The 72,089-nt window shown below is 38.3% G+C and overlaps 2 protein-coding genes across 3 annotated transcripts; one reads left to right on the top strand and one right to left on the bottom strand.

Annotated features, from left to right (window-relative positions):
* Window positions 1-15,150: 15,150 nt before the first annotated feature.
* On the top strand, window positions 15,151-29,104 carry LOC107804476 (E3 ubiquitin-protein ligase CHIP-like). 2 transcript variants are annotated; one of them, XM_075245186.1, is made up of 8 exons: window positions 15,156-15,536; window positions 15,625-15,692; window positions 15,778-15,841; window positions 16,397-16,468; window positions 28,040-28,173; window positions 28,266-28,416; window positions 28,506-28,616; window positions 28,697-29,104. In XM_075245186.1, exons 1-8 carry the CDS (start codon window positions 15,420-15,422, stop codon window positions 28,820-28,822), a joined length of 843 nt encoding a protein of 280 aa, XP_075101287.1. In that variant the 5' UTR covers window positions 15,156-15,419; the 3' UTR covers window positions 28,823-29,104. The 2 variants fall into 2 exon arrangements, with proteins under 2 accessions (XP_075101288.1, XP_075101287.1); XM_075245187.1 differs by lacking the exon at window positions 16,397-16,468 and having other exon boundaries at window positions 15,151-15,536.
* Window positions 29,105-35,396: 6,292 nt separating this feature from the next.
* LOC107804475 (U-box domain-containing protein 9) lies at window positions 35,397-38,134 on the bottom strand. Its single transcript, XM_016628376.2, has 2 exons — window positions 37,329-38,134; window positions 35,397-36,691 (listed from the first exon to the last, which is right to left on the bottom strand). Exons 1-2 carry the CDS (start codon window positions 37,623-37,625, stop codon window positions 35,612-35,614), a joined length of 1,377 nt encoding a protein of 458 aa, XP_016483862.1. The 5' UTR covers window positions 37,626-38,134; the 3' UTR covers window positions 35,397-35,611.
* Window positions 38,135-72,089: the final 33,955 nt, after the last annotated feature.

The raw sequence follows: 72,089 nt of genomic DNA, 5'->3' as shown, positions 1-72,089 counted from the left end.
TTGTTAATGCAAGATTCACATCAATTGGAGTATTTGCAATTTTAAAGCCCAAGTGCTTGAATTTTTCAAGTACTGTCTTAATATAGTGAGATTGTGACAATGCCAGACCTTGAGAAGTCTTATAGATCTTAATTCCCAGAATTAAATCAGCGACTCCCAAGTCTTTCATATCAAACTTGCCAGTTAGCATGCGCTTAGTCGCATTTATGTTAGCAATGTTATTACTTATTATCAGCATATCATTCACATATAAGCAAACAATAACTATGTAATTTGGAACATTTTTAATGTACACACATTTATCACATTCATTTATTTTAAAACTATTTGACAACATTGTTTGGTCAAATTTCGCATGTCATTGTTTGAGTGCTTGTTTTAGTCCGTAAAGGGACTTAACAAGTCTACATACCTTCTTTTCTTTACATAGAACTACAAACCCTTCAGATTGTTCCATGTAAATTTCTTCCTCTAACTCTTCATTTAAGAAGGTTGTCTTAATATTCATTTGATGAATTTCAAGACCATAAACTGCAGCTAACGCTACTAACGTTCGTATGAACGTAATTCTTGTAACTGGAGAGTATGTATCGAAATAGTCAAGACCTTCTCGTTGTCTATACCCTTTGACCACAAGTCTTGCCTTAAATTTGCCAATAGTGCCATCATATTTCATTTTCCTCTTAAAGATCCATTTAGAACCCAACGGTTTATTTCTAAGAGGAAGATCAACCAATTCCCATGTATGGTTGTTCAGTATGGATTCTATTTCACTATTGCCTGCCTCTTTCCAAAACAATGATTTCGAAGAAGACATAGCTTCTTTAAATGTTTGAGGCTCATTTTCCAATAAGAAAGTCACAAAATCTGGTCCAAATGAAGTAGACATTCTTTAATGTTTACTATGTCTTGGATCCTCCTGGTTAAGTGTACTTTCTTTTGTTTCTTCCCGAGGTCGTTTAGATCCTTCACCAATCAAATCACATTCCGTTTTATACGGATATATATTTTCAAAGAACTCAGCATTATCTGATTCTATAACCGTATTATAGTGAGTGTCGAGATTTTCTGATTTATGAACCAGAAATCGATTTGCTTTACTATTAGTCGCATATCCTATGAAAACACAATCAATAGTTTTCGGTCCTATTTTTACCCTTTTGGGTTTAGGAACTTGCACTTTTGCCAAACACCCCCATACTTTAAAATAATTCAAGTTGGGCTTCCTTCCTTTTCATTTTTCATATGGAATGGATTGTATTTTGCTATGGGGTACTCGATTTAGTATTCGTCTAGCCGTAAGAACGGCTTCCCCCCACAAGTTCTGTGGCAAACCAGAACTTATCAATAATGCATTCATCATCTCCTTTAATGAACGATTCTTTTTTTCTGCAATCCCATTGGATTGGGGTGTGTAAGGGGCCATTATTTGATAAATAATTCCATATTCTAAACATATTTGTTCAAAAGGAGATTCATATTCACCACCCCTATCACTTTTTATCATTTTGATTTTCTTGTTAAGTTGTGTTTCAACTTCATTTTTGTATTGCTTGAATGCGTCTATTGCTTCATCTTTACTACTAAGTAAATAAACATCGCAATATCGAGTACTATCGTCAATAAAAGTTATGAAATACTTTTTTCCACCGCGAGATGGTATTGAGTTCATATCGCAAATATCTGTGTAAATTAAGTCTAAAGGATCTGAATTCCTTTCAACTAACTTATAAGGATGTTTAACACACTTAGATTCCATACATATTCGAGATTTTGATTTGTCGCATTCAAATGTAGGCAATAATTCCAAATTAATCATTTTTTGCAAGGTTTTATAATTAACATGACCCAAACGTATATGCCATAATTCATTTGACTCAAGTAAGTAAGACGAAGCTGAAATTTTATTATTATTTTCAACAACCATTACATTCAGCTTGAAAAGGCCCTTAGTGAGGTAACCTTTTCCTACAAACATTTCGCTCTTACTTATTACAACCTTATCGGAAACAAAAACACATTTAAAACCATTCTTAACAAGAAGTCCAGCAAAGACTAAATTCTTTCTAATCTCGGGAACATGAAGGATGTTATTCAAAGTTACCACTTTGCCGGAAGTCATTTTGGGAAATATCTTTCCACATCCTTCAATCTTGGCCTTTGCAGCATTTCCCATAGATAACATCTCATCGGGTCCAACAGGAGCATAAATAGCAAAAGCTTTTTTAACAGCACAAACATGGCGAGTGGCTCCAGGATCAATCCACCACTCTTTAGGATTGCCCACCAAGTTGCATTCGGAAAGCATGGCACATAAGTCATCAACATTATCATGCTTTTCAACCATGTTTGCTTGACCCTTCTTCTTATCTTTCTTCGGAGCACGACACTCCGTAGATTTGTGTCCGGCTTTTCCATAGTTGTAGTAATTTCCACTGAACCGCTTCTTACTTGGGTTATATTTCGGTCCAGAAGCCTTCTTCCTCTTTTTGTTCTCTTCAACAATATTTGCTCACATTATTGTTGAGTTTCCACGGCCTCTCTTTTCAGCAGCTTTGATGTCCTCTTCGATTCTCAACCGAAAAATGATATCTTCATGGGACATCTACTTGTGTTTGTGTTTCAAGTAGTTTTTGAAGTCCTTCCACAAATGAGGCAACTTCTCAATCATCGCTGCTACTTGGAATGCTTCATTGATGACAAGACCTTCAATGAAATTTCTGTTAGTAAAAATACTAAGATTACTACTTTCAGCATGAGCATTAATTTGATTTATACTTTTAGTAAGGAGATCGTGAATAATCACTTGCAATTCCTGGACTTAGGTAATAACAGACTTGTTATCTACCATTTTGTAGTCCAAAAACTTTGCAGCAACGAACTTCTTCAACCCGGAATCTTCGATTTTGTATTTCTTTTCAAGCGCAGTCCACTGTTCTTTTGACGTTTCCATGCCACTATAGATGTTATACGAAGCATCCTTCAGACCGCTTAGAATATAATTCTTGCACAAAAAAATTGAATTCTTCCATGCCTCAATCACGAGAAAGCGTTCAGTTTCTCGAGTTTCATCGGACAGCACAGGAACATCTTCCTTGATGAACTTCTGGAGACTTAGAGTAGCCAAATAGAAGAACATCTTTTGCTGCCAGCGCTTGAAATCAATCCCAAAATATTTTCCGAATTTCTCGGCCGGTGCCAATGCTGCCGGTGTTGTTCGGTTCATTGAGACATTGGCAATCATCATTGGAACAGCTTGGTTCACATTATCATTAAAATTACGTAGAATTACGTAGACACAAACGTTAAAATTACATAGATTTTAATCTCCAATAGAGTACAAAACCATAGAGGTTTTACTCTTTAGAAACAATGAGTATAAATACAGAAAATATATTAAATTTTTTAAGCTTGTTTGTAAATTGTATTTGTAAAATAATTCTGGAAAATATAAATGAACATAAACAAAAATGAAAAACAGAAACAAAATTTTAATCCGAGCCCACTGAATTCACAGTATTTCCTTAAGAAATTTGATCCCCTCCTAATACTTAAGGTTATGGATTATTTCTTCCCATGATAGAACGAATTACACACTGGTGTAGTGGTACTTCAAACCCCAGTGTTTCAGTGAACACAAAGTTCGGTAGCAAATCACACTTATTGTTGCTTTGTTTGATGTTAAAAGTATGCATGTCACGACCTCGGTTCGCCCTCCGTGAACCATCGTGACGGCACCTAGTCTCTACGATTAGATAAGCCTAACAATGCGGAAAATAAACAAAATTTGCAGAAGAAATAATTAAAATCCGAAATAGTGGAATAAAATCGTGTTTAAAAGTGCCGCTCGGCATACACAATATCGACTCTCGAAAACTAAATACATTTTCCCAAAACCCGGAATCTCATGATCACTAACCTTTGAATGTCTACTAGTATCTAACTCCAAAATATCTAACAAGGGAAAGAAAAAAATACAGAAGGGCTAATACTAAAAAGGGAGAGTAGAAATGGACTCTTCGGTCTGCGGACGCGGCAGATATACCTCGGAGTCTCTACTAGTGCCTCGTCTCAGGCGTGATAAGTCTGAGTGGAGGTACCTGGATCTGTACATGAAAAACATGCACAGAAAGGCATGAGTATACCACATCGGTACTCAGTAAGTGCCAAGCCTAACCTTGGTCGGGTAGTGACGAGGAAGGTCAAGGCCCTACTGAGATTAAATGAAATATAAGGTACGACAATATAAGATACAGCAGTACAGTTGAAAGATAACAATAAGAATTAATACAGGATAATAAGGATAACTACAACTGAAAAAGAGGCAAAAACAATCACCAAGAATACCACTCTTCACAAAGATAATAACCGGGGATCTCTCAGTATCCCGAGGATCTCTTAGTACCCTCAACATACGCCATGAACCTCTTTGTATCCTGAGGATCTCTTGGTATCCTCAATATATGCTAGGGATCTCTTGGTATCCCGAGGATCTCTTGGTATCCTCAATACACGTGTTGGGGATCTCTCGGTATCCCGCATCTCAGCTCTAATCATAAAATACGTACAGGGGATCTCCGGGATGCCGTCCCGTAGTCCCAAAGTAAAACACACAACAATATCTCAAAAAATACTCAATTTCGTACCAAAGTAAAACATGTAATTCTAACCTAACATGCTTCACATAATACAAATAACGCAGTTCAAGCAATAAGGAAATTAAGTCAATTAAACATGCTTCTCCAAGCTAACAACAGGCTTAAATTTCAAGTAGAATAAGTAGGAAAGGAAAACACAATTAAAGCTACTTTAGTGAAAACAAGATTTTCAACAATTAGCACAAGTACGCACTCGTCACCTCACGTACAAGGCATTTCAATTACCACAAATACCAAATCCTAAGGGGAATGTCCCTCACACAAGGTTAGGCAAACCACTTACCTCGAACCAGCTCCAAATCAACCCGAAATCACGTTTTTGCCATGACTACTCGACTCCAAATGACCCAAATATATCCAATTCAATTGCATAATGTAAACAACACTTCAAGTAACTGATTCTACACATAAATTCTAAGCTAATACGCGAAATTAGGCAAAATGACCAAAACGCCCCTCGGGCCCACATCTCGGAATCGGATAAACATTTATATTTTTAGAATCCTCATACTCTCATGAGTTCATGCATGCCAAAATTATCCAAATCCAAGGTCAAATTCCTGATTAAGATTCGAATTCTAGGTCTAAGAACTTTCTTTCAACTCTTCCCCAATTTTCATCTCCAATCCGAAATTAAATGATAAAACCAACAATAGATTAGTGGAATACAACTAGAGAGGGATAAGGAATTGTTACCCAATGATCTTCTCTTCAAAAACCCCACAAAATCACCCTTCTCCGAGCTCCAATTCGATTTTTTCCAAGTTTTGAACTAAACCCTCGAAATTTCATATTTTTGTCCGGCGATTACCGCATCTGCGGTCAAGGGAGCGCACTTGCGGTCCCGCACTTGCGGAAGAAGTCATCGCAGGTGCAAAAATTACTTAACGAGTTGGGTGTGCTTCTGCGGCACCATTTGCAAAAACCCAGCTGCACCTACGGTCCTGGAGGTTTGGCCCAAACTCGCTTCCGCGGCCACCTAGCCGCTTCTGCAGCGTCGCACCTGCAGTCCCACACACGCAGGTGCAGTTATGACAGGTTCAGGAAACTCAAATTCTTCCTAATTCCAATTCAATTTCCGTTAAGCACCCGAAACTCATCTGAGGCCCCCGGGACCTCAACCAAACATGCCTACCAATCCTAAAACATCATTCAAACTTGTTCCAACCTTCGGAACACTCAAAACAACATCAAAACACCAATTTAGCATCGGATTCAAGCCTAAGAACTTCACAAACTCTCAAAATACGCTTTCGATCAAAAAGCCTATCAAACCTTGTCCGAATGACCTGAAATTTTGCACACACGTCAAATTCAACCCTATGGAGCTACTTCAACTTCCGGAATTCCATTCTGACCTCGGATCAAAATCTCACTATCGAACCGGAAACTTCAAAAATTCGACTTTCGGCACTTCAAGCCTAAATTAGCTACGGACCTCCAAAACACAATCTGAACACGCTCCTAAACTTGAAATCACCCAACGGAGCTAATAGAACCATCAGAATTCCTTTCCGAGATCGTCTTCACACTGTTCCAACTACGGTCAAATCTCCAAAACTTAAGCTCTCATTTAGGAACTAAGTGTCCCAAAACTCTCCGAAACTCCAAATAATTCCTCCCAGCAACCCACAATAGCAGAAACAAACATGGGGAAAGCAGTTAATAGGGGATCAGGGCGTTAATTCTTAAGATGACCGGCCAGGTCGTCACATCCTCCTACACTTAAACATTCGTTCATCCTCGAACGAGCATAGAGACATACCTAAATTAGTGAAAAGATGAGGGTAACAGCTGCGCATATCATGCTCGGTCTCCCAGGTCGCCTCCTCGACCGGCTGACCCGACCACTGGACCTTTACTGATGCAATGTTCTTTGACCTCAACTTTCTAACCTGCATGTCCAATATTGCCACTAGCTCCTCAATATAAGATAGATCCTTGTCCAACTGGACCGAACTAAAATCCAACACGTCCGACGGATCATCGTGATACCTCCAGAGCATCGAAACATGAAATACCGAATGAACTCCTGCCAAGCTAGGAGGTAAGGCAAGCTCATAAGCAACCTCCCCAACACGCCGCAATATCTCAAAAGGACCAATAAACCTCGGACTCAACTTTCCTTTCTTCCTAAATCTCATGACACCCTTCATAGGCGAAACCCAAAGCAGAAACCGTTCTCCAACCGTATAGGAAACATCACAAACCTTCCGGTCTGCGTAACTCTACTGTCTAGACTGAGCTGTACGGAGTCTATCCTGAATCACCTTAACCTTCTCCAAAGCATCCTGAACCAAGTCTGTGCCCAATAATCTAGCCTCACCCGGCTCAAACCAACCCACTAGTGATCTACACCGCCTACCATATAAAGCCTTATACAGTGCCATCTGAATGCTGGATTGGTAGTTGTTATTGTAGGCAAACTCCGCCAATGGCAAGAACAGATCCCAGGACCCTCCAAACTCAATCACACATGCACAAAGCATATCCTCAAGAATCTAAATAGTGCGTTCGGACTGTCCGTTCGTCTGAGGGTGAAATGTTGTACTCAACTCCACTCGAGTACCAACTCATGCTGAACGGCCCTCCAGAATCGTGAAGTGAATTGACTACCTCTATCTGAAATGATAGAAACTGAAATACCATGCAGACAAACAATCTCCCGGATATAATTCTCCGCCAATCGCTCCAAAGAATAGGTAGTACTCACAGGAATGAAGTGTGCGGACTTGGTCTGCCGATCCACAATCACCCAAATGGCATCGAACTTCCTCAAAGTCCGTGGGAGCCCAACTATGAAGTCCATGGTGATTCTCTCCCACTTCCACTCCGGAATCTCTATCTACTGAAGCAACCCACCCGGTCGCTGGTGCTCATACTTCACCTGCTGACAATTGAGGCACCGAGCTACAAACCCAACTATATCCTTCTTCATCCACCTCCACCAATAGTGCTGCCTCAAATCCTGGTACATCTTCGCGGCACCCCGATGGATGGAATACCGCGAACTGTGGGCCTCCTCTAGAATCAACTCCCAAAGCCCATCCACATTGGGTACACAAATCCGACCCTGCATCCTCAATACCCCATCATCACCAATAGTCACATCCCTAGCATCACCATGTTGAAACTTGTCCTTGAGGATAAGCAAATGAGGGTCATCATACTGACGCTCCCTAATACGATCAAATAAGGAAGACCGAGAAACCACGCAAGCTAGAACCCGACTAGGCTCCGAAAGATCCAATCTCACAAACTGGCTGGCTAAGGCTTGAACATCCATTGCCGTAGGCCTCTCCGATGCTGGTAAATAAGCCAAACTCCCCAAACTCTCTACCTGGCGACTCAAGGCATCGGCCACCATATTGGCCTTGCCCGGATGATACAAAATAGTAATATCATAGTCCTTGAGCAACTCTAACCATCTCCTCTGGCGCAAATTTAGATCCTTTTGCTTGAACAGGTGTTGCAAGCTCCGATGATCAGTATAAATCTCACAAGGAACTTCATACAAATAATGACGCCAGATCTTCAAGGCGTGAACAATGGCAGCTAACTTAAGGTCGTGGACAGGATAATTTTTCTCGTGAACCTTCAACTGTCTAGACTCATATGCAATCACCCTACTATACTGCATCAAAACCACTCCAAGGCCAATCCTCGAGGCATTACAATAGATAGTGTAAGACCTCGAACCTGTAGACAATATCAAAATTGGGGTTCAGTCAAAGCTGTCTTGAGCTTTTGAAAGCTCGCCTCACACTCTTCCGTCCACTAGAACGGAGAACCCTTCCAGGTCAGTCTGGTCATATGGGCTACAATCGATAAAAACTCCTCCATAAAACGACGGTAGTAACCCGCCAAGCCAAAAAAACTACGGATCTTTATAGCTGAGGATGGTCTGGACCAACTCTGCACTGCCTCTACTTTCTTCGGATCCACCTGAATACCCTCACTCGATACCACGTGGCCTAAGAATGCCACAGAATCCAACCAAAACTCACATTTTAAGAACTTAGCATATAAATTCTTTTCCCTCAGAGTTTGGAGTACAATCCTCAGGTGCTGCTCGTGATCTTCCCGACTCTGGGAATACACCAGAATATCATCAATAAAAACAATGACAAATAAGTCAAGATATGGTCGAAACACACTGTGCATCAAATTCATAAAGGCTATTGGGGCATTGATCAGTCCAAATGACATAACAAGGAACTCGTAATGACCATACCGAGTCCTGAAAGTAGTCTTCGGGATATCTGGCTCCCGAATCTTCAACTGATGGTAACCTAAGCGCAAATCAATCTTAGAAAACACCCGTGCGACTTGAAACTGGTAAAACAGATCATCAATACGAGGCAAAGGATAACGGTTCTTCACTATAACTTTGTTCAACTAGCGATAATCAATGCACATACGCATAGAACCATCCTTCTTCTTCACAAACAAGACAGGAGTACCCCACGGTGATACACTAGGCAGAATAAAACCCTTATCAAGCAATTCCTGTAACTGATCCTTCAACTTCTTCAACTCAAGAGGAGCCATACAATACGGAGAAATAGAAATGGGCTGAGTGTCCGGCAACAGATCAATGCCAAAATCAATATCTCTATCAGGCGACATGCCCGGAAGATTAGCTGGAAACACATAAGGAAAATCCCGTACTACTGGGACTGAATCAACTAAAGGGGTATCAATACTGACATCTCTCACATAAGCTAGATACGCATCACACCCCTTCTCAACCATTCATTGAGCCTTAAGGAAAAAATAACTCTACTAGGAGTGTGATCTAAAGTACCCCTCCACTTAACACGCGGTACACCTGGCATAGCTAGCTTCACGATTTTGGTGTGACAATCAAGAATAGCATTATGGGGCGACAACTAGTCCATGCCCAAGATAATATCAAATTTTACCATGCTGAGCAACAATAAATCGGCTATAGTTTCAAAATCACTCTGAGCAACCAAACATCATCGATAAATGCGGTCCACAATAAGAGAATCTCCCACAAGAGTAGAAACATAAACAGGGGAACTCAAAGAATCCTGAGGTACACCTAAATGCAGAGCAAAATAAGAAGACACATAAGAGTAAGTGGAGCCTGGATCGAATAGAACCGATGCATCTCTATGACAAACCAGTATAATACCTATGATGACAGAAGCGGAGGCAACAACCTTGGTACGGGCAAGAAGGGCATAGTATCGGGCCTGGCCTCCCCCTCTAGGGTGACCTCTACCTCCCCGACCTCCACCTCTAGCTTGCTGAGCAGGTGGGATAGCAACTGGAGCTGTAACCATAGCCTGAGAACTCTGTGGGGCGCGCTGTGATTGAGAAGTCTATGGAGGCGCACTCCTCCCAAGTCTAGGGCAATCCCTTACCACATGGCGTGTGTCACCACACTCAAAACAAGCTCTGGGAGGACGTGGCAGTTGTGACTGGCTCGGGCCAGGTCTGCTGGACTGACCTCTAAAAGCATCCCACACAGGAGGCGCACTAGATACCAGAGGTGCATAATAAGGCTCCTAAGGCTTATGAGGAGCTGGAATACTACTGGCTGCTGGAAGAGCTGAATGAACAAGGCGACTCATATAACCCCTAACATGACGACCTGCGGCTGGGGTACAGGCACCAGAATAATGGCCTGACTCTCGAGACCTCTTGGCCTCCCTCTCCTCTCTCTCCCTAGCATGCATACCCTCAATCCTCCTAGCAATGCTCACCACCTGCTGATGAGAAATATCCATCTCTAACTCACGAGCCATGCTAGACTTGATGCTAGGAATAAGCCCCTCAATAAACCGGTGAACCCTCTCGCGAACAGTAGAAACCAAGGTTGGTGCATGTCTAGCCAAACTAGTGTAATGGACATCATACTTTGAGACAGTCATAGCACCCTGGCGCAAATGCTCAAACTCTGCGCGCCATGCGTAACCTGAGGCTCTGAGGAACATACTCTCTTAGGAACAGATCTAAAAATTGAGTCCAAGTCAGTGAAGCAGCCTCATCTGGACTATCTAACTCATTGGTGCGCCACCACTCATAGGCGACTCCTCAAAGCTGGAAAGTAGTAAAGGAAACCCTGCTCGATCCTAATATACCCATTGTATAGAGAATACGCTAACACTCATCCAGAAATCCCAGGGCATCATCCGATGCTAGACCACTAAATACAGGAGGCTTGTAATTCTTGAACCTCTCAAGCCTCAGTTGCTTATCCTCGGAAACTGCTGCCCTGTCCTCAAGCTGATCTCAGACTGCAGGTTGTACAAGAATAATCTCAGGACCTGCTTAACATGCACTCACTTCTCAAGAGTGTGGGTGGTGGGAGTCTGTGCTCCTCCCCCGACCTGGGATGTAGCTGCAGTAAGGGGAAACAACCCTGCTTGAGCCAAAGTGGTGTACATGCGCATGAGCTGTGCCAGAGTCTCCTGAAGTGCTCGAGTAGTAGTAGCAGTAGGCGTATCTGGTGCCTGGACTCCGACTGGAATTGCTGGTGGTACCTCGGTGGTAGCTCACGCAGGTGCTCTGGCTGCACCACGTGCGCGTCCTCGGCCTCTACCCCAACCCCGGCCTTTGACGGCTGCAATAGGGGGCACAAGAGCCTGATCATCTCGGATAGCACGTGTCCTCACCGTTTATGAGAGAATAAAAGACAAAATTTTAGAATTGTGACATCAAATCTCGCACGACAAGGAAATCAAATGAATTGGAATTTTCCTAACAGTTTCATAGCCTCTCGCGGATAAGTACAGACGTCTCCGTACCGATCCACGAGACTCTAATAAACTGGCTTGTGATTCATGACTCCTATGAACCTAGAGCTTTGATACCGACTTGTCACGACGCTGGCTCGCCCTCTGTGAACCATCGTGATGGCACCTAGTCTTTACGACTAGGTTAGCCTAACAATGTTGAAAATAAACAAAATTTGTGCAAGAAATAATTAAAAACCAAAATAGTGGAATAAAACCGTGTTTAAAAGTGCCACTCGGCATACACAATATCGACTCTCGAAAACTAAATACATTTTTCCAAAACCCGGAATCTCATGATCACAAGTTTTTGAATGTCTACCAATATCTAACTCTAGAATATCTAACAACGGAAAGAAAAAAAATATAGAAGGGCTAATACTAAAAAGGGAGAGTAGAAAGGGACTCTTCGGTATGCGGACGCGACAGATATACCTCGGAGTCTCTACAAGCGCCTCGTCTCAAGCGTTATAAGTCTGAGTGGAGGTACCTGGATCTGCACATGAAAAATATGCACAAAAAGGGCATGCGTACACCACAACGATACTTAGTAAATGCCAAGCCCAACCTCGGTCGGGTAGTGACAAGGAAGGTCACGACCCTACTAAGATTAAATGAAATATAAGGTGCGACAGTATAAACAACAGTATAGTTGAAAGATAACAATAAAAATTAATACATGATAATAAGGATAACTATAACTAAAACAGAGGCAAAAACAATCACCAAGAATACCACTCTTCACAAAGATAATAACCGAGGATCTCTTAGTACCCTCAATATACGTCAGGGATCTCTTGGTATCCCGAGGATCTCTTGGTTTCCTCAATACACGTGCTGGGGATCTCTCGGTATCCCGCACCTCAGCTCAAACCATAAAATACGTATAGGGGATCTCCGGGATGCCATCTCGTAGTCCCAAAGTAAAACACACAACAATAACTCAAAGAACACTCAATTTCATACCAAAGTAAAACAGGTATTTCTAACCTAACATGCTTTACACAATACAAATAAGGCAGTTCAAGCAATAAGGCAATTAAGTCAATTAACACATGCTTCTCCAAGCTAACAACAGGCTTAAATTTCAAGTAGAATAAGTAGGAAAGGAAAACACAATTAAAGCTACTTTAGTGAAAACAAGATTTTCAACAATTAGCACAAGTACGCATTCGTCACCTCATGTACAAGGCATTTCAATTACCACAAATACCAAATCCTAAGGGGAATGTCCCCCCCCACAAGGTTAGTCAAGCCACTTACCTCGAACCAGCTCAAAATCAACCTGAAAGCACGCTTTTGCCACGAGTACTCGACTCCAAATGGCCAAAATCTATTCAATTCAATTGCATAATATAAACAACACTTCAAATAACTGATTCTACAAATAAATTCTAAGCTAATACGTGAAATTAGGCAAAATAACCAAAATGCCCCTCGGGCCCACGTCTCGGAATCGGGTAAAATTTATATTTTCAGAATCCTCATACTCTCATGAGTTCATGCATACCAAAATTATCCAAATCCAAGGTCAAATTCCCAACTCTCTTCCAACTTTTTCCCAATTTTCAGCTCCAATCCGAAATTAAATGATAAAACCAATAATAGATTAGTGGAATACAACTAGAGAGGGATACAGAATTGTTATCCAATGATCTTCTATTCAAAAACCCCACAGAATCGCCCTACTCCGAGCTCCAATTCAATTTTTTCCAAGTTTTGAACTAAACCCTCTAAATTTCATATTTTTACCCAGCGACTGCCGCATCTGCGGTCAAGAGAGCGCACCTGCGAAAGAAGGCATCGTAGGTGCGAAAATCACTTAACGGGCTGGGTTCGCTTCTGCGGTTGCTTGGCCGCATCTACGGCACCGCATTTGCGAAAACCCAGCCGCACCTGCGGTCCTAGAGCTTTGGCCCAAACTCACTTTTGCGGCCACCTAGCCGCTTCTGCGGTCCCACACACGCAAGTGCGATTATGACAGGTTCAACAAATTCAAATTCTTCTTAAGTCCAATTTAATTTCCGTTAAGCACCCAAAACTCATCCGAGGCCCCCGAGACCTCAACCAAACATGCCACTAATCCTAAAACATCATTCAAACTTGTTCCAACCTTCAGAACGCTTAAAACAACATCAAAATACCAATTTAGCATCAGATTCAAGCCTAAGAACTTCAAAAACTCTCAAAATACGCTTTCGATCAATAGCCTATCAAACCTCGTCCGAATGACCTGAAATTTTGCACACACGTCACATTTAACCCTACGGAGCTACTCCAACTTCCGGAATTCCATTCCGACCCTCGGATCAAAATCTACTATCAAACCGGAAACTTCAAAAATTTGACTTTCGGCATTTCAAGCCTAAATTAGCTACGGACCTCCAAAACACAATCCGAACACGCTCCTAAACCCGAAATCACCCAACAGAGCTAACGGAACCATCGAAATTCCATTCCGAGGCCGTTTTCACACTGTTCCGACTACGGTCAAATTTCCAAAACTTAAGCTCTCATTTAGGGACTAAGTATCTTAAAACTCTCCAAAACTCCAAATAATTCCTCATGGCAACTCACAATAGCAGAAGCAAAACACGGGGAAATCAGTTAATAGGAGATTAGGGCGTTAATTTTTAAGACGACCGGCCGGGTCGTCACAATGCAGAAGAAGGAGGAGAAACTCAGAAAATCATATGAAAATTCTGAGCAGAATAGATTTGTATTTATAGCCAAAGTTGGGCTGAAATCTGAAGAGGTGCAACTCTTCAGAATGACTGTTTATGCAAAATGGCCACAACATAAATGCCATAATGTAAATGACTGTTTACTCAACAATAAAGAGGAAAAATTGAAGAGGGTAGTTTAATTTTCAGTTACACAACTGAAAAATGGATTGGAGGATATAATATTAATATTTATTTTAATATTAATATTTTGTTATTAAAATAAATATTTAATAACATTTATGTTAATATTTTACTATTAACAAATAAATTTGGTCCAAAAAATTAATCAGTCAATCGATTGACCAAATCCGAAGCCGAAGCCGAGCGACGACGACGACGTGAAACTTGCCTTCTTCTCAACTCTTTAAGAACTAGAAGAAGAGCAATTGCTTATATACCCATAAAAACCTATTCCTCTTCCAATATGGGACAATGTCCCTTTGCCAAGGGGGAAACTTAAAATTTCACTCAAAAATTTCATTTCCCTCCATTTCCCATTCACTCTCTTTTAAGTATTTAATATACTTAAATACATAAAACCTCAACTTTCACAAATAAAATCATTATAATATAGTGAAAAAAACCCAAAAATGCTAAATCTAGACGGGAAAAAGGTTGAAACGTACGTAAGCAACTAAAGGAAAAAAGGGAAAGGTAAAAAAGGTGATAAAGTTTAAAGAGAACTATAAAAATAACAGTAAGTAAAATTTAGAACTTAAATATTTATGTTATAACCAATAATATGGGTATTATGTAACTTCTTATATATTTTGATACGGTATCGATATTTTGCTATTTTAAATACCGAATGTGGCATGTAACTTTTGAATACCGAATACCTAATACTCCTACCATTTTTTTTTTAAATTTAAACTAAATACCATATTAAATATCACAATATGGAATACCAAATATCTGAATTTTCGCTTTCGACTTTCCCTAAACGTGGGCAGTTTCAAAATTGGATTAACCGGCAGAATAGCCTAGAACTATCAAATGACGGCTCTACGATTGGTGATGTTATCAATGCTCCCAAATAGTCAAATTAATTGTGGAATGTTCCTGAAACGTGCCGAGGGAACGGATTCTCATGTCGTTTTCACCAAAAACCCCTTTCTCATTTTCCCTCCCAAAAACAATGCTTCGTTCTTCTCATTTCAATTTCAATATCATATCTATAATCCATTCGTGATTACATTAACAAAAAGTAGTCCATATCTTCAGAGAATTTTGTCCTAGAAAAGAAAGATAGGGTTTCGAGTGGAGAAATGTCACCAATAGTGGCTCCCTCTGCGGCGGCCAAACAAGCGGAACAACTGAAGCAAGATGGCAATAATTACTTCCAGAAAAATCGATTTGCCGCTGCCATCGATGCCTACACCGAGGTGAGAGAGCTCTATTTTATTTTATTTTTTGGCTTTTGAATCTTATTTTCATCCATTTATTTTCTAAATTTCTGAATGGATTTTATAGGCTATTACATTGTGCCCTAATGTTCCCATATATTGGACCAATCGTGCTTTGTGCCATCGGAAACGCAAGTACGTGCTCACAACATTATATTCTTTTGGATTTTTTGTGATTTCTTATGAATGTTCATTTGTCGTCGTCATTTTTGGTTTATAGTGAGTGGACCAGAGTAGAGGAAGATTGTAGGGAGGCTATTCAGCTCGATCACACTTCTGTTAAGGTCTAACTGCTTGTACTATTTATGAATTCACATTGGTGTTTTCATGATTTCATCTAATCTCTCCATCAACATTCATATTTCCTTTTCCCATTTTTTCTAATCTGTGATGATTACAATAACTAGCTTGAATCATGCTGCAAATTTTCTGAAATAGGAAAGGAAAGGGAAATGAGTTTTTTGCAGGACGTCTCAGCCGGAGCATAAGCTGCTTGTAATGAGCATTTCTTGCCATTTGTCAAAAAAATACTGGGAAAATATTCGCTGGAACTATTATTATTATTATTATTATTAATTATTAATTATTATTATTTCTGAGAATTGTTTTTTTTTTCCCAACTCTGAGAATTGTTCATTTTGTAATTTAAGTGTACAAATTGAGGCATCTGTAAGTTCAAAATTTTAGAAATTAAATTTAGCTTGTTAGAGTTTAGAACCCTAAATGGAATCATTTTTACATTGTTTCAAATCTCTTGTTAATTCTCTGAAACTTTCAGCCTTTCTAAACTTGTGGAGCTAGAAATTCTGAGCTCTCTAAAGATAATAATGATTTGACAGGCGCACTACATGCTAGGTCTTGCATTGCTACAGAAAGAACAATATGCTGAAGGAGTAAGAGAATTAGCAAAGGTAAGGACACTTGTCTCTCTGAACATTTATTTTGCATATTTGTCCATGGACCCCAACTTTTTTGGAACTGAGGCGTATAATAGTAGTTGTTCTATGTTTTCCTCTGGACTAGTCATGTGTTACATAGCAATCATGCATTACCTGTTATATGTTCGATGTATTTCTTAGTTTAAGCAGCAGGTTTTAACTGTTTATAAAATCAAGTGACTTGACATTCATTTTTCAAGGCAGGCTTTTCTTGTGCTTCTCTTCCTCCTGGCATTATTACTTCTCTTTCTTTTCTTTTTTTCTTTTTTTACAAAATCAACCTTCATGCATTTAATTTGTATTCAGATTTATAGTAAACTTCTATATTATTGCTCATTTCTTGTGTGTTAGACTTTTTACATAATGAAAGTTAGTAGGCTTATTTGGTGGAAGACTAGCTTTCTGAACTGTATATGGTTTCTAATAATGTTTCAGACTTTTTCTGAAACTGAGTTGTGCGTGTCATCTTTGTGCAAGGCTAATCCAATCCTCTTTTTCTTTTTCAAATTTTATTGGATGTCCCTGAAGGAATGACTCTTTCTCACTTATTTTACTCAATTTCATGAATGGCAGGCTTACCTTTATGCTTTGACCTAAGTAATTGCTCCAGTCAGTACATTTTATGTAGCACCATCTCTTTCGTAGTACTTTCCAAAAAAAAAAAATGACACCTTTCTGTATTTGAAAAGAAAGTAATTTTAAACTTCCATTTTACCCTTATGCTTTTATAGCAACAAAATCTCATTGCATGTTTAAGATCGCAAGCTCCAAAAGTCTTGTTTTCTTTCTTAAACCCTGTGTCTAATCAAACTACATTGCATAACTTGAAACGGAGTCGTATATAGAATTTAGGATTATAGTGCTTTGCATAGATCCTTTCACCTTTCACCTAAAGTATAGCGCCACACTAATAATTCTGTTAGAAACTAAACTTAGCATCTTTCTTGTTACTACTGGTTGATCATCGGTGGTAATATATTCAGGAGTGCCTCTCTAAGCTTTCTTAGAATAGCTACTCCCTCTGTTTCAACTTGTTTGAACGTTTTTGGAGTGCAAGGGTCAAATTAACTAATTTTCGGTCTAAATTCGGGCATAGATTCTTTTAGTTTTTTGAAATAAAATTTAGATATTCAGGAACTACATAAAAAGTACTATAAGTTACAATAGATAAAAATTTAAAATATTTAAATATTACTTGCAAAAACATGGTCAAAGATAACCTTGTTTGACTCCCCAAATAGTAAAAGGTTCATTCTATTTGAAACGGAGGTAGTATTAGACAAAGAACAAGGAATAGATGGACAAATCTTGTGCAAGGATTATACTAATTTATGTGTTTGTAGATTTGATTTTCTCTTTCTGGAAGGTGGATTGTATTTGCTCGGTTATACATTTCAAATGGCATAATATGAATCTGTTGCAGGAATGCAATTTAAGAAACCTGAGATGTGCAACTGGGAAAAGTTGAAAATACCAAATTAAGTAATTGACTAAGTTGGCTTTCAGAGGAGAGGTTGTTGCAGCTTGAATAAAGTCAGTATTAAAGAGTAGGTTGTGAGCACGTAGATGATGAAAGCTGAAACTAATGATGTACTTTAATTGATCCCACTACGGAACTGAAAATTCCCATGAGAGAGATCCACAAATTTTTTATGTGAAGCTAAATAGCTGATAGTTAAATTGAAAGAGTATCTAATTCCAGGAGAATAATAGCCAAGTGAACTAACTATGATATTTAAGTGGAGAAAGGTAGAGTGGTGGGCCCATCATCCCGAGTTTAGAAGGCTGTGGTTGGCCTCGGTTCCAGATGGATTTCTCGGTCATAAGAAAAAAAATTAATAACAAAATATCGGGAAACTTCATTTATTTAGTCCAATAAATATAAATTAGACCAAGAAACTAAAGTTGTTAGTTGGTTGAAGAAGAACTTGAGAAACAAGTTAAAGAACTATACTCGTGTCATCCAAATGACTACAAGTATGCTCTGGCTTGAGTAGGACAAAAACATCTCTATTTCTAGAAAACAAGTAAAGAGTCTGGCATATCTCATTTTAATGTATTCGTCAAATAATAGCCAACTTGTAGCGACATTTATGTTGCTCGTTTTTGTTCCCAATAATTACTAGAGAAAGTAGAAATTGTTCATCAATTTGTGCACTATTTCATGGACAAAAATTAGCTATAGACATCTTCTTGTTATTCGTATATTTACTAGTTTGGATGAGTAATTTATTTCTTCAGTAGATATTACTCAACTGTTTGTTTCTATCTTTTTGTTTATTCTATTATTATGGTGTGCGATTTGAGTAAAAATTTACTATTGTCATAAACACAAAAGTCGAGATGGTTAATGAAGTGTAGTATGCATTTGTGAAACGTATAAAAAGACCTCCTGTTTCATAAAATATAGCATAGCATTTATTATGTATAATTTAGGGTAATGTAAAAGAGATTGGTATAGGAATGTACCAACAATTGAAAATGTGGTGACCATTGAAGAGTATAAGAGCGCTAAGAGATAAGCTACGAAAGCGATCAATGAAGTCCAAAGTAAAGCTTTAGTTGACTTGTATCAAAAGTTAAGAGACGCACGGATAAGAGAAAGAAATGTATAAGTTAGCACAACTAAGAGAGAACATGGGTAAAAGGGTTTAAGATAGGTGCAAGGTATTAGAAGCAATTTCCAAATGCCAACTAGTATTGACAAGAGATACATCAGAGAAAGATGGAAATGTTATTTTGATTAACACAAATTCTGAGGATAACTTATGGATCCTTATACATCCATGCAAGAGAAAAAGCTATGCTAACCTCGTAGAAATTGGTCATGATGAACTATACAACACTATATTCAGTATAATCCTATATAGTGTGGTCTGGGGAGGGTAGTGTATACGCAGACCTTACCCTTACCTCGTGGAGATATAAAGGTTGTTTTCAATAGACACTCGGGTCAGGAAAGCATAAACACCATATTAATGAAATAAGAAATAAGAAGGGGCAACACCGAGAAGCCATAGAAAAGCACCATAAAAAATAACAAGATGTTAAGATGATCAAAATGCAAGAAATGACAGGTAGTCATCGAAACCTAATACCAACAGAATGCGAGAGCACGTACTAATACTATCGGCATGAACAATCTAAACTATCTAACCTACTACCCTAATCTTCGACCTCCCCACCTTCCTATCAAGGGTCATGTCCTCGGTCAGCTGTAGTTGCGCCATATCTTGCCTAATCACCTTTCTTAATTTTTCTCTGACCTACCTCTACCTCTCTTTAGGCCCTTCAATGTCAACTCATCACATCTCTTTACTGGGGTGTATGTGCTTCTTCTTCTCACATGTTCAAACCATCTAAGCCTCGCTTCCCGCATCTTGTCATCAATAGGGACCAGACTCACCTTCTCCCTAATAATTCCATTCCTAATTCTATTTAACTTGGTGTGCCCGCACATCCATCTCAACATTCTCATCTCTGGTACCTTCATCTTCTGGATATGGGAGCTCTTGACTGGCCAACACTCAGCCCTATACAACATAGTCGTTCCGACCACCGCTCTATAAAACATACCTTTAAGTTTTGACGGCACCTTGTCACACAGAACTCCGAAAGCAAGTCTCCGTTTGTTCCATCCCGCCCCAATACGATGTGTGACATCTTCGTCAACCTCCCCACCCCCCTATATAATAGACCTAACGTACTTAAAGCTACCTCTCCTAGGGATGACTTGTGAATCCAGCCTCACCTTCTCTTCCACTCCCTGAGTTGCACTACTTAACTTACATTTCAAGTATTCTGTCTTGGTCCTGCTTAACTTGAAACCTTTAGACTCCAGAGTCTGCCTCCACACTTTTAACCTCGCGTTAACACTGCCTCGCGTCTCGTCAATCAATACAATGTCGTCTGTAAATAACATGCATCACGACATCTCCCCTTGGATGTGGGGTGTCAGTACGTCCAGGGCAAACCAAAAAAGGGCTGAGTGTCGACCCCTGGTGAAACCCCATCATGATCGGAAAATGGTCCGAGACCTCTCCCATCGTCCTCACCCGAGTCTTTGTTACATCATACGTGTCTTTAATTGCCCTAACGTAGGCCACCAGTACACCTCTACCTCCAAACACCTCCATAGAATTTCCCCCGGGAATTTATCGTAAGCCTTTTCTAAGTTGATGAACATTATATGCAGGCCCCTCTTCCCCTCCCTATATTGTTTTATCAATCTCCTAACAAGGTGAATGCCTTTTGTACCCGAACGCCTTGGCGTAAATTCGAACTGGTTCTCGGAAATCGAAACACTCATTCTCACCCTTTCCCAAACCTTCATAGTATGACTAAGCAACTTAATACCCGATAGTTGTTGTAATTTTGGATATCACGCTTGTTCTTGTACAAATGAACCATCGTGCTCCACCTTAACTCTTTGGGCATTCTTTTTGTCCTAAAAATAATATTAAATAACCTAGTGATTCACTCGAAGCTTGCCTTGCCCAGAATGGAAAAAACTCCACTGGGATTTCATCTGGCCTGGTTGCATTGGCCCTGCTCATATTATGCATAGCTCCCACGACCCCCTCAACTCTCATCTGCCTACAATACCCAAAGTCATAGCGACTCTCGGAGGATTCCAAATCACCCTGAACAATGTTTCTATCCCCCTCCTCGTTTAAGAAACTATAAAAGTAAGTCTGCCATCTCCGACGGATATACGCCTTATCCAACAAAACCCTACCTTCTTTGTCCTTGATGCATTTTACTTGGTCCGAGTCACAGGTATTTCTTTCTCACCTTGGCTAGACTAAACAACCTCTTATCCCCGCTGTTACCTTCAAGTTCTTCATACAAATGACCAAATGCTCCAGTCTTAGCCATCGTAACGGCTAACTTCGCCTCCTTCTTAGCCAACTTATATCACCTCCCTATTCGACCTCTTGTCCTCCTCGTCAATGCTTTCCACTAGCTTCAGATATGCCTCTTTCTTGGTTTTCACCTTTTCTTGGACCTCTCCATTCCACCACAGAGTAGCCCTTCAAGACCCCTAATACCTCACTTACAACTTCTCTGATGCAGTGCGCAGTCGTATTTCACATAACGCTCGCGTCCCCACTACTCCTCCAAGCTCCCTAGTCAGTAGCTTAACCTCCAACTGCTGCGCTTTGTCTTCAGTCAAGGCTCCCCACTTGATCCTAGGTTGGCCATATATCATCCTCTTCCTCCTCTTCCTTGTGATCTCAAGGTCCATGACCAGAAGCCTATGAAAAGTCGTGAGGTTCTCACTCGGGATAACCTTGCTATCCTTGAACTAAAGGATGCCATAAAATAAGAATTTGGAAAGCTTGTGGTCCAGATGATAGCACTATAGTTGTTTGGAAGTGCCTTACAAAGGTTGAAGCAGTTTGCTTATCGAAGCTATTCACATTACATTAAGGACTAAGAAGTGAAAGATGCCAAATAGTGTTGTCAAAGGCAAAAAGCGTTAAAAAGTAGTCCAAGTCTACTGGGGCTTTAAGCGCAAAAAGCAATTAAAGTGTGGCTTATGGCTAATGAACAGGAAGGAAAAACAAATATATATATATATATATATATATATATATATATATATATATATATATATATATATATATATGTATGTATGTATGAAAAAAGTGATAATTTCATTCATAATGATTTCTTCAACAATTAATATATCTTTTTGCCAATTATACTTGTTGTTTTGTACCGCTTTATTCAAGATAGAACTTATAGGCAGTGAGGCACCTTAATGCCTTGCCTACACTGAAGCGCAACCTAAGTGACCCTGAGCTTTTCTTAGTTTCAGGGCTTAAGCTCACCTTAAATGAGCCTTTGACAATACTGATGCCAAATGCGTGGAGAATTGTGTACATTGTTAGGACATACAAGAAAAAAAGAGGTACTATCGTGGTACTAAACTTACAAGTTATATATAGTGGAACTTTATGAAATAGTGATAGCACAAATTTATCTTTTACTTGTCAAAAAAGTGACAACACAAATTCAAGTATTAATAGGGAACAGAAAATTAGTTTGAACTTGTGCCTTGTTCATATAGAACATATGTTTATGTATGTGAAGACAATTGGTTTAATTTTATAGGAATAGAAAAAAAAGGATCTACATAATACTCATTGGCCTAGATAGTTGCTTGAGAAGAAATTAATTTATATCAATTATATAAATGCTTAAAGCATATGTACGAAGATCAAGTGGGAGGACAGTAGAAGGATATACATAGGAATTTCTATAACTGCGGGTTTAAATCAAAATTTGTCTTGGGCTCATATTTCCCTACTCTAGTAATGGTGCATCCTATTTGCAAGATGATGCTATATTGATTAGCGAAACCAGAGCAAGAGTCAACCAAAAGTTGGACATGTGAGGAAGCACTCTAGAGAATAGAAGCTTGGGATAAAGTGGAAGTAAGATGGAATGTACTCTGCATTTAGCTGTCACAGGTAAGATGAAGTTGAAGTAAAGCATGCACAATTATGGTATTTAGATGCAGCAATTGATATTTTTAGGCTCAATTTTACTAGAAAAATGTATGATTTATGAAGATGTAACACATAAAATAAAAAATGGATGGGTGAAACGGAGGGTGTTATGCAATTGGAGGATAGCTACCAAGCCAAAATTTAATTTCTATAGAACAATTATTAAACTAGAACTAGTGAAGTTGCCCGCGCTTTGCGCATGCATACAAGACATCAACATTAAATTTATAAAATGATATTTTCGACTTCTTCTTGTTGTTACTATTCTATTATCGTATTTTATCTTGTGCAAAAGTTCTATTCGGAAACAGCCTCCCTACTCCAGGGTAGGGGTAAGGTCTGCGTTACGCACTACCCTCCCCAGACCCCACTTGTGAGATTATACTGGGTTGTTGTTGTTGATATTTTTGACTTCTTGTGAAAAGAAGAAATGAAAAATTTTCATGTAACCTTGACCAATCTATAACTAATTTGAATTATTTATTTCTTTTTCACTTTGAGTTATAAGTTTGACTTTAATATACATTCCATCCAATATAATTTGAACTATTTAGCTATTTTTTTTGTTTTTGTTTTGAAGGCTACTTTGCTATTTGAAACAAATCTACTCGTATTTCTTCCACAACTACCTTAAAGATGAATCTTCTGGCCAAGATATAATATTTTTCATATTGATAAAATGCCTAGTTTTATTTCTCAAAATAATAGGAAGCTGGTTTTTTCTCTTTGATCGATCAGATCATTTGGATTATCAATTTCATTTTCAAGGGAAAAAAGTTCTCTAAAACTTTGAAAAATAATTAATAATATAGCTGGTGGTCTTAGGTCTATATAGAACTACACTAAATAACAAAAATCAAAATAAGATATTGACAACAACTAAACTAATGACAATATTTGACATGTAAAATATTCTTATGAATATAAAATAACTGAAGAAACTTATGATAATTAAAGTAATTTTATGAGATAAAATTCAGATATGACCTACTGCCTTTGGGATTGTTTATATGAAGAATCAACCTAAATAGACATTCACCCAATCGCTTAAACTTAAAATAGCCCGTGGATGTATAATTTGTAAATAATCCATGTATAATCATCATCTGCAAAAAGAAAAAGAGGAAAGAGAACAAAAGAAAAAAATGTAAAAGAGAAAGGAAAAAACAAATAAATCCCACAAATTAGACATTAGCAAAAAAGACGAAAAAGTGAGAAATTGAGAATACAAGAGATTAAAAAATGTTAAGGTATTCAATAATCTATATAGTAGTAGAGAAAGCATCAAATATCAAATACTGCTCAAATTATAAAACAAAACGTATGCAACATTGAGTACCAATGCAATAGTATTAAAAATAAAAAAAAAGAGGAGTAAAAGATCCCTATATCAGTGGTGGAAAATGACAAAAATAAGTTAGCCACAATAACAAAGAAATCAATAACAGAGATTGAATGACAAAAAAGTGAGAATGCAAGATATTCTAGGAAGAAGGAATTCTGAAAGCTACAAGTTTAAAGTGGAAAATCAAAAGGCAGAAGAGGTAATAACAGATGTATGGTTTCTTTTCCTCCGCTGCTTCTGGACTCTTCTCCCTTCATAGCTATTGTTGTCTTCCTGCAACTCACGTCTTCGAATCATCATACCCAATTTGTTCATCGTGTCGTAATATAGATTGCAAGATCACTATTAATGTCCTTCATTTACTACCAGCTAATAAAAAGGTATTAGAAATGAAAGGTTTTGGAAACTGAAAATGGGGCAGCAGATAGTTAAGGGACTTTTCGTAACTGAAATTAATATAATGAGATGTAATAAATGCAATAGACAATGATCAATTTTTAAGTATTGAATAAATTAAATTAAATGAATGAAGGGGAAAAAGGCAAAAAAAGGAGAAAAAAGATAAATAGGATCCTTGGCCAAAGAGAGGTGCCAAGTCACCTTGTCCATTCCCTCTTTTATATATATATATAGATGAATGAATTATTCACAAGATGAGTATCATGGAAATACAGAAGTTAAAGATAAATTTAGTGTCACCGGTAGATTAGATTAAAAGTGATATCTTTTGTTTGAAGGTTGAACAACATAGTAGTCAAAACAAGAGATCTTCAGAGTTGATCTGGTCATATCTTACGCATGCGTACTATGATAATGGAAGGTGTTAATTGCCAAAAGGGAAAGGTAGACTTACATTTCTACTAAGTTGCTCGGACTTGGGCGCGGGTGTCCAATATGGGTGCGGATTTAGAAGTCTAATTTTTCATGATCTAAATTTTAAGATTCGGGGGTACGGATCCAGGTACGGATACGAATGAGAGGATTCGGCAAAAAATAATTTAAATATCTAAAATTGGAGTAATAAAAATACATTCAAGTTATGAGACATTATATGAAAAATTATAGGTATTTCAAGAAGGACAAAATATTAATCAAAAGGAGAATCCCAAAAGAAGATAAAAGAAAAAAGACTGCCATAGTGATTTCTACATACAAGGTATCCTTTTTTTTTTTCAATTTCACAATAGCTTTTGTTTTGATTTCAAAAGTTATTGTATTTATCCCGAATTTCTATGTCGATTTTGGTCAAAGTATCCAAAATCGATTAACCAAATCCGGTACAGATTCCACATCCGCACACATGTCGTGTTGACATGGATGTGGCACCAAAAGTGAAGAGTCCGCGCAACTTTGCAATTCTATGTGAACTTAGAAAGTAATGGCACCCGATGGAAGTAAAGAATCCATTGATTAGTTAGAACTAGGAGTGACAAACGGGCGGGACAGGTCGGATATGGTTCGGGTCGAAAACAGGTAATGAAAAAATTGATAAATTATCCAGCCTGACCCATATTTAATACGGATAAAAAACGGGTTAATCGACGGATGATACCATGACTTCTTGCATATGATCACTTTTGGGAGAATTCTTAGTCTCTCTAACTTGAGGAACACCCAATTTGAGACTTTATAAATATAAAAATTAGACCCATTGGTTATTCATTTTCTAAATGGATAATATAGTTCTTATATCCATATTTGACACGTTTTTAAAAAAATCATTATTCAACCCACTTTTTAGTGGATAATATCGGTGGTTAACTGTTTTCTTTTAACCATTTTGTCACCCCTAGTTAGAACTGAAGCTTAGTTGTGGTTATCTTACATCACCTCTTTACATTTCTTGTAAGCTTTATTTGGGAGAGAATTATTTTCCAAATTGGAGATACTAGTGAATTTGGAGAATCTCTCGTTTTAAATAGCTAATATGAAGTGGGGGAACAAGAGCATCTAAGCATCTTTACCGTGAAAGAATGCTATTAGTAGATTTATACTCAGAATCAGGTATTTGACCCAGACCCTTGGCCATGAAGACTAATATGGAAGACTAAACTACTTACCAAGGTTATTTGTTTCAGTTGGATTGCTCGATATGAAGCCTGCTTAACACAAGATAATCTCAATAGAAGAGGCTTTCGACTGGTAAACAGATGTTATATTTGTAAAGAAAGCTCATAGAATGTCAGTCACCTGCTTTTGAATTGCCCAGTTGCCACTGATCTGTGGAACATGTTCTTTTTGTCTTTTTGGCTTGAACTGGGTCATGCCATTGCATATAAGAGACATATTTAGAGAGTTGATACAGCCATCAAGAAGATCTGGTTGATGATTCTTGCAGTTATTTTTTGGAGTTTGTGGAATGAAAGGAACCAATCTCAACTCCAAATCACAATCTTAAAGCTAATTGTTTGTTTGCACGTTTTAGCAGGGTTAACCCTGTAATTAGCACTGACCACTTTTTGGACTTTGTTAGCTCCCTAGTTATAGCTTAACACATTTTAAAGGGGCTTACAAACTCTTGTTTTTATGTATTTTTGTCTTTTGATTTTGTAACTATGCATCTACGTGATTCCTTTCTAATGAAATACCTTACTTCATCAAAAAACGAATAGCTAATTTGAAGAAACAAATTACGGATCCGTGAAATGATACTACTTGAAGTAGATTGGAGTAGATGCCGAGGATATATATGGTTGACCCCAACTAATTGGACACTGAGGCGTAGTTGATGATACGGTTGGTGGTGGCATGAACAGGATTGTGCTAGCCTAGGCCTTGGTTTGTGGTGAATTATTATTTATCTAGTCTATTAAAAAGCTAGGGAGACAAAATTTGAACCCGTGACCTCAAGGTTATGACCCTTGCAAGCTACCAAACTGCTTTTTAAGTTATTTTAGAATATAAGCTTTTATTGTGTGAGGGAGTATTTTTCTTTATTGTATGAGGGAGTAAAAAGTACTCCCTCAGTCAATAAAGGCTTAAGCTATTCCTAAAGATCGATATGGATCATTACAGAGGTTTTTTGACTAACATTGTGGATTAAGGGGTTTGAGGAACGCTTCAGGATTTTATTATCTGCCTTGGCAAAAATTTGGTGCGATTAGTGCATAAGAAAGCCCCTTGAATCTTGTCATCTGCCCCTTTAGCTTGGGTCCATCTTCACGTGATCTGGTACTCTAGCGCAATAACAAGTGTTGAACCAAGGATGGCTGGACTACTCGAGCTAAGCTCTGATACTTTAAGTCATATTATCTTAGCAGTTGTCATTGCTGATTACAGATAACATCTCATCATATGAGCATGATAGTTCGTTACCAAGGAAATAAAATTACTTCATTTTGAGTTGAAAATTAAAAAGCATGATCGAGGTGCTTTGAGCATATGTTGTCCTGGTTTGTTAATCATCACGCGAACTACCAGTGTCTTAAATCTTGAGTCAGTTCTTGGCACAGGAAGCCAATTTGTAATCCATCACCATTTAAATTCAGAACTTCTGTCCATTAAGGTTCTGGCACAAATGATTTATTGATTTATTTTTGTGGGTATAGCATGACTTTTATAAAGAAGTTTGAATGAATATATTTCTGTTGTACTTATCATGAGTATGTTCAAAAGATGATTCTAGGATATTCATCTTGCTTAATTATCTTTTGGTATAACTGTTTAATGTATCAATGATAGGCATTGGATCTTGGAAGAGGTGCTAATCCAAATAGTTACATGGTTGAAGAGATCTGGCAGGAGCTTGCAAAAGCAAAATACTTGGAGTGGGAGCATGAATCTTCAAGACGCACTTGGGAACTTAAGAAACTGAAGTAATGACTCTTGCTGTAAAACTTATAAATTTGCTTTACTTTCCTGGTTTTCACAGCAATCACCCATTGTTTCTCTTGTATATGTACATCAGAGAAACCTGTGAGTCAGCTCTCAAGGAGAGACATGGGCATGATAGCTCTCAGATAGAAGGGTTCATAGATAGATCGACATCCCTGTTGAAGCAACTGGACGCTTTAGGCAGGGTTTTCAGGAAAGCTGCAGAAGATGATACTCCCACCGAGGTCAGTCTTTTGGCTTTATTTCCTTACTGATTTCTCTATATTGTGTGTGTATGTTGTGTTGTCCTCTGACACCTGCTAAGAGTTAACAGGTACCTGATTACTTATGTTGTAAGATCACACTTGACATTTTTCGTGACCCTGTCATCACGCCCAGTGGGGTTACATATGAAAGGGCAGTGATTCTTGACCATCTGGAGAAGGTAAAATTGGTTCATCCACTGCTTTAGCTCGAAGGTTTCGTTGTATGTTCTATTAATATTTCCTGTATGTGGCAAATTAGGTGGGAAAGTTTGACCCAGTCACACGGGAACCCCTTAAACCATCTCAGCTGGTGCCAAATTTGGCTATAAAAGAAGCTGTACATGCATTTTTGGATAAGCATGGCTGGGCATACAGGATGGGTTGAACCTTTTCTTGGTATGGTTGATAATGGTTGATAAATGTCGACTGGGTCTCTCATTGTTGGATGCCATATCCAGCCTTATTTGTCATTAACCCTGGTTTACCATGTAGTGATTGTTCTTACAGTTGTACAGGAGTTCTTTTGTGATGGCTTATTGGTGTTCATCAATTGTACAGTACTCTTAGCCAGTGTTTGTGTATTGTTTTAGTGGTCTTTTTTCTTATCCATGATGTTACAGTGATCTTGTTTATTACATGAAAGGATATTCTAAAGCGTTAATTGATAGACAATTTGTTCCCATGTGGAGAAAGACGAACTGAATTACTTCTCTTAAATGGTGCATACAAAGTCTTGAATCTTGGTTTCACCTTGCGTTTATGTCCCGTTTGTGATTTTGGACCTGACCAATGATGAGTGACCATTTTGAAATCTTTGGCTACAGGAGTAGATATTAATTTTATTCCAATCAGAAGAATGATTAGTCAGTCATTGGTTGATCATCTTCTATTGCTTCTTAGATTGATGCCAGTTAATAATTGATTCACGAGTTATATTATACAGCTTGTCTCTGTCAATTGCATTGTCGAGTAATATTAGTGGCCATGATTTGCCCATGGAATCTTCATCTCCATTATATGCCAAGAGACAAGGAAACAGAAATCTACTTTATCCTTAGCTGCATTTTTGTCGCGAAGCTTGAAAGAACGTGGTCTACTATTATTATTATTATTATTATTATTATTATATCAAACGATCAAAGGGGTAATATGTTCCCTATTAGTACGGGCGGAAAAGCGTAGGGGATAAAGCAGCACAGCCCCCAAGAGATTTGTAGTCCTATCTCTCGCTTGTAAAGTCAAGCTATGGTGAGACCCCCATCTTTGACTTACTATTTATTACTTATTGCAGTGTTATCTTTCTAGTAAAAAGCAAGTGACTCAATGAATTTGTAGTATATGAACGAATGAATTTAAATATTGAAATTGTATTTGAACATAGAGTTTTGTCTGAAACAAGTTGAAGATTTCCTTTTTCCTCATTTGGTTACTCCACTTGTTATGAAGCCTCTATTTCAGTCATCTTGGACGCACTGAAAGGGAATACCTCAAGGGCTACCGGTAAAACCTTTCATTCTAATTCAATGCTCTTTATACCGTGCGACAGGGCGGATGTAGTGCATTAGGTACGGGTTCAATTGAACCCATAATTTTTGATGCAGAGTAAAAATTTATATGTAAAAATTTATTAAAATCACAAAAATAGTAAATATGAGCCCATAACTTTTAAAATATAATAGCGTTAATGTTAAAAATATTAAAAATTGAACCTATAGGGTTTAAATTCTAGATCTGCCTCTGCTTGCGGGGAGGTTTTCATCACACGGATCACCTCATTAATAGTAAGTACGGAGGAAAAAGATCAGTATTCGCAAATACTGAAATATTATCTATGGCCTAAAGCTACACTTTAACAAGTTCCATTGGAAGGTTGGTGTTTGCAACGAATTTTTAACACACGAAAAATAACTGCAGTCACAAAAGAATAAAGTTTTATCAATCAATTGTGAGTATAATTTTATTTCTCTCTTGATTTTCTCTCTCGATTATCTTCGTGATTCATGTATCTAATATCCATGAAGGTATGTTGATCTTCTTGAAGAATTTAATTATCAAGAATTATCCAGCCACATCTTGATCTCTTTGTGAGTATCCCATGAGTTTGTGGGATATTCGAGATGAACTTCATTTTTGAGATTTTTTTTGAAAGGGAATATGTAACATTTTTTTATAGGAGTGACCTAGGGTTAGGGTAAAGCAGCCTCCAAGCTAGATTTTAATAGAGTAACCTCTAAGCTACTCTAATAGACTCCTAAAATCTCAAGAGTAGTGCTTTGAATTTTGGACTTAGCCTAATTTCATATAGGCTTGATTCATTAAAATTTTGATATGTACAAATGCCCCCTACTTCAAGATTTGTCGAGGTGTAGGCTTGTCAAAACTTGAAGACAAGACTTGAAGTACTTGACATCGCAGTAGATGATTTTGACACTTTTGATTTTCGATTTGCATGAGAAAGAGATGAAGGGAAGAACTGGTCCCATTATGCGTGCCCAATTTTTTGCAACGAATTTTCGACACATAAAAAATAACTGCAATCACAAAAGATCAAAATAATTTTATCAATCAACTGTGAATACAATTTTGTTTCTCCCTTGATTCTTCTCATGATTATCTCCGTGATTCTAGGGCTAGAGCAGCGTGTTTCTCGAACGCAGGATGATGTAGACTTTCTTGGATGTATCTGATATCCATGAAAGTATGTTGTGGATCTTCTTGAATTATTTGATTATCAAGAATTATCCGGCCACATCTTGATCTCGTTGTAAGTATCCTGTGAGTTTGTGGAATGTTCGAGATGACCTCCATTCTTTAGATGTTTTTTTAAGGGAACATGTAATCTTTTTTATAGGGCTGATCTAGGATTTGGATATAGTAGCCTCCAAGTTAGGGTTTTGATAAAGTAGCCTCCAAGCAATCTTAATAGACTCCTAGAATTTCAAGAGTAATCTCTTGAATTTAGAATTTAGCCTAAATTTCATATAAGCTTGATCCATTAAAATTTCCATGTCTACAATTGGCTCGAGGCTCGCCTGCAACACTGAGTCAATGTGTTATCCCAGAGGCCGCAGGTCCACTAGCTTCATCTCTTAAGTGGTAGCTAAATCTGATCTTTTTGGTGTTTGTCGGCAAATTAAAAAATTGGAAAAGGAACAGCAACTAGTTTCTGTATAAATTTTGTATGTATAATAACAGAGGAACCAATTAAATGTCTAAAATAGTTTGAAGTTATATTGTCCTAAAGTAGTAACTGGAGAAAGGGACATCACCATTGATTTTAAGTGGATTTTTAACTTGTCAACTGGAGTTACGCGCTTGACTAGTTGCTTTCATGTGTTTTAGCATGGTCGTTGATTAGATTTGAAAAGTAATTCCACAGTAATAACGCGTCTAATTACCTTCCAATACGTGAAAGTGAAAGGGCGCTAACATTTTCTTCATTATTAACTTTACAAATTCCAAAATTATCTCTAATCATAATAGCTGGATTCCATAGCTCTATATTAACTTCTTTTTTTCAAGCGCAAAAGAGTGATTTGGAAGCTTGTCTGTAACTTTTAGGAAACTAATCAAATGCATGAACTTTAATTCTAAATTGAATTGTTCAAATCAATTCAGAGATATGTTGTTTTTACTTTTTAGGAGTTTAAGTTATATAAATAGTTAGTGTATGAATAACGTCAAATGATATCTATAGATAAGCCTTTTAAGATGTAAGATTTCTAATCTTAAAAATAAGATGAATTACCTACTACAATAATAAAAAGGACTTGGTGATGTAAAAATTCCATACACCGAGATATATATATAACTTAAGCTCCTTTCTAAAAACAATGTTATCCCCTTATGAAGAGAATTGCATAGATCAAGACGTCTAAGATTTTCAAAGTTAGCCATGACCTTAAGATAATGGGAATATGAGATCTTTGCTCTTGCCTTGAAGATTCCTCATGCCCTGGTTTGTAGTAGTGTAATCCCAATCACTTGAAATAAAATAGTAGTAATACAAAAAGTGGTCCAAAACTAATTAAATAATAAGTGGTACAGTTTGTTATCTTTCTCAAAAGGCTTTTTGCCTTGTGCCGACAGTTTTGTGAGGCTTTAAGCTTTTCATTTTGCTACAACGGAACCAATAACCAAAAAACAAAAAAAGAGTAAATGCGAATAGAACATCTGATAACCCTTTTTCTTGATGAAATTGTAAAATATATGATTCGTCGGAAAAGTCGTAACATATATATTTTTTTCTCTTTAATAGAATCGCTGAATTTCTTCATGACATTCCTCTTTAATATGAATCATTAATTAATATTTCTTTCTTGGAGTCACTACCCTATTAATATTTTGTTTTTAAATAAATAAGTGGACCAAGAACTATTTGCATAAGGCTTTGTAATTCAGCCGTGTTAACCGAAACGAAATACACCATATGTCACTTAAGTCTTATTTGTTCTCTTCCATCATAGGGAACAACAAAAATAAATCTAGATTGATATGTTAAATTGCTAATAACTTAATAGGTATGGGCGGTCTCTGAAAAGTAGAATGAGGGAAAAGCCGAAATAGAAGGGCTTTTCTTGAGACTGAAATAGTGAAGTTACAAGCACATTGGGCTTATGTACCTACCCTCGACGAGAAACAGACAACTTAGGAAACTCGAAACAAAAAAGAAAAGTTCTACCTTTTTCAGAACAACGCTAAATCAAGTGGACAACAATCAGCTAATAAAATATAATTAGTCTCATCATGATAATCAATTCCAAAAATTAGGCTACTTGTTGCTAAAATCAAGCCTAAATCATCCCAAAATCAGTGGTGAACTGCAATAATCGCTTCCAGATCGATAACACTCCAACAACTGAACAATATATATATATATGCCAAAATAAACATGATAGCTGGATTATCATTAATCAACTAACTAAATCGATTAGTATCAATCGACCAAGTATACCAATGCCATTCGTCTGACTATACAAATCCACCAAATTTAACCACGGAGAGTATAAAATAGTCACACCTTAGAACTTGCAATAAGTAAGTAAAAATTTATTCCACGTTACCATTTTGCTAATTACTAATTTTTGTTCCATGCTTACAATTGCATGTTTGTGGTTCAGAATCATATATTTCCCTAAGACATGAAAACTTTTTCACGAGAGAAGGATGAAAAAAGTAATAGTACAAAAAAAAGTGGCTTCTATATACGATATAAATTAATGGAAAACTCGATACATATAAATTTTTCTTAAATAATTGATGGAATTAGGTCAGACACCTGCACTGTTAAAGCAATTCTTTTTGCTACAAAGAGGAGCACATGGATTGCACGTGCGAGGCCAGATCCCTAGGCTGCAGAGTTTAAAAATCATCAATGACTTAATACTTCTCTTATACTCCTTGTTTTGTCCTTTATATTCTTCTTTACTTTATTCCTCCATCTAAGAAGAAAATGGATATGGGGAATCAGAAATCTTTAAAAAGCTGTTGACCACCTACCTTGTATTCCATATTCTTTTTACATAATGAAAAGCATCACATGATTACCCACTTGCTAATCTTTATTGATAAACCATAGCGTGACATGAGGAATAACTGTTATAGTACTTAGATGCTAGGACACCAATACACTCACTTTACTTCTCACTCATTTTGCGTATACGTCCAAACTAAATAATACTTAATACTATTAATTCATCTACACCGCCATTGTTAAAACAGTTGCACTATCTGAATAGTCTTAATATCTATGCGTGAGATTTCACTTGCTCGTCATTAATGTAATACTGTTACTTAAACATCTAATTAAGAATTTATGGCCAAACACTAGCTTAGTCTCGCCATGTTGCCACAACCAGGGACCACTTCAAACAGAAAGGGGTAAAATAAAAAAGGTTACCACGGCAGTGAACAGATAGGATAAAAAGGCTGGTGGTTTACTGTTGGAATGAAGACTTTATAACCAAAAACGAAAAAAGGTGATTTTCATTGCACATTGGATGGACCATCTCAAAATATCACAAGACCCTTGAATATGGGCATATTCTTCCCCTTCGGTATTCTTCCAACTACATTCTACAATCATTTATCCATAACCTTGATATGGTACAAGATAGTAGGATTTTTTTTATGACACCTCAAAGTGAGTTTTTTTAAATAGCTTTTTAATCATGTATTATTCAAATCAAACGCGAGTACATCAGTAATGAGATACGGAGGGATAGTATCCCACTCCATCGAACCAGACATAGAAACAGATGCTCTAGCAACAGTGAGCAACCTGATTCGCTGATAAGGTAATTAATTTTTAGCTTTTGTTTGGACAGGTGATATCTATAGCAGCTTGAGCGCACCTTGACTATTTCATCGGATACCTGCTACCATCTATTAACACATATATACCAAATAACTTTGTCCACCAAAGCTTAAAGCTTAAAATCGACTCTAATTATATGTAACTTTACCTGAGACATACAGAATAACTTTACCCATCAATACTTGGGGAAATCACCTCAACTTTTGGTCTCGAGTTTTTGGCTTTTTCACTCAAAGCCAGAAGCAAGTAAAGTGAGAGTAACACTAGCACCACCAAAGGGGTAGGAAGGAATCGGCCTTTTGTTTTTTGCCATCAGTAACACAACCCCACTGGAGCCATGTGGACAGTGGATCTTATTACCATTACTGTGGAGAAAAGAAAGGAACATATCTGACCCTCCACAGTAAGATTCAAAGTAGAAACATCACATTTTTGCTTGCAGACAAATCAAAGAAACCCCACTTGCTTGCTGATACTTCCATTGAAGTTTAAGCTAATATCCCACCACAGACAGGAGAGCCATGTGGAACAATTATTTCACAACCAGTCACAATCTTATTGGTAGCATATGAGGAGAAGAGCCCACAATTCTTCTGCTAGATATGCAAACAATCAACCAAAAGCACCATGTGTTGTGCATCTATTTTCAATCAAACTAAAAGACCATGATTTTATTTATACAGAAAAACTCCCTCATAGTAATTATTCACAATGACTATTACTTGTAAAAACTCAGATAGAATGTACAAAATGGAAGGTCGCAAACGAACCACAACATGCCTCAATATATAGATGAAAGGAAAAAGGCTAATAAGGTTGGAGCAGAATTTACAGATTTTGTGCTTCAACTGCTTCTCTTTATGCAGTATGAGTAAGATTCACAGCCCTGTTCAGTCTGTCGAGAATACCGTTGGCCTTTCTCTTGGCTCTTGCTGTACCATTTTCAGCAAGTTGAGAGACTGTCCCGTAGGTTTTCTCCTCATCCCTTATTATCTTCCACTTGGTTCTGTCGGTATAACAGATTGTGTAAAGGATTGCAATACAATTCTCCTTGCTACGAGCACACGAGGTCTCCCTTATTATATTAAGCAAACATGGAACTGCTCCAAGGTCTCCCATTTCCTCAATTGCCTTTTGATTAGTTGATAGCATTGCTAGTATGGCTAGCAATTCGTCGACATGCACGTTATTCATTATATTTTTCAGGATAACCCTCACGGCACCATCTCTAACAGCTCTTGCCTTATTATCATGGATAATGCACAGACTAAAAATAGCTGAAGCGACATCCTTCATCGCTACCGGGTTCCCTTCATCTACGAGTTCAACCAGCGGTTTCAGAGCACCAGATTTTCCGATAAGCTCTTTATTAGAGTCGAGTGCAGACAGTGTGAAAAGGGCAGCTGCTGCATTGCTCCTTGTTTCAATCGTTCCTGATCTTAATGCGTCCATAAGAAGTGGAACAACCATTGGAGTCTCTGCGACGAGCTTCTTGTTATTGTCATGGATGGAAAGATTCAAAAGTGTAGTGATTATGTCTTCTTGGAGATTCGGATGAACACCACTATTGCTTCGAGAAAGGGGACGCAGAAGTTGAGGAATTGCATCTGCAGATTCTCCAAATAGTGCCCGAAAAGAAGGCATTTTCTTCGTTAACAAACGTAATTCCCTTGCAGCAACTTTTTGATCAGATAATATTGAAGACATCTTCTCAAGCAAAGAGAAGAATAAATCTCGATCAGCTTCAGTCGACCCTTCATCATTCAGATACTGAACAGGGTCTGGCATTTGAATCCCATTATTTTTACACCATTGTGAGATCATCTCACGAATCAAGTGATTAGGTGTAAGAATTGTATGTGAAAGTACTTGTTGTGTTCGAGGGCACGTCCTATTCCCAGCCTTTAACCATTTCTGAATGAAAGGTCTATCATAAGTCTGCAAAATTCCAACAAAATATCGGCAATATGTCTAAAGACTAAGTCACAACCTACAAATCAAAAAAGCCCTTCGAGCAGACTACTGGAAAGAACAGAGACCAACATTTGATTTTAAAAATTTAGGAAAAGCTCGACACTCAGTACGGGAGTCCATTAAACTGAAATACTTTCCAAGTCCAACAAAATTGATGAAATCACCAAAATTGATTATCAATGAGACAGCATAATTGGATTTACATGTAAGTACATGAAACCCAACTCTAATGACACCAAAGATTTTATTTTTAATTAAACATTATACCGAGGAAAATGGAAAGAAACGTACCAAGGGAGAAAGATTAAATACACAATGTTATACCCTAATAAGACCTAATTAATCAGAGATCATAATTAACTTTTCAACCTAATTAAAAAATAACCCAAATGGCTAAATTGAAAGAAAATAAAAATAAAGAACCACCGTTTCCCCACAATTCCACAAACCTCCAAAATCGGTCAAACACACCCAACAAAAATAAATCATAATTAAAAAACCCATGACAATTATGGTCATGAACCGAGGAAAAAAAACATCAAGCACCACAACAAATTATTATCTTCAATAGTGAATTATGACAGTGTATGTTAGAACTAACCTGACCGGTGGAAACGATAACAGGATCCCTCATGAGTTCTTTAGAAAGTGAGCAGCGAAATTCATCAGGCAAAACACGGGCAGAATCAGGACTAGTCCTGAACGAGGACTGTCGTTTAAGCTTTAGGTCTTTTAAGGCGAAAAGGGTTTGATGAGTTTTATCAATGGCGTCCACATTGATGTCATCTTCAGACAAAATAGCCTTAACTAGTCTCTGTAACTCTCTTTTCAACTCTGTTGCTGCCTTTGCAGTCGCCACAGTAATTGGATCGCCTTCAACTACACCTGTCTTCGCCATTCGAAAATTTTGTCCCTTAAATGACTGCGCGAATATGTGAGATCTCTTAGAAATATAAAGAGCAAAATTTTTTTTTGTTCACAATGAGCAATTATTCTTTGTGGGTTTGTTTACAATGAGCGGCGAAACAGAGTGCGTGAGTGCAATTTCTCTCATCCATTTTCAATATTCCGCCGTGACCCGCACTCATACCTTCTCTCTCTCTTACTTTCTCTCACTACATACAGGCAGTCCACACACAGAAAGGAGCATGGAGTAAGAATGATGGGTGTAGAAAATATTGGGGATATATTTTTGGGGGTGAGTTATGTCATTCTTTAGTGTGTGAGTGTGTGAGAGAGAGAGTGAGCGAGTGAGGTGGGGTCCAGGGGGTGGTCCGGTGTGTACGCAATCAGGGGAATCCGTGGCCGGACAGCTGGACATCTACGCGTATGAGTCTTAGGAGTGACTCGTCATCATGCACTCTCTCTGTCTCTGGTTTCGGTGCGTGCGCTGCTCCCTCTTTCCCCAGATCTATTTTGGCTAATCTTCTCCCATTTTAAACAACTAGTACTAGTATTAGAACCCGTGCGATGCGCGGATAATATTATATTAAACTTATTATATTAAATTGCAATGTTGCTTATTTTAGCATTTTAAATCTAATTATCTCAAGAAATTTTTAAAAATAATGCTTCTATGCATAATGTATTCCAAGAACAAAAACTTATGAAATTAAAAGATACGAATTATATGATCATCAAATAACAATTGGCATAATTAATGACATGAACCTAAATGTAACACGATTCAAGAATTTATAATAATTAAATAAAATATATATAATAATCTCTTAATTTAAATTACAACAAATAATTTTTTAAATATAATATTCTATCATTTGTCAATTGTCATTACCATCATACTACGTGTCAACCATGAAAGAGCGACATAAATTGTCCATATGCAAAAGCATGTTTCTTTAGAATTAATCCGCACTATATAATAATAATTAGATGTAACTCTTAGTTAAGTTACTTACTTTCAATTATGGCTTGAAATGCAAATAGTTTATGAATAATATGTAAGGGTTGCACATTTCACTTAATTTTTACTAACAATTGTTTCTATTAGCTACCGTTATATAATTTGTTTAATCTCTTAATTGTATGTATCTTAGTTTATTTTCGGTTATCATTCCCTTTCCTTCAATATTCCTTCTCTTTTTTTTTTGAGTGGAGGAGCGGGGGAGTCAAATATTCACTTCTATCGTCATGATCATATGCACAAATCTAGAACTTAAAATTTAAGCATTTTTCTAGTGTTCTATCTATTATATTATATGGAGTACTAATTATTGGCAAAATTCTTATGCCTCTTTGACTTGGGAAAGAAATACCCCCTCCAACTTTCTCCAATTGCAATTTTCCCCCCTTTTACGATGCAAGGTCTGTTTTACATGTACCTTATGTCTATCATATTCCCTTTTTACATCTTATTTTGATATGATATTTTAATTAATTTTTTGTTGTTGATGTGTTACCTTTAATCCAAATGGTATCATATTTTGGTCTAAATCATATATTGAATTTGTTTAAAATATAAATGATGAATTCTTTTATATGTCATTATTCAACATTTTGAATATCATAGTTGATTATTATTTATTTATTTTTCTCAGTCATTATAAATAAATTTTCGCTTTTACTTTATTAGTCAAACTCTTTCATTGCTCAACATTATCATAATATTTTACTATTTACTTAATTTGTTGTACTCTTTAAACTAATTATAAATAGAGAAATATTTGTGAACCTTTATATGTAATATCTCTCTATTTAAATACTTATAATTTTTTTATTATGTGCATTAAATCTGTAAATTTTCTATCTCTTATATTTTTCAACTTATTTCGACAGTTTTTGAGTGTCATTTGGTATTAAGGAAACTATCTATATGAGCAATTTTCTCATATTTGAGTTTCATTTTCTATAAATCTTTTTATGATTTGCTTACTGCTGGTAGCTATTTTTATTATTTATTCAAATTAATTAATTCTAAATAATATGAATTTGATTAAATCAATTGTAGGAAGATTATTGCTTTATTATGCAGTGAATCAACCATTAGAAGATGGAATCAATTAAATTTGTATATTTGTTTCTTCTATTTGAAGTTTCATATTTTCATTCGTTATTATTTTCTTTTTAATAATATACGAATAGATATAAATATACATATATAGATTTTAATTTGTTTTTTGAAATTATTTCATTATTCAATGTCATTAAATAATATATTTGATTATTATTTATTTACTTTTACTGCTCTAAAAATAAATATTAGTTAAGTTCATATTCACACTTTTATTTTGTTGCTCAAGCTTCTTTTATCGTCAATGTAAATAAATACTACTTTCAAGTAGCATTTTATCATTTTGTCCCTTTATTTTGGCTTTATCTACATAGATTTCAACGATACAGTCCTTTAAAATTTAGCCTGTGTAATTCAGTGAAAGATGAAATCAGTTAAAATCTATATATTTATTTCTTTTGTTTGAAGTTCTACATTCTTTATTGGTTATTACTTTCTTTTAATAATATATAGATAGATATAAATATACATAAGAAATTTTATTAAAATAATATTTGATTAGTATTTATTTATATTTATTACTTTAAAATACATATTAATTTATCACTTTTATTCTGTTATTCAAAATTCTTTTATCGTCAATGTGTTATCAAATAGTACCTTAACTTTATTTTATCACCTTAGTTTAGCTTCGCCTGCAATGATTTCAGTGACATGGGCTTTTTAAAATTTAGAATGAATAATTTAGATATACATTTGATATTAATGAAAATACCCATGTAAGCACTTTTTCCATTTTGAGTTTCAATTTCTGTAAATTTTTATATGATTTTCTCACTATGCAGTTGTTTCTACTCTTTATTTAAATTAATTAAATTAGAAAATGCTTCACATCATCTTCATTTTTCTCCCTGCTGGAGAATTTTAGCAGATGTTTTCAGCTTCTCTCTTAGCTCTTCCATTAGATATTCAATATTCATTGACCGACTCACCAAATTCGTTAGCCTACTAAAAAGTTAGTATGATGAAAATCGCATACTTGACCTAAAATTGAATTGAAGAGTCAGAACTAAATTTAAAAAAAAAACTAAGATTTTCAATAAATGGGATTCCATATAAGTTTTATTTCCATATTTGATAATATTTCTACAAACTCTCCTTAATATTGTCAAGTGGCTTTTTAATAACTTGCCACTTGGCTTAACCATAAGGCCAATATATATGACAACTTTATTCCTTTAATATATATATAAATATAGATTTTTAACTTACAAAAAATTCTTCGAAGATGTATTCAACATCACTTATTCCTTTCCTATAAGGCGAAATACATAGTTTACCCATCCAACTTACACTCAAATTCCTGTTACACACCTGTTGACCACGGGTATAACTTTACACACCAAACCTTTCAAATGTGTGTCAATTACATACTACTTTTGACCATCCTCTGGGACGTGTGAAACACGACCAATGCGGCGCGTGAAAAGTTATTTTCTGCCTCACCTGACAAATTACAACGGCTAATTACTGGAATTGTGCCCATTTTCTTAACCCTAACGCCCAAATTCTTCATCTTCTTCTTATTAAAAGCAACCATTTTCATCTTCTTCATATTAAAAGGAACCAATTTCAGAAAAATCCAACCCCCATCTTCACCTTCCACATCTAATATTTTGAAGCTGGTTATATTTGTTCAATTAAAGTGCAATATATTATTATTCTTCTGTCAGTTCTCATATTAAGGTTCATATTGAATGGAGAATTAACCAAATAAACCCTAACTATGTCGACCCACCCATCTAAATCAAAATGGTTGAACAACCTAAAATGAGAATACTAACATGAAAATGAAGAAAGTAACAACAATAAAGAGCAGATGTGTTCTCGGCGGATTCACTTCAAAGGTTAGGGCTGAAGAACAGGGATATGAAAATGGAATTATGTCTGTTAATCTGGTCGCGTAGGTGTTTTTAATTAACAGGGTCAGATCTTTTCTAAAAGAGTCGGTTTGTCCATTTTAATTAAAGAATCATTTGTTTTTAATTTAAATAAGCGCGTGTATACACATCATTAAATATTAACGGGGCTGGTCAAAAGTGATGATTAATTGACACACATTTGAAATGTTTGGTGTGTAAAGTTATACCCATGGTCAACAGGTGTGTAACAGAGATTTGAGTGTAAGTTGGATGGGTAAACTATGTATTTCGCCTTCCTATAAAGATGAGATAGTTTGGCTCCATATGAAGTTAAAATTACTTTCTTTTTTTTATATTTATAATTTTAAAAATTTAAGGGGTAAAACCTTTATGAGAATATAATATTTGTATGGTTGTAAAAGTTTTTCATGAAGGGTAAAATAGGTAAATGAAGAATTTAAAGTTGAATTATTTTCAATTATAAAAATATATCATTCTTTTTTAAACGGACTAATGAGTAAAGTATATCATCTAAATTAAAACAGAGAGTTTATATAATACTGATATTTTGTTTACCCGTAAAACGGTACAGTTGAATTTATATGCGGTTTCTAGACAAGTGAACTAATTTGATCCTGAAATCATAAAAGAATTGAAGAATTATACAATAATTAGCCTTAAAATGTAGATGAAACAGCAGAAACGACGGTCCCGGGAACAAGGTTTCTGGACACAGCAATGATGAGACCAAAAAGTGAGAAAGTAAAATTGTATTAAGTTTTGTATAGAATGTAGTGTAAGTTACAATGATAACAGGACTCATTATTTATAGTTGTGTCTAGGGAAGGAGATCCTGGGATCGTGCCCTCCTTTAATGTCAATTATGAGGGTCATTGATGAAAATGTAATGGTAAACATAAATGCCAAATTCTCTGTAATGGGCCGTCGTCCTTAATGTTGTAAAATATTCTTTATTAAATACTACGGGGTGAAGAGCATTTAATACACCTTTATGAACGTTATCTCTTTCGGTGACACGCAGAATAGTTGTGTTCAGTCTTCGGTCATCCCCATCTTGGGTTCCACATGTCTTTCCTTTAGATGTCCATGTGTCATATCATATTTTACCTTATACATATTCATAGTAAGGTAATTTTATTTAATAAAAAGATATATGTATTAATTATCTAACATTAATTTAGGTATGTGCAAAATGATTCGGATGGTAAATTAAAAAAAAAAAGAACTTCTTAAAAGTTGATTACGCATTAATTTTCGAGAGAATTTTGTGTGAAGACCATACGTACGGAGTTTGGAATTACCTATATTTATAGGTTGTTTGACTATGCTTTTTTTTTTTTGGTCAAAAGTATTTTTTGTAAAATACTATTTTTCAAAGTAAATTGCTTACCTTAAAAGATATAACATCTGATTTTTGCAGCGAAAAAGTTACCTATTTATTTTTAAAAACAAAAAAATGATGGTGAAACTTTTAAACCAAACAAGACGTGCCTAAGTGGCTACTCTTGAATGCGGCACGATTAATATTTCGAATTCCAAATTTTAACGTCTCGAACGACTCTTTCTTTTTACTACTTACATTAAAGTGTATAAAACTGAATATTTTATATTAGAGTATAATATGTTTTGGGGGAAACGATAGATAAGTATATACTATTACCTCATTCTCAAAAATAATAATAAGAGTCGAACCATTTAGTTTTAAATGTGAATTCTTACTAAGGTATAAAGCAAGCACTATGTTATTCCAATTACAGGGGTCTTTCATTCGTTTTGCAGGACAGCGATTCCACACTTCTAAATGAAAATTACGCGCTTAATAATTTCATAAGAAACATAATGAATCGTAATTTTGTAGTTAAAATTTTGAAAATACGTTACAACATTTTGTAAAAGAGAAATCAAGTTCTTAATAGTACCCCTATGTTCCAGTAAAAACTTTTGAAACTTGTCATCTATTGTTAGTATTATATTTATGTTGGCTATAATAATTTTTGGACTTGTTCTCAAACATATTATAATATTGTGCTTGATGTAAAATCTTTTTATTAGAATAAAATGAGAAGTTTAAAATGAATTATTTCTACATTGAAAAATATATCTTTTTTTAATGAACTAATAAGCATCATATAAAATGAGATAACCATTGTGATTTTTATTGGGTAAAATAAATGATTTATAGCTTAATTTAGGGATAAAGGTGTACGTATTGCCAACATGGTCCCTAATTAAGGTAAAGTACGACTTTCATATCAATCCTAGCTGGTAGTAAAAATGAGAAGAAGTGGCAAGGAGAGATTTTTAGAACGGACTAGTAAATAGTCACATAACATAAAATAACGGAAATAATACGTATCATATAAAATGAATCATATTTAGCTAATTTTATATAGGTGTAAGTCTACTAGTCTTTACCTCGAAAATACGAGTAACAATTAAATTTGATTAGTGGTTTTAAAGATATATAATTTAGTTTAATACCAATTAATAATCAAGAAATATGAAGTAGAAATGAAAGATGGAAGTGAATCAAATCAATGTTACTTAGCTGCAATGACCTCGAGCTTAGTGACCTCGAGGTAGCTTAGGGCAGTAAGAACAATTAAGTAATAAAACTAAAGCAAGAATAATGGAGCTAAAGGACAATGCTGATAAATAGTAGGCAAAAAGGCAAAGCGTATATTCTTTTCTCAGTGATGATAAGATGTCTTACAAATGACTGGGGTCCCCTTTATATAATAGGGGAGCCCTAAATAAGGAATATTTCTATTTACAGTAAGGAATATATTCTTGGTACAACTGTCTAACCTCCTAGTACGGAATCGTACAACCATATTCTGGGATTTACGCCATGACTTTGGAGACGTGGCAGGAAACTAACTTGTTCTGGTACAAATTCATAACGATACTAATTCGAGGTCGAGCGCACTCGACCTCGGTATGCATCATGCTCCGCCCTCGAACTCGGGTCTGGACCCTCGAGCCCGAACTTGGTCTTATCTGGACTCGGATTTCGGACGACCTCTCAGGCACATAGATCGAAGGCATTCGATCTCGCCCGTATACAGATAGTCCCTGTGTTTCTTAGAGTAAGATGATAAGAAACGATTCGAACCTGGATTTTCTCGAACCTCTTATAGTGACGTCATGCACGTGACATAGGCGCTTAAAGTGATCTAAAATGTCATGTCAGCACACTTCCCCAAAACGTCAAATGTGCTCCAGCGTTGGTCGGCCACTTGCGCCGCCGTTCTGTCGCCGCCTTTCTATAAATAGGAGGCCATTCTTCTAAACAAAGAAGTGTACTTTTCCCATCTTCACCTACTTTTGATATTTCCCCTTCTTTGCTTCCTTCTTTAAGCATTTATTTCCATGGTTTGAACATGTGATCGCAAGGTCACATGGCCGCACTTTTACAAGTTATGCCAAGACTCCCTTTTTCAGAGCTTCGATTCGAGACAATGAGAGAAGGGCGCCGAATCCTTCCCGTATCAAAAAATACGCGAACTTTACACTGTTGCTCATCTCTGTTAACTTCAACCTAGTGTGACACTTCATTCCTTTTGCTTCCCATGGAATGAGGTGGCACTATCATCTACTAAGTTTTGTGCATCCCACACCGGAACAATATCCCAAGGAAGAATATTCTTGGATCGTTGCTCGTACATCCCGCGACCCTTTTGATTTTTCTTGTGATAGAAGGTGAAGCTATATCTTCTGGTCTTTTTCTTTTGCTGTTCTTTTTTAGCGGATTATGGCCTAAAATCTCAATGGAATGCTTGACCCCCGCTGCTGGAGACATAGTTACATTTATCGAGGGCTTTCTACCGTAAATCTCTTCGGGCTCACTGACGTGACTGATGCCAATATCGTGACTTCAGCGACTGAAGTGACTGAAAGGTTGTTTTTCATGCGGTTTCCCAAAGTTATTAATTGGAGGCGACTGACGGTTCGCTTTTCAGCTTCCTCAGCACACTTAAATGACCTCTATAAATAGATAAACTTCACTTTTGCAAACTTTATTCTCATATAGTTCCCAAAGTGTTATTATCTCTTTTAATTCCTTATTCTCTTCACTATCAGCATTCTCCATTTTCTTGAATTTCCATATTATAATGGCCAAGACCTCTAAATCGGTTCCCCAAAAGGAAAATGCTCCTTCATCTTCTCGATCGACCAAGGGCAAACCAGTAGTGCCCCCTCGTATTGAGGATTGCATTCCCCCCCATGCGAAATAACGTCTGATTTCAAGATCGAGAAACCTATATCGACGCCAGGCCGATGTGAGCCCATGTCTCGATATGTCTGTTTGATAACAAGGACGATATCGTGCAAGTAAAGAAGGATTGCAACTGGGGTGACAAAGATGTAGTGATTCCTTCCTCGGAAGAGGACATAATTACCCCTAAAGTGGGGTACTTAAGCGTGTACACCTACCCGTTTACGCTGGGCCCGGCACATCCAGCTCAGGGTCCCATAAACCCAGTTATTCTTGACTTCTGCCAATGATACCAAGTGACGCTTGGCCAGATCTACCCTTCATTCTGGCGGATTGTTCATCGGATCAGATTTTTCTCGAGCCAGGTCGAGGGGATGCCTTTCACCCTCGACCACCTAATCAGGTTGTATAGACCTCGACTGTACCGAGGTGGTTTGATAAAACTGCAACGCTGATCCTTGAAATCTCTTTTCCTCAGTATCGATGAGGACAAAGACCGAGGGTGGATGAGCTGTTTTGTCCGAGTCAAAAGCTCTAACCTGATCCCTGCTGAGAGGATGCCACTCCCTGAGGAATGGAATATGAAACATAAATAAGTTCATACCTTGCTTCCCTTTTTCATTTCCTGATTTTGTCTTTTTACCGATATAATTCCTTTCCGATGATGCAACTATTGCTTGGTTTCCTGGAGCGGTTCAGGACCTCGAGGGTTGGGTCCGCCAACTGGACTCTACTTCTTCATATGCGGAGCGTTGCTGGCACGATTTAGCCAAGGGCCGATGAGATTAAAAACACCACGGTGAGCTTTCTTGTGTTTCTTAATGCAATACTTACTTCATCTTTTATGCAAGTCTCGGGGAAGCTATTGAAATGCGGCCGCCTCCACCTGGTGAAGAAGAGATATCAAAGCCTCCCAAAGAAAAGAAGAGAAAGAGGGGGTCGTCTGCTAATACCCTGAGGCAAAAGAAAATCAACGCTCGAAATCCCAAGGCTGATACCGTGGCCTTATCTCTGGAATTGGCTCAACACCTTCAGGATTAGGAGGAAAAGGAAGAAGATGATGACTGCCTTCTGGTAGCTCGAGAAAGAGGAAGCCCTGACGCTTCGAAGACTGATGATCCGACGGCGACAGATGTGGTTCAATCTAGAATTGAAGAAATTTCAGAGGGGAGCTCGAGCAAAGTCCCCGAGTCATCAGGCAAAAAAGGTTCTCCTAGTCCCGGGGGCATTTGGCAAGTGAATTCGAAGAGCCTAACTCCAAGGCCGTTCAAAGACAAGATAACACCCCAAGTGAGTCATTTTGGGTAATCAACATAGATGACTCACCGCAGGGCCCGGCGTTCTCTGAAGGGAAACTCCGGGATGCCCAGGATATGGAGACTCCTAATATGGCAGTGACTCACGAAGACAACGATATTTTTTGGGAGTGTCTCACGAGGATCGAAGTGGGTCCCGATCCTGATTCCTCGTTTCTTCTCGAGGAAGCTGAGAAGCTCCTCAAACAAGTAACTTTTGTCTTTCATTATTTCGAGTTTAATCTTCATATTTCTGGTTCTGACCTTCTTTCTTTGTGAAAAGGCCATGTTGCTTCACCGACGAGAATTTGCCATATCTCGTACTGAGCTTGCCAGTAGTAAAGCCGAGCTTAAGAAAGTCTTGGAAGAGAGGGACAACCTTAAAATCCTCTATGTCAAGAAAAAAAGGGAGATCGGCGATCTGCGAGTGGAATTGACGAAAGCTTGCTGAGAACGGGCCAAGTTTATTGATGAGGTAACATAGTCTTTGAGGGTCTGTTTTGTACTTATTTGTTTTGACGACTAATACTTTTAATTTTGTAGTTTCATCATAAGGGTGAATTGGTGTTGCAGCTTCAGGATGAGCTTAAGATGAAGGAGGCCGAGACCTTGGGGTGGAGGCAAGGCATGGAAAATCTTGTCTCTGATAAGGAAACTCTTAGAGAGCAGCCGGCTTCACTCGAACGCCAGCTTCAAAGTGTGAAAGAGGAGAGCCTATCCCGAGGTCACGAAATCGAAGGGCTTAAAGCTAGATCCGCTGTTGAGCTGGCCAAGGCCAAATCTGACGCTGAGGTCATTGCGTCTTCATACCAAGCTAATGCTGAAGCAACTAATGCTCGGGCAAAGGAAATCTCTACTACGGCAAAAGTCAAGCTATCAAGTGAACTTGACCATGCTAGGCGACAATCCGGGAGGGTAACCCTCGAGGAGGTACATGCTCGCGGCTTCGATCTCTCAGCCGATATTGAAAGGGCAAAGATTTTGGAAGAAGAGGCTGCCGCTCTGCTTTCTGATGAGGATGATTCAGCCAGTGGCTCCGAGAGTGGTGGAGACGAAGATGAAGTCCCCGAGGGTGAGGCTCTCGACGACTTTGCTTCTGCAGCTGCCGAAGATATGACCCCGAAGTAGTTTTAGGTTTCTTTATTTTATTTTTGTGCAAGCTTCCCTTGTGTAAATATCTCATGTAATCATCTTTTGGAAATACAAGGGGAACTTTTTATTTCATATTTGGTTTGTGCTGGATTTAATATATCCTTTATTTACGGAAAACTTCGTTTGAATGATTGGTCCGAGGATTGGTTTGGGTTCGGGATATAATAAACCCTTAAACCTTTATATATCGATAGATATAATAATCTTTAAATTTATCTGATATAAGCTCGGGGTATTGTGAACCTTGAGTCCGGATCGAAATGAGAGAGGAGTCTCGAACTATAAGTTTTTGGCCCTTAAGCCTTTCGAAGTTGGTCCTTGGGCTCTTATATATTGGCCCTTAGGCTCTTTGAGTTGGCCCTTAGGCTCTTTTAAAATTGGCCCTTAGGCTCTTTAAGTTGGGCTGTTTCGCCCTCTAAAATGACTATATAATTTTTCCCTCATTTCGGCTAAAAGACTTAGTGAAAATTTAGTTATGCCATAACATGTGCTTTTTGTACTCGTTAGGTTTGTTCGAAGGTTTGCCGTATCGGAACCTTATTAGTAATTTATTTGTGTAAACATAATTGAATACCTCTTGAGGTATTTCCGAAGGCCGACGTTATCGAAGCCTTTGGATTATTGATGGCTTGATTTATCGAGGCCCTCAGATTTTTCAGGGGCTGAATTTATCGAAGCCCTTCATAGTTTGCTTTTGCCAAGGGTAGCTTGATTTAATCGATTTTTCAATATTTGAAGTCCTTTAATTTATAGCAGAAGTCGGACGTCTCCGAGCCGCATTATTTTAGCCGTAGCCTTATATGACCATAGTCTTTAGTGTAGTCGTAGCCTTCGGGTATGTCACTTGGACTTGTTTCCCGATAACTTTCCGAACTAGTTCGGAAATTTAGTCCCTGAGTATATTGGCCTTGGACCTTGTTTTGAGGGGATGCCTCTTTGAGGTCTTACAAATCTGAGTTTTTGATGACCCAAATGCACTGACTGTCGATGACAGTCCCCGAGTATTCAGGGGTGCTTTTATGCTTTGGCTCTTGAGCCGTTTCCCGTTGGATTATAGGTGTAGGGCTCGTATAATAGTAGACTTCTTTCAGATACAAAGTATTTTTGATATTAACAGAATGCTTATTTGAATAATTCAAATAGGAGTACAAGTTTTGCCATTGGGACTCAACTATTCTATATGGACAAGGTTCATCTGACCGTTTGGCTCATTACAAAGTTTTCCTATCGAGGCCCTCTTTGGCGTGAAGTATTTTTCTTGAAAATATAACCTCCGAGGGTGATGCCCCCCAGTATTCAAGGTTGATTGAAAAGAAGCCTTGGATACTGTTGAGTTTTCCTTAGGTAGCACGTAGTTGTTGCCTCGTTAAAAACCTTGCCGATAAAACCCATTTTGGACAAAATCCGATCTAAGGGAAAAAAAGTGCAACGCATGCTTTAAAACCTAAGGCCTTCGTATAAAAAACAATGCCTTCGAGATCATATGCCGTCGATCCAGAGCCTGTAATAAGTTAGTTTTAAACTCAAATGAACAAAAGGATAAAATCGTACCTTAGCAGTAGTATTATTTGAGCAATGATATGTTCCAGTTGTTTGGCAATTGTCGGCCTTCCATGGTGCTGAGTCTGTAGGATCCTTTACCGACAACTCCGAGGACTTGGTAAACTCCTTCTCAATTCGGGCCCTATTTTCCTTCATTTGGATCTCGAGTACCGAGGGTGACTTTCGTAGAACTAAGTCCCCGACTCCGAAATGTCGAAGGTTGGTCCTCCTATTGTATTATCTTTCGATCCTTTGCTTTTGTGCGGCCATTCGAACAAGTGTTGGTTCCCGCTTTTAACCTATCTTCGGGGTGTGAAGCAAAAGCGGGCTCGGCGGATGTCACTTTAACTCTTCTTTGGTTTGCTGATATTCCGGGGTTCACGCGAAGTCCTTTTTTTAGCAAAGAGAAGAACTGGTGATTCCGATCCGACGACCTCGAAGTAAGTCGACCCGAGGTGGCTATTTGCCCCGTTAATCTTCGCACAGCCTCCACACTATCCACGATCGTGATACCCTCGATAGCTTTGATTTTGGTACCTCGATTTGACGTTATGGAGCCGAGGGACTTACCCGAGCCAACCCCGAAAGCACATTTCTTCGGGCTAAGCTTTGTGTTATATTTCCTCAAGATCGCAAATGTTTCCTGCAAATGAACGGAGTGGTCCTCTGCGCACAGGGACTTAACCAACATATCATTAATACAAACTTCCCTTATTTTGCCTATTCGTTCTTTGGACATTTTGTTAACTAGGCGTTGGTATATAGCTCCTGTATTTTTTCAGACCGAAGGGCATTACGTTGTAACAATAAGTTCCAAATGTAATAAGTGCTCGAAGTAGGCATCGAGAAAAGTTAGGGTCTCGAGGCCAACTGTGGCATTGATCATGTGATTGACGCTTGACAAGGTGAAAGAATCTTTTGGACATGTTCTGTTCGAGTCCTTATAACCTATGCACATTCTAAGTTTGTTTCCCCTTTTAAGAACCATGTTGTCTAACCTCCTGGGGTGCTTTACCTTCTGAATAGATCCTATTGTAAGAAGTTTGGTTACCTATTGCGACGGCTATTTAGCAGCCTGCTTACCTTTGTTACTCGATTTCTCCGAGGCATAGGCTCAGGTATCGGTACCACTTCCTCGATAGCAAACATTTTTTTTGCAGCATGTTTCTCTCTATAGACTGTTTTCACTATTTCCTCCACTGGGAACTTTATCATTTGGTGAAGAGTTGAAGGCACTGCCCTCATGTTATGTATCCACGGTCTCTCGAGGAGTGCGTTGTACCTCATGTCACATTCGATCACATGGAACTTCGTATCTTGAATGGTCCTGGCTACATTTGCTGGCAAGATGATTTCTCCCTTTGTTGTTTTGCTTGCCATGTTGAAGCCATTTAGGACCCGGGACGCAGGTACGATCTAATTTTGCAGGCCAAGTTGTTCCACGACCCTCGATCTGATTATGTTTGCTGAGCTACCTGGATCCACTAAAACATGTTTAATTTGAATTTTATTTAAAAGGATAGAGATTGCCAATGCGTCGTTGTGAGGCTGAGATATGACTTCTGCTTCCCCGTCATAAAACGATAAGACGTCCTCGGGCACATAGCCCCGAATCCATTTTTCTCTTGTAATTGACACCTTGGTGCGTCTGAATACAAGTTGTTGGGGGACATCAACTCCGCCAATGATCATGTGGATTACATGTTGTGGTTCTTCTTGCTCATTTTTCCTTGTATCTCTTTCTCGGAGGTGAATCTTAGCCCGATCACTTAGAAATTCTCGAAGGTGACCCTCGTTGAACAAACGAGCCACTTTTTCCCTCAGCTATCTGCAATCTTCTATTCGATGACCATGTGTGCCATGATACTTGCACATCAAATTCGGGTTCCTTTGAGAATGATCGGTCTGTATTGGCTTGGGCCACTTGGTGTCTTTGATTCTCCTAATAGCTGAGACAATCCCCGACGCATCTATGCTGAAATTGTATTCTGATAATTGGGAAGCCTCTAGGGGGTCGATATGTTTATCGAATTCGCTCTTACTCATGAGTCCCCGAGAACTTCGACCTCGATCATTTCTCCGATCGTTTCGATGGGGGTTACGACTCTGGCCGTTGTTTTTTCGTTCGATATATGGCTGGTACCGTTCTTTGTAGAATCTCGATTCCTGGTCTGTATCCTTCAGGGGCTTGGCAGTGAATCTGTTAGGATGAACTGAACCCGAGGGAGCTCCCAACTAGTCGTCCTCGACCCTGATCTTTGACTGATAGCGATTGTTTACATCCGACCATGTCACAGCTGGATATTCGATCAAGTTCTGCTTCAATTATCGAGAGGCGATCGAGCTCCTTTCATTTAGACCCTGCATAAAAGCATGTACTGCCCAGTCATCGGAGACCAGTGGTAATTCCATTCTTTCCATCTAAACCCGGGACACAAACTCCCTTAACATCTCGTCATTCCTTTACTTTATTTTGAAGACGTCTGATTTTCTCTTGGCCACCTTTATGGCCCAGGCATGTGCTTTCACAAAGGCAGCTGCCAACATAGTAAATGAGTCAATAGAGTTAGGAGCTAAGTTGTGATACCAAATTATGGCTCCATTTATTAGTGTTTATCCAAACTTTTTCAACAAAACTGACTCGATTTCATCTTCATTCAAATCATTTCCTTTGATTCAGAAAATGTATGAAGTGATATACTCGTTAGGGTCAGTGTCCTGCTATATTTGGGTATATCGGGCATGTGAAACTTCTTGGGGATGGGCATCGGAGCCGTGCTTGGGGGGAATGATTTATGTATGAACTTTTTGGTGTCTAAACCTTTCAAAATTGGAGGTGCCTCTGGTATCTGGTCTACCCGAGAGTTATAAGTTTCCATCTTCTTATCATTTTCTTTTCTCCGGACTTGATCTTTTTGGCTAGTTCCTCGAGCATTTTCATAATCGTGGGGTCAGTCCCCGAGCCGCTTTCATCGGGCCTTTCTAGCGCTAGTTCAGTATGCCGAATGTTTACTGGTTCGGCTGTTCGGGGTTCTATTCTGACTCTGGAGTTGAGCAATGTCGATTTGCTGAGCTTGCAGCATCTCAAATATCACTTGGAGGCTGACTCCCCCTTCTTCCATTCCTTGTGTTCTTTGGCCACTGGGCCGGCCTTCCCTGCATATATCTGCTTCGGGGTCCGCACCTAGATCTGCATTCAAAGCAATGTGCGAACTAACATCAACAGGTTCAACATTTGGAACTTCCCCTAGGTTTATCGGTGGAACACATACTCTTGCTTTGCTATTTTCTCCAAGACCTTCGTCGTCGTGAATGGGTGCGTTTTTTGAGCTTGACATGTTTCAGCCTGAAAATCAACAAATCTTGACAAGAAAAAGTGTAAAAACAACATGTGTAACGAGAATCAGTAAAGAAATAATCACTATTATCTTTAGCCCTACGGTGGGCGCCAAACTGTTTACCTCGAAAATACGAGTAACAATTAAATTTGATTAGTGGTTTTAAAGATATGTGATTTAGTTCAATACCAATTAATAATCAAGAAATATGAAGTAGAAATGAAAGATGGAAGTGAATCAAACCAATGTTACTTAGCTGCAGTGACCTCGAGCTTAGTGACCTCGAGGTAGCTTAGGACAATAAGAACAATTAAATAATAAAAATAAAGCAAAAACAATGGAGCTAAAGGACAATGCTGATGAATAGTAGGCAAAAAGGCAAAGCGTATATTTTTTTCTCAGTGATGATAAGATGTCTTACAAATGATTGGAGTCCCCTTTATATAATAGGGGAGCCCTAAATAAGGAATATTTCTATTTACAGTAAGGAATATATTCACGGTACAACTGTCTAACTGCCTAGTACAGAATCGTACAATCATGTTATGGGATTTGCGATATGACTTTGGGGACGTAGCAGGAATCTAACTTGTTCTGGTACAAATCCATAATGATACTACACTCGACCTCGGTATGTACCATGCTCCGCCCTCGAACTCGGGTCTGGACCCTCGAGCCCGAACTTGGCCTTATCCGGACTCGGACTTCGGATGACCTCTCAGGCACATAGATCGAAGGCATTCGATTTTCGACCGTATACAACCATAACATGGTCCCTTAGGGTAAAGTACGACTTTCATATCAATGCTAGCTGGTAGTAATAAACAAGAGAAGAAGAAGTGGGAAGGATGGACCTTTGAAGGTCAGAATGGGGTTGGTATGGTCTGTGGTATTTATAAGACACCAATATTAGGGATTAATTGGCTGCACTACCGGTAGTAGGCTGAAGAAGGGATAGAAGAATTAAGGGGAGAAGCAGGCATTAAAAACTAGAAATGATGTGGAAGAAAATAATCCTATAAATATTCTTGTGTTATTATTACAGATTTTTTGCATTTTTTATTAATCTCATATGAATAGGAACGTACAATTAAAATAATATTTGTAATGAACTATAAAATCAAGTCTCCCTTGTCAATGGTAACTAACCTAGGTGAATTCAAAATTGAAATTTTATGAGGTCAACTTTTAAAGATAGCATTGAATCCATAATATAATTAAAGTTATGACTTCATATCTACTATTTATTATAATTTTAATAATTTTTTTTAAATATAAATTTATGTTTCATGTCGAAAGTACTGAGTGCAGATGAACCCAATATATCCCGGTAACTAGCAATAAGCCACAACTCGTCAAGGCTAGATTTCTCAGTCCTTCAAGAAATTTTGCATTGACAAGGGAAACTAACACGGTACATTGAAATTAATGTATTAAATGATTCTCTTGAATAATGAGTATAACGCACCTATGTTTTTTTTGTTTTTTCGGGTCTAGTGGTTGCAACAATGTAATACTTTGAAACCATAAGATACGCGTACATAAAGTTTGGTGGTTGCACCAATGTTATATATTTTGAATCCATAAGATACTCGTGATGTCTACCATAAATGTTTGCATGCAAGAGGAGAAATAAGATATCTCATGATAAATGAAAATCTTAAATTTTTAATGGGTTAATTAATGTGACATGAAAGAGTGAAGACAATGTCGTTGTTGTATACATGCAAAAAGGCTAATTCCATATGTGATGATAGTAATTATAAGTACACAAGAAACATTCTAAGTTATACCTAGAATTAAAGAAGATAGAGCACACGAAAGGGATTGCTTTCTATTTTTATATAATAGGATCATAACTCATAAGGTGTAAGAAACACATTCCTTTATATTCCCCTATATTAGATGATAGGGTCTATAGGATTAATTAACAAATACTATCATCTTTGGAAAGAAATTCCTGTATGATGAATACATTCTCCTTACGATACTCAAGAAACGGAAAAAGGCAAGTCTCCCATTATCTTCAACTGATTTTCTTTCGATTAGCATATTATTTCTTTGTGCTTTTGGTCGAATATCATTTATTCTCTGGCCCACTACTTCTATTCCTTTTTCTTTACTTTTATCTGGGGACAGTTTTCTTTAATTACTTTTATTACTATTAAGACTTAATTTATTATATATACTAACGTAAAAGCATTTATAGTAGCATTGTACTTGACATGTTATAACAAGTTGCATGTCTTATATATCAGTTTATTACTTCCATCTATATATTATTAATTATTAATTTTTATTATTTTTTAAGTAGTTTAATACTGTAAATTTTCTTTACACTTTCAAATGCATAGAAGTTAATCTCTTATAATGATAGTGCTTGTCGCTTTCGGTCCTTTCAAATGGATAATCGGGTTTATTTGCAAACTTATATGAAACAATTCCTAGTACGAATATTTGTCAGTCACTTCTTGTTTTTATGCAGATATTGCTTCAGTATTAAAAAAAAATAGGAGTAGAAAAAAACCTTTTCGTGTCTTTTTGTTTCTTAATTATGTGGCTAGCTAGATTATTTCACTTGCGAAGGGACGGAGTAAAGTATTCATTGCTTTACATTAGTTTATAGAATAAAAGATATATAGGTCGACTTTTTCTTTTTCTCTTTATTAATTTCGCAAGCTCTTTGTTCCCATAAAAGAAAATTAAAGAAGTGAAAAAAGAACGATAAAGGATTATTATCTGCAGAAATTCGGGACTATTTCAAGTGTAACTTTTTATTAATCAAAAGGAGAGCGAGGTTGTTCATAAAAAGCTCTTGCGAGGAGTAGTACTCCTGTTGTAAGCTATTAGGAACATACTAGAGCTAGATTCAAAATTCAGTTCTATCGATTCAATTTTTAAGATTTTTAGTATTGAATTTATTTTAGTTTTAAAACTATGTGTAGACACTAAAATTTTAACAGATCAAGATAAATTCTAAATTCAATACGACTCTTGAAATATTAGAAGTCTAATAGGGTTACTTGGTGGATACTCCACTCAATCCCTAATTCATACCTATAAATAAGGCTACATATGTCCTTCAAAGAGGATCTCAACAATTCCATAAACTCTCGAAATATGCAGAAAGAGATCAAATATGAAATCTCCGAAATTTCATGAAACTCTTGGAATATTCATTAAGAGATCAAAGACATGTCAAATATGTCTTGCTTGAAAGTCCTACGTTTGAGAAATAAATGGGAGAGAAGAATCAAGGGATTAACAGAATTGTAACCTACAATGTTTATCAAAACCCCTTTTTTCTTTATAACTGTTTGTTCTTGCAGCTTTATTTTTCTACACAAATTTATTGCAAATATTATGAGTTCTTATCTACTACAGTATTTGTTATAATTTTAGTTTATAAATTTTTATCCATAAATTTATGCTCCGCATCAAAGTATTGAATTCGTATAAATCAATACTACAAAGTTAGATCCGTCTTTGGGGGCAATGCTCGATTAATAGTCAATACTATAGTTTATTCACCTAGCTAAAATAAAGTTATAATTTTATGTCTATTATTTATTATAATTATAGTAAATTGGTACACATAAATTTATGTTTTGGAAAAAAAAAACATTTAGAGAAACTCGATACTGTAATGATGAATCCGCCCTGCTTGTAGTCTATTAGCTGCACCGTCAGTGTAGTATATATTATCGATCAATAGTCAATACTCAATACTCAATAGGCTATTCACCAAACTTTAGGTCTAGACATACCTTGATACAATAGTCAAGACCAACTGGCCTGCCATTCCTATTACGTGATATGCTTTTGACTTTATCCTATATTTACTTTAAACTATTTATAACTAAATTGTTAGCATTGCATGTGCTAGAAACGAGTAAATAACTACTACTCCTATCATTTTCTTTTCACTGGGAAAAATATATGGGCGATCCAATATGTTGACTTGGTCAACATTATCCAACAGTAAGATTTTTAAAAATAAAAATATGTTTGATGCTACTATCTTAAAGAATTAAAAGCATGAGAGAAGAATTCGAAGTTTGAATTTTACGCATGGTAAGGCAATAAAAGCCCACTAGACCACATTAACATAGTTGCATATCTTGTAATCAAATCAAGATACTATTTTTAGCAAAATTGGTGGATGACTGTCTTTGGACTTAGTAGTGAAATTCAAAACTCTTTTTAGCAATCAGATTTGATAGTTCGATATGTAAAAGATTATTAGCCTCATGCATGCATTGGAAAATAGGATACTTGCTGTAATCATGATAGAAGGGTTGGCCAGATTGGCAATGAATGTGATCCCTGAACAAACATTAATTCAGTGGGTAATAGGATTGGGAGATTTTATTTAAATATCTTATAGTTTTCCTTCTTGTTTTATAGTCTTTTAAATACACTTTGTAATGGACCTCATGAAGGCAACACCTTTTAAAAAGAAAAAAGAAGCTTTCCTGTAGAGGTGCTGGACTGCTGGTGTCCGTCATTTTCGGTTTGCTTCCATTTTGTGTATCTAGCTCAAAGTGTCATTTGCAAATCCTAAGTGTCATTTGGGTATTATAATTCCGGTACTAATTTATATCACTTGAGATATGAGATAAAATAATCCCACATTTGATGGGATAGGTGGGATAAAATATGAGATTAAATAAGATATAAATTTAATCCTACATCTTATCCCACCTAATCCCTCATACCAAACGACTCTAAGGGATTCTTTTACTTTGGCGGATGATATGCAAAATAATTAATTTTAACATAGGATTTGACAGAAAATAATATTATAGTAGTTGATTGGCCGTAAAAGAAAAAATAATTGTCGCATCACTAAAGAAATATTTGGTTGCCGATTTTAAATAATATATGCATTTAATTATTTTTATATAATATATTTTATGCGCGATAAAACGTAAAATACAAATATGTGTATTAGTAATTTACGGATTAATCTATTTGAACAAAAAAAAAAGTTATTTTAGAGCATGTAGTACTACAGTATATTCATTAGTAATCATCGTATAACAATTAATTTATTATTAATTTCTGCATTGACAGCTCTTAAATTAAAAATACTTTTTTTTTAAAAAACGTAATTTTAGTGCTGGTAGTTTTGGCGGGAAGATGAAGCGCAGGGTTCGTCGCATGTTGCCTGTCGGAATTTCTTACAAAGACCACATAATTAGCTTGAAAATTGGAAGGTCGGATCTTGGGTTCCTCACGTTCCATCCTGGGATAAATGAGGTGGCACTGGGGTCCACGATGTTGTTGCTGCCAACTTGGATTGATGTCCGTACTAGCACAACTAGGCTCCACCTGGGACTTGACGTGTCATTCACTCTCGGTTTCTCCAACATCTACCTTGTCTTTTTCGAACGTGTACAAAACACAGCCAGATTGGACTTTTCACCCTTGCCATGTTCTATCAATTTTGAATTAAGTCGAATTCCCTCTCACCTGTCATTTTGAATTAATGAAATTGGAGAGGGTTGGATAAGAGAAATAAATAAATGAAACAAATTATTATAATCCATCTTATTAGGAGGTTGGCTGAACTGTACAGAGAAAAGAAGAAGGATTTGCACATGATATTTATTGACCTAAAAAAAGTATATGACAAGGTCCTTAGGGAAGTTCTTTGGAGATGTCTAGAGGTCAAAGGTGTTTAGGTAGCTAATATTAGGGTGATTAAAGACATGTATGATGGAGCTAAGACTCGTGTTAGGACTGTGGGGGGCGACTCAGAGCATTTTCGGTTGTTATGGGGCTACACCAAGGATCTGCGCTCAGCCCGTTCTTATTTGCTCTAGCGATGGACTCATTGACACACCATATTCAATGGGAGGTACCATGATGTATGTTATTCGCCGATGATATAGTTCTGATCGATGAGACACAAGGCGGTGTTGACGAGACGTTGGAGGTTTGGAGACAGACCCTCGAGTCTAAAGGTTTCAAGTTGAGCAGGACTAAGATAGAATACATGGAGTGCAACTTCAGCGGTACATCGGGAGAAGTAGACATGGACGTGAGGCTTGCCTCTCAAGTCATCCACAAGAAAGGGAACTTCAGGTACCTGGGGTCGGTTATGCAAGGGTATGGGGAGATTGATGACGATGTCACGTACCGTATAGGGGTGAGGTGGATTTAATAGAGGCTAGCTCCTCACGTCTTGTGTGACAGGAAGGTGCATCCGAAACTTAAAGGTAAGTTTTATAGAGCGGTGGTTAGACCGGCCATGTTGTATTGTGACGATCCGACCGATCATTTTACTTTCTAGAACCCCGTTACCCTAAATAAGACTTCCCGTACTTGCTTTTTTATGACTTGCGGGTATGGTTAGTTCGGGATTTGGAAGAGTTCGGGTTGAAATCGGAATACTTAGTTCCTTAAGGTTGGCTTAAAAGGCCAAGTTTGACTTCGGTCAACATTTTGAGTCAACGACCTTGAAATTAGGATTTGAATGTTCCAATAGATTCGTATGATGATTTCGGACTTAGGTGTATGCTCGAATCGAGTTTTGGATGACCCGAGAGCGTTCTGGCGCCTAATAGTGAAAGTTGGTTCTTGAAGGTTTTAGAAGTTCTTCAAATTTGGTTTGGAGCGGGTTTTGGTGATATCAAGGTCCAAACAAAATTTCGAGACCGGTAATAATTCCGTAATGTCATTTAAGACTTGAACGCAAAATTTGGTGTCATTCTGAGTAGTTTAAGTACGTTTTGGTGCATTGGAAGTAAATTGAAGAACTTGAAGTTCTTAAGTTTGATTCAATTGGTTTTGGGGTGTGAGTCTTAGTTTTAATGTCATTTCAAGTGTTCCGAGAATTCGAGCGAGTCCGTTTTATGATTCCAAACTTGTAAGTATGTTCGGGCAGGGCCCTGGGGGCCCTGAGTGTCAATCAGACGAGGTTCAGACCAAGTTGAGAATTTAGAGAAACAGCTGAAGCATCAAGTCTGTCATAGTCGCACCTACGTTTGGCCAGCCGCAGGTGCGAGCTTGCAGTTGCGAGGAATTGGCCGCAGAAGCAGTTCTGGAGAATTTGGAAAGGGACCGTAGGTGCGGAGAATTGTGCACATCCGCGGATGCACAAGTGCGAAAGGGGAGGGTGCAGGTGCGTAGCTGGGCGCAGAAGCGGCTAGATGGCCGCAGAAGTGGGACCGTATAAGCGTTCTACCGCCCACAGAAGTGGCCCACGCTGGACTCAAAGAGTTCCACAGAAGCGGATCAAGCATCACTGGCGCGAGACCGCAGATGCGACCAAGGCACTGCAGGTGCGAAAATCGCAGAAGGCAGAACGTCATTTAATACGGGACTTAGGCATTTTGAGCTCATTTATTTCATTTTGGGGCGATTCTTGGAGCTCCTAGAGAGGGGATTTCACCTAACACTTTGAGGTAAGTAATTTCCTACACAATGTGAGTTAAATACATAGTTTATGGATAGATTATAACATGTAAATTAGTAAAAATTATGGGTTTAGGTGAAAACCTAGGGTTTTGATAAAAATGAGATTTTACCACGAAAATAATTTTGAAACTTAGTGAAAATCATATATTTATGTTCCTAAGGTTATTGGTAACAACTTTCTTAAAAAATTTCCGGAATCCAGGCACGTGGCTCGGGGGTGAATTTTAAAAACCTTACATTTAGGGTTGGGTAATCACTTATATAGTTAGAATATAAACTTTTGAACATATATTGATTAGTTTTTACACTATTTGAATAGTTTTGGATTGTTCAGCTCCGATTTGAGGGTTTGAGCGCATTCTTGAATTTGGAAGTAGGCTTTGAGACGAGGTAAGTCTCTTTTCTAACCTTGTAAGAGGGAATTTACCCCAAAGGTGAACTTAATTAATATGTGTTATTATTTGTGGGGTCTACGTACGCACGAAGTGACGAGAGTCCGTACGTAGCTACTATTCCTGTTTATGTCCGGGTAGTTTTAGGTTTACACCATGCTTTATGAACACCGTTATTTGATTATAGTTGTCAATTGTATCAAATGGAACTAAGTTAAGGATTTTTAAGAATTTAAAAGCTTAAAGTTGAATTGTCTTTATTTTGAAAAGAATCAAGAAAGGTTTATGATGTATTGATAAATTGCATTTGACCGCATCGCAAGTATAATCCGCAAGCGGGGTAATTCTGTCTACTACTCTCATGGGAGCGGGTCGTTCACCTTGGCAGTGCATAGTTTACATTTATGTTGGATCGGTCCGAACGTCCTCGGCGAAATTCATGCGATAATAGAACTGGAAGTCTCTTTTATAATTGGTATAAATTCATTGTTTGAGAGATTATTGTTTTAAATGAAGGAATTGACTTGGGTTCTTAAATATGGTGAAAGAACTGTTCAGTTATTTCTTGTTCTGAGTGTTATTGTTATATCTATATATCATGCTTAAATTAGAAGTTCATATTATCATATTGTTGGTCCTTAGTAAGTGTCGGAGTCGACCCCTCGTTTGATCAGTGTTGGCTTGCCTAACAATAGTGTTGGGCGCCATCATGGCCTATAATGGAATTGGGTCGTAACAACATGGTATCAGAGTACTAGGTTCACGTAGGTCTCACAAGTTATGGGAAAACCTAATAGAGTCTCGCAGATCAGTGTGGAGACATCTGCACTTATCTTCGAGAGGCTATAGTGTGTTAGGAAACTACTCTTTATTCATCTCCTATCGTGCAGTTGATGGTATACTAAGTTCTTTCTCTTTTTCTCATACAGATGGTGAAAACATGCGCAGCAGACATTCTGGACCCAGGAGGAGCTAATCTCCCTATTGCTAGAGGCCGAGGCAGAGGCCGGGGGAAGGCACCGTCCCGAGGTAGGGGACGAGGATGTCCCAGAGTTTCCCTAGTTGCACCACCAACGGATCCAGTAGAGGATCCCATTATTGAGGAGCAGGGCGAGGTGCCTGTAGCAGAGCCAACCCCGGTAAATTACATGTCAGCACTGGGCTTTCAGAAGGTCATGGGTCGTATGCTGCGGTTCATGGATTCTATGACCTAGGTTGGTTTATTTCCAGCAGACCCAGCCACATCTCAAGCGGGAGGGGGAGCACAGACCCCTACTGCTCAGGCTCCTGGGTATACAACTGCAGTATATCAGACTCTAGGTATACTACCCGTGGGCGGAGCCCAGCCAGTTGCAACGGCTATACCTGAGCCTAGACCAGCTGCGGCCGGTGAGCGATAGATGCTTTTGGACAGATGGACTAGGTTACACCCTCCTGTCTTAGGAGGCGAGCGTCATGAGGATCCCAGGATTTCATTGATAGGTGCAGGGACATGCTGCACAACATGAGGATATTAGAGTCGCATGGGGTGGATTTCACTGCTTTCCAGTTGGAGGGCATGGCCCGTAGATGGTGGAAGTCTTATCTTCTTGGCAGGACAATGGGTTCTCCTCCCATGACTTGAGACCAGTTTACGTGGCTTTTCTTGGATAGGTATATTCCTTCCTCCCGGAGAAAAGAGTTGCAGTGTCAGTTTGAGCAGCTCAAGTAGGGCCAGATGTCAGTGACCGACTATGAGGCGAGATTTTCTGAGTTATCTCGCCATGCACTTATGATACTTCCTACGGACGCAGAGAGAGTGTAGAGATTTGTGCCGGGTTGCACCCCGGTATTCGGGCTAGCATGGCCTAGGAGGTTGACATGGATACTGATTATCAGCTAGTAGTGGAGATTGCTCGGAGGATTGAGGGCTACCGCCAGAGAGGTAGAGAGCAGATGCAGCAGGACAAGAGGACCCGTTTCTCTAGAGAGTTTAGAGGTGCCCCGGCTAGGGGCAGAGGTCAGTTTGGGAGGGGTCATCCTAGTAGATCTACATATCCAGCACCACTACCTCCTCGAGGTGCTCCAGCGCGACCCTATTTTAGTGCTATGCTAGAGAGTTCTTACTGCCCACCAGCTATTCAGGGTTCTTCCAGCACCTATTTCAGTGCCATGCTAGAGAGTTCATACTGCCCACCAGCCATCCAGGGTTCTCCCAATGGGTATTCAGACCATCAGGGTCAAACTTCGGGGCAGCAGTCTATGGCACCAAGGGGTTGTTACTAGTGTGGGGATCCGGGTCACATAAAGAGATCTTGTCCCAGACTTCGGGGCAAAGCAGTTTAATAGGGTCATCAGCCTATAATTGCAACACCAGCCGTCCGACCGCCTAGAGGTGGGGGATAGGCGGGAAGGGGCAGTCCTAGAGGTGGAGGCCAGGTAGGGGGAGGTCATCCAGCTGTTGTTCACTTAGGTGGAGGCCAGCTAGCCATCGCTCCAGCTAGATTCTATGCTTTTCTGGCTAGACCAGATGCAGTGGCCTCAGATGCCGTGATCATATGTATTATTTCTGTCTGCGGTAAGGATGCTTCGGTGTTATTTGATCTAGGATCTACCTATTCATATGTATCATCTCTGTTTTCTTATTTACTGGATATTCCTTGTGAGTCCTTGGGCACTCCTATTTATGTGTCCACTCCTGTGGGCGATTCTGTGGTTGTGGATTAGATCTATCGGTCCAGTGTGGTCACATTCTGTGGTTACGAGACTAGAGCAGATCTTCTGTTGCTTGATATGACTGACTTTGAGGTCATCCTGAGCATGGACTGGTTATCCCCATATCATGCCATCCTTGATTACCATGCCAAGACTGTTACCTTAGCAATGTAGAGTTTCCTAGATTGGAGTAGAAGGGTTCGACTATTAGTACATCTAGTCGGGTTATCTCCTTTCTAAAGGCTCGACATATGGCCGAGAAGGGTTCGTTGGCTTATCTAGCCTATGTTCGGGATACCATCGCAGAGTCTCCGATTATTGATTCAGTGCCAGTAGACCGAGAGTTCGCCAATGTGTTTCCTTCTGACCTTCCAGGCATGCCACTAGATTGTGATATTGATTTCTGTATTGACTTGGCTCTAGGTACCCAGCCCTTATCTATCCCACCATGCCGTATGTCTCCGAAAGAGTTGAAGGAGCAGCTTGAAGAGTTGTTAGCAAAGGGGTTTGTCAGACCAAGTGTATCACCTTGGGGTGCACCAGTGTTATTTGTGAAGAAGAAAAATGGGACTATGCGGATGTGCATTGATTACTGCCAGTTAGACAAAGTTACCATCAAGAACAAGTACCCATTGCCGCGTATTAATGATTTGTTTGACCAATTGTAGGGTGCTAGGGTGTTCTCTAAGATCGACTTGAGATCACGGTATCATCAGTTGAAGATTCGGGACTCGGATGTACCGAAGACTGCTTTCTGTACTAGATATGGCCATTATGAGTTTCTGGTGATGTCCTTCGGCTTGACTAATGACCCAATGGCGTTTATGGATTTGATAAACAGGGTTTTTATGCCTTATATTGATTCATTTGTCATTGTCTTCATTGATGACATTTTGATCTACTCGCGTAGCCGGGTGAGCACGAGCAGCATTTGAGGGTGGTGCTTTAGACATTGTGAGAACAGAAGTTATATGCTAAGTTCTCCAAGTGTGAGTTTTGGCTAGAGTCTGTGGCATTATTGGGCATGTTGTATCAGGCGAGGGTATTAAGGTGGATCCCAAGAAGATTGAGATAGTTCAGAGTTGGCCTCGTTCTACTTCGACGATCGAGATCAGGACTTTCCTGGGGTTAACAGGTTATTACCGCCGGTTTGTGAAGGGCTTTTCATCCATTGCAGCACCTTTTGACTAGATTGACCCAGAAGGGTGCTCCATTTCGTTGGTCCGATGACTTTGAGGCGAGATTTCAGAAGCTCAAAACATCGTTGACTACATCACCAGTTCTAGTGTTTCCTTCCGGTTCGGGGATGTATATGGTGTATTGCGAAGCTGCACGCGTTGGTTTGGGTTGTGTACTGATGCAGGAGGGACGAGTTATCGCATATGCTTCACGTCAACTGAAGATTCATGAGTAGAACTACCTTGTGCACAATCTAGAGTTAGCTGCGATTATTCATGCTCTTAAGATCTGGAGGCATTATCTTTATGGGGTGTCATGTGAGGTTTACACTTATCAGTGCAGCTTACAGCATTTGTTCAAGCAAAAGGATCTCAATTGAGGCAGCGCAGATGGCTTGAGTTACTGAAGGATTATGACATTACCATTCTTTATCATCCGGGCAAGGCAAATGTAGTTGCAGATGCCTTAAGTAGAAAGGCAGAGAGTATGGGTAGCTTGGCGTTCATTTTAACAGAGGGGAGGCCACTAGCTTTGGACATTCAGTCCTTGGCTAACAGACTTGTGAGCTTGGACATTTTAGAGCCCAGCCGAGTTCTTGCATGTGTTGTTGCCCAGTATTCACTATTGGAGTAGATCAAGGCTCGACAGTTTGATGAACCGCGCTTGGCAGTTCTCAAAGAGACGGTACTGCAGGGTGACGCCAAGGAGGTTTCTATCGGCGAGGATGGTGTTCTACGACTCAGAGTCGTCTATGTGTTCCTAATGTCGATGGCTTGAGAGGAAAGATTCTAGAGAAGGCACATAGTTATCGGTATTCCATTCACCCAGGTGCTACGAAGATGTATCGTGACCTAAGGCAACATTATTGGTGGCGGCAGATGAAGAAAGACATTGTTCAGTATGTAGCGGGTGCCAAAATTGCCAACAGGTCAAGTATGAGCAACAGAGGCTAGGTGGCCTACTTTAGCAGATGACTATACCTGAGTGGAAATGTGAGCGCATTACTATGGACTTCGTAGTTGGGTTGCTGCGGACCTTGCGAAAGTTTGATGTAGTTTGGGTTATTGTCACCAGGTTGACCAAGTCGGCAAACTTCATTCCGGTTGTGACTACATATACTTTAGAGAAATTGGCCCAGATTTATTCAGGATATAGTTTAGTTACATGGTGTGCCTGTTTCCATCATATCAGATAGAGGCCCTCAGTTTACTTCATATTTATGGAGACCTGTACAGAGTGAGTTGGGGTTCCGTGTAGAGCTCAGCACAATATTTTATCCACAGACTGATGGGCAGTTGGAGCGGATAGTTCATGTTACAACCCATATCCACATGTGTTAGTTCATGCCATATATTAGTTAACATAAATCCAAGAAGGAATTATCTTTGAGATTATAAGAAGTCAATCATATTGGTCTTAAGTGATACAAGAGTGTATAAGGGTGATTAACCAGTATTAGAAGTTAAACGAATCAAGGATGTTGTAACTCGTATTTTCAGGTAATCTAGCGGTGCTTAATACACTCAAGAGGTCATTTATTAAGGTATTTTAATCATATAATATCCGTATCATAAGTCTTGAATTCAAACGAGTTATGAAACAAAAGTCGACAAAAGTTGTCGCAACTTAGGTTCATAATTTTACTTAAACATTAGGTCAAATGTTTCTAATCGTTTCTCATAATTTACAAGGAATTACGGGGTAATATACCCACCAAATTAAATATCTATGAGTCTAGTTTCCAACGCATTAAATCGTTCATCGATACAATCTCGGAGTAGAGAGATATTCGCGTTTTCGCGAGACTGCGCCAAGCACCTCTCTATGGGGCCCACTAAGTCGGTTTAAGATATTTGGACCTATATAGGATGACTACAACCCGTTTTTAGTCATTTCGTTTCACTATTTTCAGACCTTAGAACCCTAGGAACATCCTCTCAAGGTTCTCTCAAGATTCAAGACCCAAAAAGGGCAAACAACACAAATCAAGTGTCGGGAATTCCGTGGCGCTAGTAAGTCTCTTGTTCTTCTTGTTGTTGCTCATTTTTGTGTCGTTCCAACTCGTGTGGGAGGTTGTTTTAAAGGGTATATGTTTTGTAAATACTCCCTAATGTTCTTAATATCAATCCTAGGTGATTTCAAGCCTTCTAAAGTGATTCTAGTGCCGAAAAACACTAATTGATCGCTAGTTTCATTTTTTTGTTGTTGTGGCAGCAATGGAGGGATATTTCTTGGAAATTTAAGGTCAAATTGGAGTTGTTCTTTCTGTATAAAGGTAAGGAACCTCTTACTCTATATGTATTTAAGATTATCCAAGTTGCGGCTAAGCCATTGAAGCTAGAACTTGTGAGATATATATCGAAAGGTTTGGTAGTAGTGTTATTGTTTTGTGGATTGTTTTGCGTTGTTGTTGGGCTGCGTATTTTACTACTATCTTGTGGAGTTTTGGAGTAGGAAGGGTTTGGAGAAACACCATATATATGTAGGTTTATGGGCTGATAGTTATTCGTAACATTTCCAGGTTGTTTGACACGACTACGGTGGTCGTCGTATGTATGGAGTGATTAGGCTGTGTGTGGACTATTTTGGGAGGATCAATATGTTTATTATTGATGATGTTTGGGCTGTTTGGTGATTGTTTTGAATGGTGTGAGGTCATATATATAGGGGAGGTGCTGTCTGTTTCATCGTAAAATAGGTTATGGTCGATACATAATAGTTATGACGCTTAAATGATAACGATAGTATCGTTTCTCTTATTGTAGACTAAGGAGTTTTGACAATTGCATAGATTGAGATTGGGGCAGTATATACAAGGTATGTGAGGCTATCCCTTTCCTTCTTTTGCACGACTCCGATTGTACATAATGTAATGAACGAGCTTCCAAAGATACTCTACTCTTAGAAGCTAGCAGTACTTACATTGTTTTCCCTCTTATGGAACGATTGATGTTAATGTTGCTTCTCTTATTCTTATGTTATCAATGTTGTTCATACTTCCTGAATCTTATAAGGTTCATAGTGAAGACTTAGTCCTAATAACGTGTATAGAGGATACCGACCTTACGTCACTCCGAAAGGTTTAGAATGTGATTCCATGAGTCGAGCATGCATTATATATATGTATCTATTTTACTCTACCGAGCCACGCTATAGTTGGCCGGGTACGGCACCTATTGTGCAACCACTGATCAGTTGGGTTTTACCGAGCTCCACGTGGCCGGGTACGATTCTACCGAGCCTATTATGGCCGGGTACGATATGATGATGATGATGCCCACAGAGGCGAATGCTTTAAAGGTTTATGTATTTATACATATGTATCATGCATTTCATGTAAGTAGCCCTCAGAGGTACTAAGATGTTACAGGTTGTATATTCTCTATCCTTGCTTACATTACTGATCGTATTTATGGTTCCTTGCCTTACATACTCAGTACTTTATTCGTACTGACGTCCTTTTATTTGTGGACGCTGCATGTCGTGCTGCAGGTCCTGATAGACAGGCAGGTGCAGCTCCCCCACCACAGTAGACTGTCCAGTTCAGCGGTGATTGGCGAGATCCCTTCTCCGGACTTGCCTTGGTCTTGGTATGCAATTTTTGTTATAGACATTATGGGTATGTCGGGGCCCTGTTCCAGCTATGTTGCAACACTTATGTTCTTTTAGAGGCTCATAGACAGGTGTCGGCTCATGTATAGTTTGGTATGCCTTGTAGGCTAGTTTTTGTTGTATAGTCTTTCATAGTAGCGTGGTAGCTCATACCTTATATGTAGTTTCTTGATTGTCTGGTCATCCCTTGCTATGTATATTCATGCCGTCATATTTTATTGCTGGTTGTCCATGATCTAGGTCTACCATTTATATTGATCTCTTTAGCCTTAAAAGATAATAATGAAGGTTAGATGAAATGTACGTTGGTGCTCGGCAAGTGTGGTCGGGTGCTAGTCATGGCCCTTCAGTTTGGGTCGTGACAGTTCAGATCCTAGAGGATATGCCCAGAACATGTGTGATTGACTTTGGAGGGCATTGGGGTTGATTCTTACCTTTGGCCAAGTTTGCTTACAACAACATTTATCAGTCCAACATCGAGATGGCTCCATTTGAGGCTTTATATGGTCGGCGATGTCATTCTCCCATCGGATGGTTTGAGCCTGGCGAGGCTAAGTTATATGGTACTGATTTGGTGAAGGATGCCTTGGAAAAGGTAAAGTTGATTCTGGAGCGGCTTTACACAGCACAGTCTAGGCAGAAGAGTTACGCGGATCAGAAGGTGCATTATGTATCATTTATGGTAGGCGAGAAAGTTCTCTTGAAAGTCTCCCCGATGAAGGGTAGTATGAGATTCAGGAAGAAGGGCAAACTGAGCCCCAAATTTATAGGCCCATTTGAGGTGTTGAGGCGAGTTGGGGAGGTTGCTTATGAGCTTGATTTACCTCCCTGCCTACCAGGAGTTCATCCGGTTTTTCACGTGTCAATGCTCTGAAGGTATCACGCCTACTTGTCACATGTTTTAGACTTCGACACTATTTCGTTAGATGAGATCCTGGGTTTTGAGGAGGAGCCAGTTGCCATTGTTTCTAGACAGAATCGCCAATTGAGATCCAAGAGGATTTCCGCAGTAAAGGTTTAGTGGAGGGGCCAACCAATCGAAGAGGCAACCTGGGAGTTCGAGAAGGACATGTGGAGCAGATAATCACACTTATCCAGCACCTCAGGTATGAATCTAAACCAGTTCGAGGACAAACATTTGTTTAAGAGGTGGGGAATGTAACGACCCGACCGGTCGTTTTGCTTTCTAGAACCCCGTTCCCTTAATAAAACTTCCTATACTTGCTTTTACTGATTCATGACTTGCGGGGATGGTTAGTTCAGGATTTGGAAGATTTCGGATTGAAATCAGAACACTTGGTTCCTTAAGGTTGGCTTAAAAGGCCAAGTTTGACTTCGGTCAATATTTTGAGTAAACAACCTAGGAATCGGGATTTGACGGTTTCAATAGGTTCGTATGATGATTTCGGACTTGGGCATATGCTCAGATTGGGTTTTGGATGACACAGGAGCGTTTTGGCGCCTAATAGTGAAAGTTGGTTTCTAAAGGTTTTAGAAGTTCTTCAAATTTGGTTTGAAGCGGGTTTTGGTGATATCGAGGTCCAAACGGAATTCCGAGACCGGTAATGGTTCCATAATATCATTTAAGACTTACACAAAAATTTTGGTGTCATTCCGAGTAGTTTAAGTACGTTCGGCGCATTGGAAGTAAATTGAAGAATTTGAAGTTCTTAAGTTTGATTCAATTGGTTTTGGGGTGTGATTCTTAGCTTTAATGTTGTTCTGGGCATTCCGAGAGTTCTTGCGAGTCTGTTTTATGATTCCAAACTTGTTGGTATGCTCAGGCGGGGCCCTGGGGGACTCTAGGGTCAATCGGACGAGGCTCGGGCCAAGTTGAGAATTTGGAGCAACAACTAAGCATCAGGTTTTGTAATAATCGCACCTGCGCTTGGCCAGTCGCAGGTGCGAGGAATTGGCCGCAGAAGTGGTTCCGCAGAATTTGTCAAGGGACCGCAGGTTCGGAGAATTGTGCGCACCCGCGGATGCGCAGGTGCGAAAGGGGAGGGCGCAGGTGAGGAACTGGGCGCATAAGCGGCTCGATGGCTAGAGAAGCGGTCTACCGCCCGCAGAAGCGGCCCACACTGGACTCAAAGAATTCCGCAGAAGCGGATTGAGCACCGTAGGCGCAAGACCGTACATGCGGCCTAGGCACCACAGGTGCAAAAATCACAGAAGAAAGAACCTCATTTAATATGAGACTTAGGCATTTTGAGCTCATTTATTTCATTTTGGGGCGATTCTTGGAGCTCCTAGAAAGGGGATTTCGCCTAACACTTTGTGGTAAGTAATTTCCTACACAATGTGAGTTAAATACATAGTTTATGGGTAGATTATAACATGTAAATTAGTGAAAATTATGGGTTTAGGTGAAAACCTAGTGTTTTGATAAAAATGAGATTTTACCACGAAAATGATTATGAAACTTAGTGAAAATCATATATTTATGTTCCTAAGGTTATGGGTAACAACTTTCTTAAAAACTTTCCGGAATCCGCGCACGTAGGCTTGGAGGTGAATTTTAGAAACCTTAAATTTAGGGTTGGGTAATCACTTAAATAGTTAGAATATAAACTTTTGAACATATATTGATTAGTTTTTACACTATTATAATATATTTGGATTGTTCGGCTCCGATTTGAGGGTTTGAGCGCATTCTTGAATTTGGAAGTAGGCTTTGAGACGAGGTAAGTCTCTTTTCTAACCTTGTAAGAGGGAATTTACCCCATAGGTGAACTTAATTAATATATGTTCTTTTTTGTAGGGGCTACGTATGCACGAAGTTACGAGAGTTCGTACGTAGCTACTATTCTTGTTTATGTCCGGGTAGTTTTAGGTTTACACCATGCTTTGTGGACACCGTTATTTGATTATAGTTGTCAATTGTATCAAATGGAACTAAGTTAAGGATTTTTAAGAATTTAAAAGCTTCAAGTTGAATTGTCTTTATTTTGAAAAGAATCAAGAAAGGGTTATGATTTATTGATAAATTGCATTTGACCACGTCACAAGTATAATCCGCGAGCAGGGTAATTCTGTCTACTACTCTCATGAGAGCGGGCCGTTCGCCTGTGCAGGTTAATAGATGCATCTATGGTTCGTGCCGTTCGACCCTCAGCAGTGCATAGTTTACATTTATGTTGGATCGGGCCGAACGTCCTCGGCGGAAATCATGCATGATAATAGAACTGGAAGCCCCTTTTACAATTGGTATAAATTCATTGTTTGAGAGATTATTATTTTAAATGAAGAAAGTGACTTGGGTTCTTAAATATGGTGAAAGAATTGTTCGGTTATTTCTTGTTCTGAGTGTTATTGTTATCTCTATATATCATGCTTAAATTAGAATTTCATATTATCATATTATTGTCCCTTAGTAAGTGTCGGAGTCGACCCCTCATCACTACTTCTTCGAGGTTAGACTAGATACTTACTGGGTACATATTTTTATGCACTCATGCTACACTTCTTTACATGATTTGAGGCAGGTGCATCTGGTCACCAGTCCGGCGCGCAGATTTGATCCCCACCCCAAGACTTCACGGTGAACTTCCTTTTGAGCCGTTCTATAGCAGCTGGAGTCTTCTTTATGTTATATTTTTT

The sequence above is a fragment of the Nicotiana tabacum genome, chromosome 22 (genome assembly GCF_000715075.1).
Source record: "Nicotiana tabacum cultivar K326 chromosome 22, ASM71507v2, whole genome shotgun sequence".
Classification (NCBI taxonomy): domain Eukaryota; kingdom Viridiplantae; phylum Streptophyta; class Magnoliopsida; order Solanales; family Solanaceae; genus Nicotiana; species Nicotiana tabacum.
Note: the sequence above shows the minus strand (reverse complement) of the source record. Positions and strands in the feature narration are given on the sequence as shown.

What these genes read in the sequence shown, in the direction of transcription:
- LOC107804476 (XM_075245186.1), top strand. Translation starts at nt 15,420, where the DNA reads ATGTCACCAATAGTGGCTCCCTCTGCGGCGGCCAAACAAGCGGAACAA. An exon ending in TCGATCACACTTCTGTTAAG is followed by an intron (nt 15,842 to 16,396) that starts GTCTAACTGCTT and finishes ATGATTTGACAG; the next exon opens with GCGCACTACATGCTAGGTCT. An exon ending in TTCTTGACCATCTGGAGAAG is followed by an intron (nt 28,617 to 28,696) that starts GTAAAATTGGTT and finishes GTGGCAAATTAG; the next exon opens with GTGGGAAAGTTTGACCCAGT.
- LOC107804475 (XM_016628376.2), bottom strand. Translation starts at nt 37,625, where the DNA reads ATGGCGAAGACAGGTGTAGTTGAAGGCGATCCAATTACTGTGGCGACT. An exon ending in TTATCGTTTCCACCGGTCAG is followed by an intron (nt 36,692 to 37,328) that starts GTTAGTTCTAAC and finishes GGAATTTTGCAG; the next exon opens with ACTTATGATAGACCTTTCAT.